This window comes from Camelus bactrianus, chromosome 18 (assembly GCF_048773025.1).
Source record: "Camelus bactrianus isolate YW-2024 breed Bactrian camel chromosome 18, ASM4877302v1, whole genome shotgun sequence".
Taxonomy (NCBI): domain Eukaryota; kingdom Metazoa; phylum Chordata; class Mammalia; order Artiodactyla; family Camelidae; genus Camelus; species Camelus bactrianus.
This window is the reverse complement of record NC_133556.1, coordinates 8694125-8765732: the sequence shown is the minus strand read 5'-3', so window position 1 is coordinate 8765732 and position 71608 is coordinate 8694125. Positions and strand designations below refer to the sequence as shown.

Here is a 71608-nt window from a genome sequence, read left to right as displayed (position 1 = left end):
TAGGATTTTGAGATTAGCAGATACAAACTACTATATATAAAACAGATAAACAAGGTCCTGCTGTATATAGCACAGGGAACTACACTCAATATCCTGTAATAAACCATAATGAAAAAATATGAAAAAGAACATACATGTGTATAACTGAATCACTCTGCTGTACAACAGAAACTAACACAGTATCGTAAATCAATTATGTCAATTAGGAACTAGTGGTCTCTAACATGCCATCCAGAGACATTAGCAGGTATCATGCAGCATGAGGCATTATGCGAAATCCTACATAAACTCACAGTAAGACTGCCTTTATGAAAGTAACATGCAAATATGCAACAAAGACAAAATCTGCCAAGTGTGCTTTCCAAAACAAACAAAAACAATGGTCAAAATGTGTAACCTATTTGCTTTCTAGAGAATAAAAAAAAAAAAGGTTAAGCTCTCAAAAGCCAAGCCTTTATTTCATAAACACCATTTTATACTTCCTATTATTAACATCTTACATTAGTAAAACACACTGGTTACAATCACTGAACCAGTATCAATACATTATTAACTAAATTTCAGTGTATTCAGGTTTTCTTAGTTTTCACCTAATGCGCTTTTTCTGTTCCAGGATCCCGCTCAAGATGCCACATTGCATTTTAGTTGTAGCTTAGGCTTCAAAAAACTAGTCCAATGCAACTTGGATTAAAGACACCACTTCCAAGTAGACTTTCCCTCTGCTAAATGTATGTATCCTCCAAGGCCTTCAATTAGCATTCAAAATTAAATCCCTTTTTCTTCACAATTGTCATTACTACAGGATGCACATGAGAGCCTCTGAAAGTTTCTGGTAAACACCAGGGGCGGGGGGGGGGGGGGAGCATCAATGCTGAATTTTTCAATGAGCCCTATCTCAAGGAACTCTCTTCTGCTGTGAATGGGATCTTAATAATTCAATTACATCTGTAAGATATAAAAAGCAATGCAGGGAAATGCAAAGTTGCTCTGAGGCAGGAACTTGTCCTGTTCACTGCTTTATCTCCAAAACTATTACAGCATCTGATACTTACCAAGCTGGAAGGAACGAAGCCACAGGCCTACTAACTACTTAAGGATTACAAATATATCCACTAATATGGACACTCTTATTTTGAAAAAAAATTTAAATATAGGAGGTTTACATGTATTCAGATTACATCCCCAATTAGGCACTTAAGTGTTTTTCAAAAAAATTTTATGGCTATGTACAACAGCAAGAAATACATTTTACAACATGACTTAATACAGGCATATATTCCTGCTTATTAACTACACACGGATTTTTTTTAAAAGTTCGCCCAACAGTACTAACCCATAGTATAATGTAATATTCTCTATTCTATTTCATCTTAAAAAAATGCTTGTCAGGATCCACTAAACTGATTTCATCATCTACCAACAGGGCACAGCAGGCAGTTTGAAAGCCTTGTTTTAGATGAGTAGTGAATATAAAAAGGACTTCTGGTTTACAGTCTTTAAGGTAACTTTTCTTACTAGGAAAAAGGTATTTATCATAATGTACTAAAATTTTGGACTCCCACACATTAATGAAAGCAAAAAAATGGGTTATTAATTTAATAACTTCATATGGATGAAAAAGGTTACTCAATCCAAAAAGTTCCAGATTTTTCAGAGGAAATGAAATCTTAATTCAAGCTATTTATTGGTCCTCAGAGAATACTGCCACACAAAAATCTGTCTTAAAGCTATGGTGTAGACTATACCTATGGACTAGTTTTGAACTTTATAGGCCAATAATTCTTTTTTTCCCCAAAATAGAAGGCTTATTATTTGAGATTTGACATTTCACATACCACCAGCTCCATTTCATTCTAAATGAAACTTCACATTTTCAGGTCATGTTGGATTTGATATGATCCACAAGTAACTCACAACTACACAATTTATTTAAAAATTTCAACTATTTTTAGATAACTACAAATTGCCATAGATGGACCACCATTTAAAACCTAGAATTCCAAGGCATTCAGTCAAAGCTAACAGCCCTTCTCTTCCTCATTTAATATTTGAAAAATCGTAAAAAATCTAAGTAACCTATACTAAAACATATGTATTAAAATATAACATCTAATACTTATCAATCGTTTGCCAATATAAAGTTTTAACTTACTGCTACCTCACATGATAGTTACAAGAATTACGTGTATTAAAAGTATCTGCAAAATAGCCACACATCCTCTTTTTAAAAACAAATAGCCAAGAGGATGAACCTAGCAATTAAGAGTTAGTAGACACAATGACCAAACACAATACGCAAACCTTGTATGGCTCGATTCAAATGAATCAGCTGTACATCAAAATTTATGAGCTAATTAGAGAAATCAAAATATCTACTGGGCTATTGTTATAATAAATTTTCAGATGTGATGATATCGTGGTCATATTTTTAAAAGTTTTTACCTTAGAAACTCATACTGAAGTATTTTTAGATGAAATAAGATAGTGACATCTTTTGCTTTAAAATGATTCAGAGGCTGGGGGATATAGCTCAGTGATAGCGTGCACTCAGCACGCACAAGGTGGTCCTGGGTTCAATTCTCAGTACCTCCGTTAAAACAAACAAACCTAACTACCACCCCTCAACAAAACAAAAAGAATTAAAAGAAAAAAAGAAAGTTTAAAAAATCCAGAAACATGTGTGGGAGGAAGGTAAAGCAAGGAGATATAGATGAAGTAACAGTGGTCACCTTTTAAAAAAGTGGGTAGTCAGGGCGGGAAATAAATTAGAGGTGTTTGGGATTAACAGATACACACTACTATATATAAAATAAACAACAAAGACCTACAGTATAGCACAGGGAACTACATTTGATTTCTTATAATAAGCTATAATGGAAAAGAATCTAAAAATATATGTGTATATGTATGTATATATATATACTAAATCGCTGTGCTGTACACCTGAAACTAACATGGTAAATAAACTTCAATAAAAAATTAAATTAAATTAAATTAAAAAGTGAGTAATGGGCACATGGGGCAGGTAATTAACTAGATTGTTTTAAAAAATATTCATTTCCCTCCCCACAATGAGAAAGATAAATGAAGCAGGGATAGCAAAATATTTTATAAAGTTGTAAAACTGGGGAATAAATGGAGCATTGCTTAATGGGTAGAGTTTAGGATGGTGAAAAAGTACTGGAAATAGTGATTACTGAACTGTAATCATTGTGAATGTCAGTGCCACTTAACTGCATACTTAGAAATGGTTAAAATGGCAAATTTCACGTTATGTACATTTTATCACAATAAGAAAAAATACTGAGTAATGGCTACATGGGGGTCTGATATAGTTCCCCTATTAACAGAAAATCAGTTAAAGTGATGAATGAACATGATTTTTGATACTGTACAGTGAAATGTGACAACATTTCGAAGAGTTGCGTAACTCACTGAACTGGTATTTTCCAAATGACCAATGTATCATGTTAACAAATGATGCACTGGCAAAAGATCCACTCAAAATCTAAGATCAATCTATGGATTTTAATGTTTAAGTATGAAAAGTATATTGTTGCAACTAACCTTTATGGAAACTACCATCTGTCAGAGTTCTGGTATAGCAGCAATTGAGAATTATCTACAAATATCTGAAAAGACCCTTAAAACAGTCCTTCCATTCCCATCTACTTATCTGTGTAGGGCTGGATTTTCTTCATATATATCAATCAAATAACCTATTTCAGGAGTGAATATAGAAGCAGGTATGAGAAACCAGCTGTCTATTAAGTCAGCTTTCAAAAAGCTCCAAAAATGCAACTGATTATTTTAATTATAGAATAGTGCACAGAGTAAGGGAGATCACCATCTCTGTCTACCCTTTACTGGAGTACAATGGAAGTGCCATGTTTCCATAAATATCAACACACTGGAGCACATCCAGAGGATCCTTATCAAGAACAACATTTTAAAAATCATGACATGGTTGGCAAATTTCAAAAAACAAAAACAAAAACAAAAACAAAAACAAAACCCCAAGGACATTCAATTTGAAAAGACAACTTAGACATTAGCATTACAGCTGTTAAATGCAATCAAAATCAAAGGGTCACTTATTTCATGCCCTAAGTGTGCAGGTCTAACCAGCTATACAAATGATGAAAAGGCAGAGGCACAGCATGCTCTTCTGCCCAACACTCCTGTTTCTAGGGGAAGCTGGAAACTGGAAGATGGATCTGATCTAGGACTGACAGCCCTCCCTCATCCCACCCCCACCAAATATTCTGGTTTGTATGTTCCAAGTTTCTGGGAGGACTCCTTGAATTTGTGTGACGTCTTCCCAGAACACTAAGGTTAATTTCAAATAGAAATGTAAAATTTAAAAGTATACTAAGAAACTTTTTTAGAAATCTCAGAAGCATATTAAATATTCCATGCATAAATTCCATTACAAATAAATAATTTACAAGAACAAGTTACTTAGTACTCATTTATAATACTTACGGTACTGTAGTCACAAAATACTTTATGCCTATAAAATGAACAGACTTCTCTTTAATTGGCTTTAGAAATATAGCCAGGAAAGTAAAAACTCACTCTAGCTAACTCTCAATAGAAATTTTCCCACTCTTATTAACTCCAAAGGAAATATTTTAAGGATTAAAATACTATAAATCAACAGCTACCAATTATTAGGTATTTTTATGTACCAGATACTGTGCCATGCACTTTAGACGTCTCATTTAACATTCCCAACAGCTCCACAGCAGAGTTTCTATCTTACATGTGGGGAAAATGAGGCTCAGAGGTAAAGGAATTTGTTCCAGATCACACAACTAATACAAAACCGAGAGGATACTTAAGCTCTAGCCTGCCTGATTCTAAAGCTAGGGTTTCTGCCTGAACTATCTCTCAGAGACCTCTTGGTAAAACCAAGTATTTGCATTAACACTTTGCACAGAAGACAATGATTTGGAATCATGTATTGAGAAACTGAGGAGTGGAGAGAAGGCTGACAATAAATCCACACAACTTGCCATGTGATAGGTAAACAGGACTTAATAAGCCTTTCAACACCTTTACGGATCCTGTTATCAGCAGAACTAACTAGTTTTTATACACTGCTTTCTTTCCCATTTTAAGTCTTAAAATATACTCAGACATTTATAGAGATGCCAGGCTTAAGTCTTACAAGCCTCAAAAGTTAGAATTCTAAACCCCCACTGGAACCTGATAAAGAATATTTAATTTTGTAGTTTAATCAATTTTTAGCAGGTACTATTCTGGCATTATCAATTCTCTCCAAGTTCCAATTTAATTCTCAGGATTGATGCTAGTTTTAGGTTAAGCACTCAAAAGGCCTTTTGCAGTTAGAAATGTAAAATCAGTATTACTCTCCACTTCACTGCCAATGGCAAATGAAAAACTGGAACCCCAGAAAGATAATTTTGCAAATTGCAAAAACAAAATACATTCAAGATCTGGTACAATCAACTCCTGGCAATTTGGAATTTTGTTTTGACTTGCTTTCTGAGCAACAATGCAGTCCCTGGTTCACTCCTCTGCTACTGGGGACATGCCTCTATAGGCTGGGAAAATAAAGCAGTTGTTCCATATTGCCAGCTGCACTGGTTACCACACACAGCTACAAAATAAATTTATAGGGAATGTATAATTATTAAAACCAAGTTTTTAGATTCTGACTGTACATTTCAAACCTGCTACTCTTTTGACCTGTGACCCAAGCTGCTTAGAGTTGAGACATCTTATCTAGCTAAGGTATTTTAAATGAAAGAAAGGTGCCTTACAAAAGTACCAAACAAAGCAATACATGACCAGCTTTCTCTAGGTGATAATCTTTAATGCTTCAGCATTGTACCTGAACATAAACAGTACTGAAACATATACTGATGTGAACATAACTCAAGTATCAAAATCATCATTTAAGATGGTTATCCTATTATCTTGCTAAATTTCAAAGATTCCCAATAACTGATAACTTTTGATCTAATGAAATTAAAATAACATTAGCCATCTGGAATAGGATAGCTTTGCACAGACCACACCACTAAATGTCTTGGTCCCATGTGCAGTTTCCGGCCCCACTACAGACACTGACTAAAAGAATACACAAATTCATCGACAGTTTTTAAAAAACTACTTTTAGTAATCTTAACAGTATTTCCTATGTACTTTTACATGAACGTGAAGTCAAATGGTTTATTCCAAGAAGGTCAGATGTAGAAGGTGCTTAACAGTAAAGGGACTATTTATCAGGAAGCTTAGAAGTACCCTGTTAGGTGCTACTCTCTCCTCTCATACCAGTTTTTGGAGTACATCTGGGCAGGTGGCTAACATTTTCATTTGTCTCTTGACAAATGAATAGACCTTACGAGAATTTTACTTTTGATCACTTTTATTGTTCAAAGCACTCCAAGTGTTAAAATTTGACATCAAGTCTAACGTGAACACCTCAAGTCACCAAAACAGCTGGTAAATTTGTCAAAAGGCAGAATTTAAAATAAAACAAAACCCAGACTTAGTATAATAAAACTAACTTACTGCAATCCCAAACCAACTAAAACTCCTTGGATCTGCCTTAATATGAACTACTCTAAGAGTTTTCCTGGGTGATGAATGAAGCACAAACCTGATGTCTAGAAACCTACCCCAAAGGCAGTAAGTTTGAGTGTCATCCAACTTCTATTTCCTTTTTATTAGCAAATAAAGTATTCATTGAAATAACAGGTGGCTCTATCTCCCCCAACTTCCATGTTCTAGTGTCATGAATGATACCGGGTAACTCCAGCACCCAAACAACTTTTTATTTGAGCCATTCCTAAACCAAAGTATTAAAAGGTCATTCTTCACCAAACAAAGATACTTTTGGGGCTGAAACCCAGGAGACTGGACAACTCAGTAGGTACCGCTGTTGTGTTATCCTGGGAAAGTAATCCTTTCTTTAAATCACACAAAGGCCAAGTATGCCCTTGACAAATAGCAAGATGTTTACAGCCTATCTTCTAAACTCTGTATGAGGTAAATTAAGTTTAAAAAAAAATTACCCAGGACATGTTACTGGAATTAAACACCACTATCCTTTTAGTCAGGGATTTTTCTCTTAAACAAGGTGCCTCAATTATATACAGCCTGTGTAGGACCAGAATCAGAACGAAGCTAAATGCGATTCCTTCTCTAAGTCAGAAAGAGAAACTCGGGAGAATAACACTTTCTGCCAGTAAGCACGTAGCACTGGTCAACTCTGATCCAAGAATACAATGTTTTGATGGGTCTCCCCACGTCCCGGGATGAATCAGACTACTCCTGGGCTCCAGCCGCCAAATCCCAGCCTCACACGTAAGTGGAAGGGAATCACCCCTGTCTGGGCCTTCCGACCTTACCCAGCCCGCTGGCCTCATGGCGAAGAGGGCCTGAACGCCTACAGCGCAGGCAGACAACAGGAAGCCGTCGCCGGGACTGGGACTGGAGCAGGGCAGGCCGCGGCCCCCACCCCCGCGCTGCAGCACAGCCCCGCGCTGGCCCAGCCGTACTGGGGGATGGGGCTGGAAGCGGTAACTCGCCCTCCCGGGCACTCAGCGCCGGGGCGGCCTGGCCCTGCGGCCGCGGCAGAGGAAAGACGACACGTCGGCGGGGGCATAGAGAGGGATCCGCCCCACGAGCAAGACCCCGGGAGTCTAACCGCCGCCGCCCCCTCCCCAAGCGCGCCATTTCCAGGCCCCGGCCCTCCAGGCGCCTCTCCCAGGCCTCCTCCAACCCAGCCGGGCCCCTACCGCCCGCTGCTCCGGGTGAGCGCGGGAAGGCCGCCGCCTCGGGGCCCCCGACTCCGCCCGTCTCCCGCGCCCGGCGGGGGCCCGCGCACGCCCGCCTCACCCTCTGCCGCCGCCGAAGCTGCTGTAGGCCCGATCGTCGTAGGTATCGAAGTCCGCCATTTGCCGTCTCCGCTCCGAGAGGAACCAGGGTGAGCGAGGAAGGACCCCGCAATATAACTCCCCCCGCCCCGCCGCCGGGGCTGTCCGCCGCGCCGCCTGATCGCAAATTGCACGCACGCACGCGCACGCGCGCGGGCGCGCACGTACGCCGAGCCGCGCCCGGCCTGGGCCGACGGGCCTCTCCTGGCCTGGCGCGCTCTGCGGCCCACGTGGTGCGGCGGCGGGTGGGCCCGGCGCCTGGCCTTGCGTCCCCGCCCATTGTGTGCTAGCCCTGCGGCTTCATCCGCAGGCACCTCCTGTCCACGCCCCGCCCCACCGTGGATATGAGCCTTGCCCTGCCTCCGGAATGTTAAGTGGCTCCCTTCGCGCGCTTTGACCGGCCCCTCTCCGGGTTGCCCTCGGAGTCTGCGCCCGGCTCACTGCGCTTTCTGTTGGCTTAGCTTTTCGAACTCCCAACCTAGCAGGGATCCCAGAGGCCTCCTTCGCTTGGCCCCTACTCCGACACCTTCTGGTCCAAGGGGTCGCTAGCTAACACCAAATTAAGGGCCACCTCCCCCAGGGCGGAGACCCTACAGAGCTAAGCATGCACAGGGAGCGAAGGGCCTGGAAGGGTGAGATTGGGGTCAGGATCCGAGTATGCGCGGCGATAGGGATGCTTTTATGAATCCCGCCTTCAGGGGTCAGGTCCCGGCCTAGGTATTGGTGGTGGTGAAGAGGTGTTGAGATTAGTGTAGGTTGTCATTGAATCAGCAAGGGAGTCGGTGCTTCTTGCTTTTGGAAAGGAATTCAGTTCTGACGTGAACTCCATCTCGCAATAGTAAAGAATGGACATCCAATGAGAATACATTACACCGTTAGAATTTTTGCAGTGTATGCCCAGTACTGTTATATTTAAGCATTTTCTGCTAGTTTATTCGAGTGCTGGGATTGACAGGGCTGCTACTAACTTTTGCTTTTCTGTCTCTTTCCAAGTAATAAAACCACTTTCCTATCCGATAGACCCTGAATAACCTGGGTTCTCTGTCTCTTACTAGCTGTGTGACCTCAAGTCAATTACTTAACCTCTTTCACGGCTCAATTTTATCATCTCTATAAGGGGAGGATATCATGCACCTCCTCAGGTTATAATGATTAAATGAGAAAATGTTGGTAAAATTCCTGGTCCACAGTAATCTCTATTGAACACCTACTTACTTTGTGTCTGGCAGCATTATGGGTGTCTTATGTATAGAGTTTACAAATCTTTTTTGGCTGTAGAACCACTTAGAGGAAGAGGCACACAGCTTTGATCTGACAGCATGTGGCTCAGAGAACCAAAGATTTCTTCTCTCCTTAAATAGTTTAAATTTGGACCCCCACATATCTGCCCCATAACTCCATTACTTTAAAAATGTACTTAAATGCCTTTGACTAAATAAAAACCCTAAACTTTTTATATATTTACCCTAATCTTTTTATTTAGTTACTTCCAGTTTTATTGAGTCCTTAATATTTATTCTTGAGTAGCCTGACTTTTTTTTATTCCAAAGTCCCCCAGTCCAAAGTCATCTCAAGGAACCCGTGTTGAGAGAGTTCTCCCGTGAGGGAGAAGAGGGTAATTTATCATGTATGAAGTAAAAGGAGGGAAGACTTCTAGGAAGGCTTATGGCTGGGGCTCTCCCAGCATCAGGACCATCCCCTCCCTTCAGGCTAAATTGCCCTTTCTCTACTTAGCCAACATCCAAAGCCAGTCTCCTAGACCATTCTATCCATAGGCTCTTTCCCCATCTGCTGGTCTCCAGCACACAGCCTGCCTCCCACGCAGGATCCCTAAGATTGAGGCCAACCCTAGAAAATTCCATGAATGTGGTAACTGCCTCCACGGCAAACTTAGATGTCTGACTGCTCCTGAGGTTGTTCTCATGAGCTCTGATCGTAATTTGTTCCCTTCCTTCCCCAGAGTGGATATCCCAGCCTTTACCAGTTCCCTCGAGTCCTAGGGTTGGGGGACACAATCTCCTAGAAGGCCTGACTCAGATGCCACTTTCTCTGAGATGCCTTTAGTGTAGTGGTGAAGCTTATGGGTTGCATTTCAAACTGCAAACTGTGTTTAAGTCCTGGCCAAACCACTTACAACTAGCTGTGTGACTTCAAGCAACTTGTTTAATTGGTCAGCTCTTTGCCTATGAAAGAATAATAGTCATTGTGGTAACAGTTTTCAGTACTCATCTGTTTTTTTTTTTTGTAATTTAGTATTCAGCTGTTTTAAAGTTCTGAAATTTTGGGGTTTTGTTGGTGAAATACTGTTAAGTTATTTAAAATAATCCAAAATAGGAATCATTTTTATGTTGAGACTAAGATCAATGACTTAAATAGTCAATTTATGTGAAAAGACATCCTGATACACTATAAATCTACGTAGATCTCCCCCGAGTGAATCTCAGTCAGCATCCACATTGAGCTCCCGCAAAGCTTCTGTTACAAGCATGATTGTTACTCCATGTCAAAGACTTTCCAAACAAGTGAATATGAGTATGAGAAAAATTGAAATGGAATCTTCATCTATACATGATGAAAATAAAGAAGAAAAAATACTGAATATGCTTTCTTTGTAACCAAAACTATAGCCTTCTGGCACTAAAAATGTATAGACTTTGCAAAATAACTCAAAAAATAGTTCAAAAAGATCTTAAATATATCAAATAAAAGGTGGAACTGTTTGGAGAAGATGGATGCTTCAACTCTGCCCTCTCAGTCTGTTTTCCATAAAGCTGTCATAGCGTTTCTTCTAAAACCTAAGTCAGGACGTGTCATTTTCTCTGTTCTTCCTGAGTTGGAGCCTAAAGGCCCTGTTCCAGTCTGCTCACAATCCTAGCCCCTCCACCCTGTCTCTCCCGTCACTCAACCACCCAGCCACCCTGGCTTATTTCCTGTTCCCTCTAACACCCTGATCACCTTCCCACTTCAGGCCTTTGCTTTTCCTGTCTGCCTGATAACCACGTGGCACCCACCTTCGCTTCCTTCAGGCCTCTGCTCAAAGGAGCCTTCCTCACTGCTCTATTTGAAATAGCAACAGCCCCTGATTTTCTCTTTCTTGCCCTGCTGATTCTTTTTCCCAGCACTCATCTCACCTGACTTATCTATTTATTGTTTGCTTAACCTAAAGTCCAACTTCTCTGAGAGCAGGGAGTTTGTTTTGGTAGCTGACGAAGTCCTGGCACCTAAAGCAGGGTCTGCCTCATAGAGAAAGCTCAGTGAATACTGGTTGCTTCATGAAAACTGGAATCAGATGAAGGCTTGAAGTTTGATCAAAATCCTTTCTTTGTCATCCCATTGCCTCCCATCCCTCAACCAGGGTAGCATCACAGACAGCTTCCGCAGCCACTGGTGCCCTGTGGACAAAAAGGCCTTGTGATTCAATAATGGCACCATTCATTGTGCTTTATTAGTATTATTTTCAACAGTTTTATTGAGATATAATTCACATATCATACAATTCACCCATTTAAAGTATGTATTTCAATGGTTTGTAGTATAATCACAGAGTTGTGCAACCAGCAACACGATCAATTTTAGTATATTTTCAATACCCCAAAGAAACTGCTCCTCTTAACCTTAACTCCCCAATCCCCATATAATCCCCCAGAGCCAGGAACCAACTAATTTACCTTCTGTCTTTATAGATTTGCCCATTCTGGACACTCTATAAATGGAATCATGCAATGTGTGTGGCCCTTTGTGACTGGCTTCTTTGATTTAGCATAATATTTTCAAGGTCTATCCATGCTGTACTGTGTATCAGTACTTCATTCCTTTTTATTGTGCAATAAGATTCCATTGTATGGGTAAGCCACATCTTATTTATTTATTCATCAGTTGGTGGACATTTGGGTTGTTTCCATTTTTGGCCATTATGAGTAATGCTGCTATGAACATTTGTGTACAAGTTTTTGTGTACACATGTGTTATCCCTTCTCTCGGGTATATATACCTGGAAGTGGAAATGGTAGATCATGTGGTAACTCTGTGTTTAACTAAGAAACTTCTGCACTGTTTTCAAAGTGGCTGCACCATTTCACATTCCCACCAGCAGTGTATAAGGGTCCCAGTGTCTCCCCATCCTTGCCAATACTTGTTATCTGTCTTTTTGATTATAGCCATCTCATGGGTAGGAAGTGGTATCTCACTGTGGTTTTGTTCTGCATTTTCCTGATGGCTATGGACACGTTTTCATGTGTTTATTGGCCATTTATATATCTTACTTGGAGAAATGTGTGTTCAGATCCTTTTCTTTAAATTGGATCCTTTGTTTTAAATTGGATTATTGCTTTATTACTATTGAGTTGTATGAGTTATCTATTCTAGATACAAGACTCTTATCAGCAAAAATACTCTCCCAATCTGTGGGTTTTTTCCCCCACTTTGTTTATGGTGTTGTTTGAAGCATAAAATTTAAAAATTTTAATGATGTCCATTATTATCTTTTTCTTTAGTTGCTTATGCATTAAATGTCATATCTAAGAAACCATTGTCTAATCCAAGGCCACAAAGATTTACACCTATGTTTTCTTCTAAGAGTTTTACATTTTCACTTCTTCTATTTAGGTCTTTGATCCATTTTGAGTTAATTTTTGTATCTGGTGTGACACAGGGCTCCAACTTCATTCATTCGCATGTGGATATCCAGTTGTTCCAGCACCATTTGTTGAAGACTGTTCTTTCCTCATAGAATTGTGTTGGCACAATTGAAAATCAGTTGACTGTAAATGTGAGAGTTTATCTCTGGACTAATTCTATTTCATTGGTCTGTTAAGTCTAGCCTATGCCAGTACCACACTGTCTTAATTACTGTTGTTTTGCAGTCAGTTTTACAATCAGGAAGTGTGAGTCCTCTAATTTTGTTATTTTTTTCCTAAGATTGTTTTGGCCATTTGGGGACTCTTGAATTTCCATATGAATTTTAGGATCAGCTTGTCATTCTCTTGAGAGAAGTCAGCTGGGATTTTCACAGGCATTGCACTGAATCTGTAGATCAATTTGTGAAATATTGCCAGCTTCACAATTTTAAACCTTCCTGTCCATGAAAATAAGATATCTTTCCACTTTAGGCCATCTTTAATTTCTTCCACCAAAGTTTTGTAGTTTTCAGAGTATAAGTTTTGCACTTGCTTTGTTAAATTTATTGGGGGGACGCTATTGTAAAATGGAATTTTTTTCCTTAATTTCTTTTTCATGTTGCTCAGAAGGGTGGAGTTTTCATCAGGCAGAATCTAGGCTGCTTCCAGGGTGGCTGATCCAGCCTGTTCTCCCCAGAGCTCCTGCTCAAACCCAAATTCTTGTGGTCTGGGCCAAAAGTCAAACTGAGGGGCCTTAGACCAAATTTGATCCTCCTATGGAAGACCACCCCCAGCCCGCCAACTTCAGTCTCTCAAAGAATTGGAACATAATTCACATATATGCCTTGATTTCTTGTTTGCTTTTGAAAACTGGGATGATCTGGTGCCCCTGGGCCTTCATTTCTTCATGGCACCAGAACTGGAGCTGAGTATGGACCCCCAAACTCAAATACAAAAAAATGAGTTTTACCATTTTGTGAAATGGTATTACACAGTACAATTCCTTTTTTTTTTTTTACATGATTCCATTCCAAATTATGTTTCTCAGTTTTATTCTTGTTGATACTTGTGAAACTAGTTTATTCTTTTCAGCTCTGTCTAGTATTCCATTATGTGAATAAAACACAATTTATTTATTCATTCTCCCACTAGGACCAATTGGTGGTTGGATATTAAACTACCCATTTAAAAAATGGTTATATGTTTATTTGGGGTTTCTATTTCCTCTTGAATACATTTTGGTAAGTTATTTTTAAGATAAATTATCTGTTCCATCTGAGATTTCATATTCAATATCATAGAGTGGTTCATAGTACAGTTGCTGCTGTATCTATAAAATGGCCCTTTTTCTTTCCAATAGTTTTTCTCATCTCTCTCTCTCTCTCTCTTTCTTTTGCCAGAGGATTTACTAGGCTTTTAAAAGAACCACTTTTGGGTTCATGAACCCTCTCTCTTGTTCCTTTGCTCTCAATTTCATTGTGTCCTTTATTCTTTGGGCTTCATTTGTTTTTTTGTCTTTTTTTTTTTCCCCACCTCTAACTTTGAGTTGGATGTGCAGCTCACTGACTTTTGGTCTTTATTTGACATATGCATTTAAAGTTAAAAATATACCCCTAAATATTCCTATAGTCACATCCTACCAGTTTTGTTATATGATATTTTCATTTCTTCTTTGACCAGTACAGTACTCAGAAGTGTATTTTAAAATTTCAGATGTGTGGGGGCTTTCTTGTATTTTCTCTCATTGAGTTCTCATTTTATTGTATTGTAGTCAGAGAACATGGTACGTATAGTATTAAATTTCTGGCATTTATTAAGGCTAATTTCTGATTTATCATGTGGTCAGTGTTTGAAAATGTTCCATGTGTAGTCTCTAATTGTTGAATATGGACTTTTGTGAAGATAAGTTAAATCTCCTATGTCCTCAGTAATTTTTGTTTTTTTATTTTAGTTTTTTTGGCGAGGCAGGGGGAGGTAATTATGCTTGTTTGAACATACATTGATTGATTGATTGATTGATTGAGGTACTGGGGATTGAACCCAGGACCTCGTGCATGCTAAGCATAGCACCCTACCACTATACCCCCCCTATTTTTGTCTTTTTCATCGAGCTCTCAACTAGTGGTAGAGGTATAATCAAATTTCCATACTTATAATTCTGTAATTTTGGCATTATATATTTGGAGAGTCTTTGTTCTTATATGCATACAGTTTAAATTATTTTATCTTCTTGGCCAACTGATCCTTTTAAGATTATGTAGTGAGCCTCTTCTTTTTCCTACTTCTTTTTTTTTTTGGTCTCAAAGTCTATTTAAATATGTCCATACTTATGTATAGGGACACACCCAGGCACACCAGCTTTCTTTTGCCTAGCATATTTTTCTGTCATCCCTTTATATTTAGCCTTTCTGAATCGTTATATTTTTAAGTGAGCCTCTAGTAAATAGCATATGGCTAAATATTATGAATAGTATGTAATCAGATAATGTCAGCCCTTTAATTGGCAAGTTAGTACATTTTCACTTATTGTGAGTCTTGCTATGTTTGGATTATTTATGTCATCCTATTTTGGCTTTCTATACACTGTGCTTTTGCTTTGATTGCTTTTCTTTGATTTTATCTTCTATTAAATTGATTGAAACTTTTTTATTCTTTCCCCCCAACTTTTCTTATAATAATTCTATTTCAAATATTTTGGAAGTCATTCAATCTCCAGGATGCATATTTGACTTAACAAAGTCTAAAACCAATCCCAAACAAAACACGAACTCTAAAAAAACAAAAACAAAACAAAACAAAAAACACAAACCCTAGAACACTTGAATAAATACCTCTCTTAGAGGGGAGGATATGGCTCAAGTGGTAGAGTGCATGCTTTAGCTTGAGGTCCCAGGTTCAATTCCCAGTACCTCCTCTAAAAATAAATAAATAAACCTAATTACCCCCCCCAAAAAAAAGCAATAAGCAAACAAATAAATAAATACTTTTCTTGCTATTTGTAGTAGACTGAATAACAGTTCCCCCAAAAGATTGTCAGAGTCTTAACCCGATGAGCTATGTGAATGTGACCTTGTTTTAAGTACAACATCTCATGAGTTACTGATCTCCAGTATTTTATTTTCATCACCAAAACCAGCAAAACTGGTCTTTTTAAAACCCCATGCTTGTTTAGATTCACCCACATACTTAATAATATCTCTGCTCTCATCCCTTCCTGCAACGGACCACTTCTTTCTGAATTCCAGTTTTTTCTTCCTGGAGTATACCCCTTACAATTCTCTTAGAAAGGATTTATGAGAGATAAATTCTCTGAGTCATTTCTGGAAAAATGTATTTTATTTTCACTATTGAAGGATGTCTAAGCTGGGTATCGGTTCTATGGTTGAGAATTATCTTCCCATGAATTTGATGATGCTGTTCCATTGTCTTTTTGGTCTTCTCTTGTTGCTATTGTCCCACTGTAGTTTCACTGTCAGCACTTCTCCTCTCTGCTGGCTTTAACAGTTTTTCTTTTCGCCTTGGTTCTACACTTTCCCTATGAGAGTTCTAAATGTAGACATTGTTTCTAAGCAGGGGTAGGATTTCTGCTTCTTGATTCTTGAAAATCATGTCTTTTGTCAATTCTGGAAGATTAGTAACCATTCCCTCTTTAAATATTATCTTTCCCCACATTCTTTCTTTCTCTTCATGGAACCTATTAGACCTATGTCGAATTTGTTATTCTCTCTTCTGTGCCTCCTGACTTCTCTTCTGTGTTTTCCATCCTTTGAGCTTTCTGTGCACTCTAGGCACACTTAATCCGTTGGTCATATATGTCTCCCAGCTGAGTAATTTTCATTTCAGTTACATTTAACTTACGTCACTCATTTCCCTTTTTAAAAAATTGTTTCATTCAGTGTATTTTTCATTTTTAAAAGTTCTATTTCATTCTTCTTAAAACCTCCCTCCTCTGTTTCCACCCCCATAATGTCTTATTCTTTAGAGTTCTGATTCCCAATAGTTTTCCTTTAATCATTTGTTAAATCATTTCATTGAATTACAACATATATCTGGAAAAGTATACAAATCATAGCACTTCACTAAATTTTAAAAAACTAAACAAACCTATGTAACCAGCACCTGGGGCACGGCATAGAACATTCCAGTATCCCAGAAGCCTCCCTCACACCCACTCCCAGTCACTCCCTTCCCTTAAAGGCAATTCTCTTTATAATCATCTTTGACAGACTTATTTTGTGTTCTCTTTTAGATTGTTGTGCATTCTGGAGACCTTGGGCCCTCATCTTCTGTCTGTTGTGTCGTCTGAGTTTCAGTCCTAGTGGACTGTCCTCCCAGGGGTTTTGACATTTCTTACCATGAGCTCATCCTTAGGGCATCTGGTTCTTAATTATTTTTTAACTCTGATGTACTCTCTTGCAGCCTGGATCTTAGGAGCGTGGCTTCAAAGCTTTTCCCTTCTTGCTAACGCCCCGGGAGTATCACCTGACTGGGTTCAGTATTTACGTCATTGCTTAGAGTTGGAAGTTTCTGGACAATTCCTGTCCGTAAATTGACACCTCAAACCATGCAATGCTGGGTTGGGAGTTTTGAATTCTCAGGCTGAAACAGACAAGCTGGCTTTTCACTTCCTTGTAGATGGGCATGTTTTTTTTTTTCTCAAGTTCGCCCTTTTGCTGAGAGTGCGGCTTTTCAAGGATCTAGCTTTATACAGAGATCTTAGGACCTACCTGTCTCCTGTCCCTACATGCGCTTAAGCACAATCCTCCCCCCAAAAGCACGGTGAGCTCATTAGTTATCATCTGCAGGGGTCAGTCCCCTCTTATTTCTGGCATCTAGAGATTTTCTCTTTCCTGCGACCTCAGATGAGCATTTGAAATAATTTCTGTTTTATACACCTTGAGGGGGTATTAAGCATTTGAAAGGTAGCAGCAATGTGGCTGTGGAACTGATTTTAAAATTTTATTTGATTTTAATCAATTGACATTGAAATTTAATAGCCACATGTGGCTGGTGGCTCCCATACTGGACACTGCAGCCTTAGAGAGGAAGGAGGAGGTTAACACTGCCCGGGCTCAGGTCTGACTAATCCCAGGGTGTGGACAACCTGCGTTCCAGTCTGGGTCCAGGTTGCTTGATGGAGGTCACATGGGAAGTGGGTTGGCCTGGATTCCATTCTGTGGATTTGGAGCCAAGTGTGCCTGATGCATGGGCCAGGCAGCCTGGAAGACAGGCCCTAGGGGATGCCTCAGGGGTCTGTATTATGCCCCACCTGTTTATCTGTTTGGGTGTCACAGAGTTGAGAAGGATCAGGGATACCTTATACAATAGACCCTGGATGGCCTCTTTTTCCCTTTGAACCTTGGCTCTCTTCTCTTTCTCCATCTCTGCATCTGTCAGGCCCTTTCTGATCCCAGACTTTTCCTGGAGAGCTCTTCCTCCAAAGGCTGCCCACCCTGGGGGCTCCGGTGCACCTCAGTTACAGCCTCACATATCTTCTTGGGATCCCCAAACACATCCTGCTTGCCCAAGCCTGCAGGCCCTTGCCTGTGCGGCCTCCTTCCTAGCAGGCCCTCTCCATCAGCTGTTACCACGTTCCTGATGGGTACATGCTCTTTCAAAACCAATCTTAAATGTCACCTCCCCTAGAAAGCTCACTTCTATACTCCCCCAAACACTCTCTTATGCATATTCCGTTCTAATACATGTATATGTATATGTGTGTACACATACACAGGTCTAACATTTGTTTTTCAGAGTGAGCTTTCTATGCACGACAAGCAAGATTCAAAATTCATGCATGGGTATGAGGTGAGAAGTTTGTCTCCCCCACACTCTGGGTTCCAGGCCACCCAAATTCGCTTCCCAAAGGTAACTGCTGTGCCTCAAGGCTGTGAACATCCTTCCTTGAGGGCCATGTGGATTTCACAGGGAGCGCCTGGAGGTCAGCTGGATTTATGGGTGCCAGACCCATAAATGTAAACAGTCATTGCTCCTGACTCTTCCTGGCTTAACTTGTCTGCAAATGCCTGGATATAAAACTGGCCCATCTTTAAAGTAACTGTCAAATCCCTGGTGCCTGCTGTTTCAGGCTGGGATGTTCCCACCTCTGGAAATGCAGCTCCATTGCATAAGGCATCCTTGGGAAGGTGAGGGCTGGGGGGAGGCTAGTGGGAGAGTGGGAGAGGGCTGGAGGCAGCTCTGCAGGAACACAACAGGAAGTGTCTGCTCTGAAACTAAGTGCTGACCTCTCCTTTCAAAGAATACTGTGATTATCGAGTAAGATTTAGAGTCAAGTTCAGCAAACTTTTGAGCACCCATTGTGTGCCAGCCCCAGGATGGGGAAATTACACTCATTACACTCTCCCGTATCCTTACCAGGCACATGATGATCATGATGGAGGCTAATGCAGAACCAAATGGAGAAAGCCCTGCAGGCAACCACCGCCAATAGGGATTTGATAGTTACTTTAAAGATGGGATGGTTTTTATATCCAGGCATTTGCAGATGAGTTTTGTGTTTGTTCCTCTCTGGTCTGGCTCAGAGCTTTCCAAAATGCACTGTGCGGAACTGCAGCTGAACAAGGTAGCACACACAAAACTGGACAAGCCAGTGCAAAAGCTGCCTCCATGGGAGCATCTCTGAGCTTGTTTTCTTTCTCTAAACACAGTTTTCCAGCAAAGAGCTGGGACCACCGGGAAGGGAGGGCTTAAAGGGTGTGGAGGGGTGGGGTTTTGAAGCGCCCATGCCGGAGGAGACCCTCCAGGGCACAGCTGCTGGGACTGGAGGAGCCTGTCACCTGATAGCCACTTTCAGTTTTTCTTTTCTGCACTGGAATTCTGCTCTGATCGTCAAGCCTTGGGTAGAAAGGGAAGGTCCACAGTTTGGGAGGTGAAGAGGATCAAAGAGCTGGGAAAAAGCAGGGAGAGTGACAAGATGACTGGAAGCAGCAAGTCAGGAAAGCAGTGACAGGGGACAGTGTTGAGAAGGAGCCCCACCCTGGGAGACCTCAGCAGCATATGGTGGGGGAGACACTGAGCTTCCTGGACTGGAAGGAGTAGGCACTGGAATGATGGCTATTTGTATTGTAAAAGCCAGGGAACTGGCCACTCTGGGGTTCTAGGTTGTTACCCAACTTAGTCAGAAGTCGCCATCTGGTCCTGCCTACCTGATGGTCCAGCCCCACCCACAGCCTCTCCCCTGACTCTGTCTTCCTACAAGGCTGGACTCGTGGTCACTCTCAAACACTCCAAGTCCTTGCTCACCTCGGTGCCTTTGCACATGCTGTTCCATTTCCCGGAATGCCCCCCTCCTCTCCCTCCTCACTGTTCCCACACGTGCATGCAGTACTACCTCCTGCAGGGAGCCTCTCACGGCATGGATTCCACAACCCTGTCTGTCGGCATGTCTGCCACCCCCACTGTGCTGGGGATCCTTCGGTCCAAGGGTACATGGTGTTCATTTCTTTCCTGCTTACCTACTGAAGTGCTGGCAGATGGGTATACAATTTGTGTTTGCTGAACAAATGAAATTTTTAAAAAAAAAAAAACCTATTAGCATTACTTCAGGATAAGTGAGATTTGCTTTAAACTGTGCTGATGTGGAATTTGTAGTCATCCGTAAAGTCACTCTAAGAGGCGGTGAGCTAGGGTGCCCCAAAAGCAAATGCCATCCATCTTTTAGGTGACATAATAGACATCCACTGATTGTCATTTTGCCAGTATCTCTGTTTCTCATGCGTTCACCTATTTACCACCTGTAAGCCAGGACATGGGATCCAGGCTCCAATAGTCATGGAACCCATCTTCCTGGGGACAGGGATTGGTCCAAGCAATGTGCACGTGACCTAGCAGGTCAGGCAGGAGACCTCCCTGGGACTGATGCACATTTGCAGGGAGGCACACCCTCCCTTGCCGGGGTTGCTAAGCTGGGACTGCTATGGGGAGCCACTGATTTGTTTTTTTTCTTTGTTTTTCTTAAGCCAATTTGAGTTGGTTTTCATCAACTCAAATTGTCTAACTTTGAGTGGACCCCAGGAGTTAGGCTAATAAAGGCTAAATCTAGCAAAGTGAATGCTCCTGCCTGGTCAGGGAGGCAGTCAGCTCTGAGCTGTACAGTTTTAGAGCTAGAGGAATAAAATGATGCTTATTCCCAGCGTATTGAAAGCCACGGAGACCATGTCCTATGTGCAAAATCAGGAAGACCTGGGGGTTTTTACCCAGGAGAAGAGAAAGCTCCTGAGGCTGAAGAGAGGTGAGATTTACCACCCACTTGTTGAGAGAACTGGACTTGCATAATAGCTGGAAAGATACAGGAGGAGGGAGGATGGGCCCTGATCAAAGTTGTCTGAAAATGGAGGGCTGCCTTGTGAGGTACTGAGATCCCTGTCACTGGAAGTATTCCAACAGAGGTATAATATGAATCAGGAATAGTGATGAGGCAATTCTTGCGTTGGTTATAACAATTTTCCCCAATAGAGTAGGTACTGCTTTTCCCAGCAGAGGAAATGTGTGGGCACTTTTTTTTTTAATTTGCAAAATGTCTAGGGAATGCAACTGACATTTAATGAATCTGATTCTTTGGACCAGCTCAGACAGTAGAGATTGCCTTAAATGCTAAGAATGCTGCTTTTGTGTGGAGAAAAGGGAACCCTCCTACACTATGGTGGGAATGTAATTTGGTGCAGCCACTATGGAAAACGGCATGGAGATTTCTTAAAAAACTAAAAATAGAGTTACCATATGACCCAGCAATCCCACTCCTGGGCATATATCCGGAAGGAACTCTAATTTGAAAAGATACGCGCACCCCAGTGTTTATAGCAGCAATATTTACAATAGCCAAGATATGGAAGCAACCTAAGTGTCCATCAACAGAGGACTGGATAAAGAAGACGTGGAATACTACTCAGCCATAAAGAAGAATGAAATAATGCCAGTTGCAGCAACATGGATGGACCTAGAGATTATCATACTAAGTGAAGTAAATCAGACAAAAACAAATATCACATGATATCACCTATATGTGGAATCTTAAGAAAAAGATACAAATGATCTTATTTACAAAACAGAAATAGACTCACAGACATAGAAAACAAACTTATCATTACCAAAGAGGAAAGGGGTGAGGGCAGGAATAAACTAGGAGTTTGGGATTAACAGATACACACTATTATACATGTATGTGTATAACTGAATCACACTACTATTTATAAAATAAACAACAAGGTCTTAATGTATAGCACAGGGAACTACATTCAATATCTAGTAATAACCTATAATGAAAAAGAATATTAAAAAAATATATATTTGTATAACTGAGTCACAATGCTATACACCAGAAACTAACACAACACTGTAAATCAACTAGACTAAAATGTAAAAAAAAAAAAAAAAAAAAAAGAGTGCCTTTATTGAGAAACAGTCAGGGAAAGGGTTAGATTAAAACAGTAGGTTAAAATTGTATTTTAGTTGGAGGGAGAGGGTATAGCTCAGTGGTAGAGTGCATGCTTAGCATGCACAAAGTCCTGGGTTCAATTCCCAGTACCTCCATTATAAATAAATAAACAAACAAATAAACCTAATTACCTCCCTCCACCCCACCAACAAAAACAAAACAAAACAAAAAAATGGTATTTTAGTAATGAAACAAATCATACAGAACGCTAAAACAGAACAATCCCACTTTCAATATTTAATAAACAGATATACTCATACTTGCGGGGAATTTCAGCCCAGAACTGGAAGCAATTTAAATATCTATAAATTATGATTCATTCACACAGGGGTATGCCGTGCAGCCCTAAAAACGAACAAGGTATCCAGTCATAGGTACATATTTACCAGGAATACCTAAGAGAATATTGTTCATCAAAAGGCATGTACTAGAATATTCACTGCAGCACTAGTAGGTATAACAGAACCTTGGAAGACGCCCAGAAGCCCATCAACAGTAGAAGGGATAAATAAACTGTCATGTGTTCACTCCGTGGAGTAGCTCACGGACGTGAGAATGAATCAGCTACAACTACACACAACGTGGATTTCACAGACACAATGTTGAATGAGAGAAGCCAGACATGAAAGAGAACAGACTGAGTCTATTTATATAATAAAGTACAAGGGCAGGCAAGGCTAAACTCCTGGGTTAGAAGTCGGGACAGCGGTCACTTTCAGGGCAGCACGTGCTGGCCTTGGGAAGTGGTCTTCATCTGGGTGCTGGGCAGATGGGTGTGTGAAAATTCATTGAACTTTTTTCCCTTATGTGTACTTTTATATATGTATATTATACATAAAAAAAGAAGTTGCAAAAAAAAAAAAAAGGAATGAGAAACTTTTCCATGTCCTGGAATGAAGATATTTCTGACATTCTGAGCTGGAAAGAAAAAAAACAGAGGAGTTTGTGCCCAGTAAAAATAAGTGTGTCCAGGAAGAGAATTAGCCTCCATCTGCTGGGGGAGCTACAGCATAACTGCTTGTGCCTTTTGAATTTTCTACCATGTGAACGTATTTCTTATTTAAGAAAATAAATGAATTTCAGATTGGGCTTTAATGAATGTTACAGAGCCCCTGCCCTAAGCCAGGCACTGGCTGGGCCAGGCTTCCTGCAGTCTTTGTAAGGGCAGGTGGCACTGCTGTCCCCTCACCTGAGGGGGCGGAGAGGGCCCGCACTTGCCTGCAGGTACCCACAGCATGAGTGATGGTGGCTGTGGGGCCTGGAATGGACCATCCTGCTCCATTCCCGTGATAGGGAATTTCAGAAGTGTCTGGATCTCAGATTTTCACATATGTGCTTTGGTGCCTCAGGATTCTGGAGAGGGGCTACGGCGGCCACCCCAGCTTTAAGCACTGTGATTCTAGTCTGTATATGTGGTTCTGTGAAGCTATTGTTTGAAAAACAGTTCCGTTGCTAAAAGAAGTTCAAAAGCCCTTTTTCTAACCAAGCCCTTGCCCAGTTCTCAACAGCATCTTGGGTACACAGCTCTTTTTACGGGACTGTTGCAAGGACATCGGTGCCCACAGTCTATCAGCAATGTTTGCAGTCACTGTGACAACCAAAAGCACTCAAAGTATCCAGCAGGCGTTGGGGGCGGGGTGGTGCTCTAACCTGAGCAAGAGATTCCTGTCAGTGTACTTGATGGTCCTCGAGCCACCGCTGGAATACCGCCAGTGACCCTCACCACCACACAAGGCAGTCCGTGCCAGCAATCAGCAGCTCTGATCTCTATACACTGCTTCCTTTTCCCTGTTACATCCACCAGTTAGTTCCAGGTATCAGTCTAAACACGGAGACTAAACTCCTTTCCCCTGTGCACGCTGTGCTGCTCAAGAGATGCTTCTGTCAAAATGCTTACCTTGAGCCCAGTCAAGCCTTTATATTTAACTTCCTGTTCCCTTTACAGGAAGTAAAGGGGATGGAGGAACGAGCTAAATGACACCTGAAGGAAACATGACAAATTCAGAAGGTGGGACTTTATACAAGACAAGTGGCCTGGGACAAAAAGCGCCAGGGACAAGAGGACTGGTGGGGGCACAAGAACAAAGACATACAACAAGCAAAGTTGCCCCAGAGCCTTGAATGGATCCTGATGTGACCAACGAAGCAACAACATCAAAACAGCTATAAAATGCTTAGCTGAGAAAACTGGGGAAACTGACTATGGACTAGCTATTAGATAATACAGGGAATTATTGTCAATTGTTAGTTTTCTTGAGTCTGATCATGGTTTTGTCATTTTGAAGAGAATGCATTTTTAGGAGATGCATGTAACATATCAGATGTATTCGGGAAGTGAAATGTTATAATGTCTGCAAATTAATTTCAAATGTAGCTTTGCAGTATCCTCTGAAGTCTGGGAGGGTTATACTCCAGCTTAGTTCTTTTTCTTCAGTATTGCTTTGATAACTGGGAATTTGGGATTTGCAGATACACACTACTATATATAAAATAAACAACAAGGTCCTACTGTATAGCACAGGGAACTACATTCAATATCTTGTAATAACCTATAATGAAAAAGAATATGAACAAGAATATATATATTTGCATAACTGAATCACTAAGCTGTACAACCAGAAACTAATACAACATTGTAAAGCATCTGTACTTCAATTTAAAAAAAATTTCAAATGGTTCAGCAAAACCAATCAACCAACCCTATAGATACATAGGTGACTGTTAACAATTGTTGAATATAGGTGGTGGGCTAATTACCTTCCCACACCCCCAAAAATATAGATGTGGGCATAAGGAACTCATTAACCTATTATTTGAACTTTTCTTAATATTTGAAATTTATTATAATGAAAAGTTAGCAAGAAAAAAATCCTTCCTCAAAAGGACAGTGTTTTATACTCACGTTTGTGTGTATGGTCCTGTACGGTCATTCTTATGTAAACTAATAGGACCAAAAGCCTAATTATATGCAGAAAGGTTTGGGAAAGCAGGATCTGTTTGGGAATTGTGAGACCAGAAAGCTGTGCTTCTCAGGGGAAGAAGGACTGAGGTGCAGCTGGAGAGCTGGCCTGTGTGGAAAGTGGAAGAGCCTTGAATGCCAGGTTAAAGAGGCTGATTTCCTCCGCAAGGACCTGGACAAGCTGCTACATGGCAGGGTCAGCTTTAGGTTTCATTTGGGAGCAATGAGGATGATGATGGACTGGAGAAGGGCCTTGATTTCAGTGCCTTGAGCGGCAAGGCAGACTGGCTGGGGTCTGTGATCATCAGGGGAGAAGTGAGTCCCCTCTGAAGGGAACAGCTGCCACTTGGGGACAGCTGCCGTTCCCTCCAAGGGGATGAAATGCATCTGGGCCCAGCAAATTTCTCAAGAGCAGCCAGAATTCTTTCTTTGCATGTGGAATCTTCTAGTTTATGGTGTTGGCCCATTTGAAACCAAAGGAAAGCAAACCACTGTTGCAGGCAAAGAAAGTCTGAGGCCCTGATCAGGCTCAGGGGCCACCAACCCTGGGCAAGAGGCTGGAGGTGAGTCAGGAGGTATGATAATCCAGAGGGCTGTGCCAGTGACTGACATCAGGTGATGGTGCAGAGGGAGGGTGGAGGGCAGAGGCCTGATTGCAGACATACCCAGAGGTGGATTCCATTCAGGAGGCTTGGTGACTGAACAGATCCAAAAGGGGGAGGGTGGAGTCCAGGGTGACTCCCAGGTGTCCAGCATGGGTTGGATGGGTAAGGATGACACTCTGGAGTTGGAATCACAGAAAGAAGGCAGGATACTGGGGGAAAGGAGAGTCTTTGTGTTTGTGCACATGACCTTGAAAGAGCCTCTGCAACAGGCTGGAGACTTGGGGAGAAGATGAGTTGGAGGCCCTGGGGTGGGCAGCCATGCTGGAGGTGGACTTCTCTGGAGAGAGTCAGGAAAGGGCTGAGAACAGAATGGAGTGGGGAGGGGATGGAGAAGGAAAGCTGAGGCTTTAAGGGGCAAAAGAGGCCATCCAGGGTCCTGTCACTCAAAGCGACCCTGTGTCATACCCCAAATAGATAACTAGGTGGGGCCTACTACAGACCTCCTGAGGCACCCCCTAGGGCCTCTCCTCTAGGCTGACTGGCCCATTCAGCAAGCATAGGAGGGTCCAAGTCCGCAGAATGGAATCTAGGCCAACCCACATGCTTCCCACTTGACCTCCATCAAGGTCATCAGAGACCTGAACCAAGGCTGGAATGCAAGTTGTCCACTCTGAGATTAGTGAGGTTAGTCTGACCTGAGCCTGCCAAGCCCATGGGCTGATTGTGAGCTCCTCCACCCTGTTTTAGGGGAAGGGAAAATAATCTTTATTGAGCAGTCACTGTCTAGTTTAATCACCTATCAGACCTGCACAATGGGCATTATGCTGAGCGCAAGGGTCAGTCAGCGGATCATTCATGTATTCATGCATTCAGCACACATTTACCCAGTATCTTTCTCGGGCCATGAAACTGCATTAGGCACAAAAGTCTAACACACCAGGAATTGAATCAGAGCACTAGGGAAGTGAGTTCTGTTGTTTTTCAAATTACACAGGAAGGATCCACACTGCCACCCCATTTCTGGCCCCACCTCCACCTAGATTTTGGCACACTCCCTAGGGAGCGTTATCAAAATTTTGGGAGGGGAAGAGGGACTATGAAACATGTTCTGAAAAACCTCCCCATATGTTTCTGATTTGGCAGCTAAGATAACCAGAAAACTCTACTAGTAAAATTCTTTGAAATACTTGATTAAATTAAAATTTTATTTTAAATGCACAGCTGAGTTTCCATGGAAGAAAGAGAAAACCCAAGAGTCCAGAAACAAAGAGAGGACTAAACACCATAGATGACAGTCAATGAATTGATAATGTATCTTCCCTTAGGTGTCAGTCAGGGTCAGCAACCAGGAGTGACAGGAGATGAGGCCCTGCACTAGGGTTGCAAGAAAAAAAAAAACAACAGAGTAATACAGGATGCCTACTGATATAATAATATATGTGCATATATACATATATACATTATATACATATAAACAAGTAAATAAATATAAACAAAGCACTTTTTGGTTAAGTATGGCAGCCTGCACCCACCTACAATGGAAACTGTTCCCATGATTACAGTTAAGAAATGTCAAAGCCCTTAAACAAGTTTTCACATGTGAGTCTCCAAGTTACAGTTAGGACAACCAGAGCCCCTACATCTTGAGATTAAACAAAAACAGCATGGAAGAGAACATAAAATTCAATATGTTGAAAATTATTAAAGACATAAAATATGAAATCCAAACTCTAAGAAAAACAAACACCAAACCCCTCAGACTTTGACAAAGAATCAAATAAAGCTTCTAAAAATGAAAAATGTAGTCAATGAAACAAAGAGCACAATAAAACCCTCAGTGGATAGATTTAACGGCAGATTGAACACAGTAGAAGAGAGGATTAGTGAACTGGAAAAGAGATTTGAAGAAGCACAGAGAGCTGAGAGGATGAAAAAAATGAAAAAGAAGTTAGCAGACACAGACAATATAATCAATATTCAACATATATCTAGTAGAGACTCCAGATAGAGTATGGAAAAATGAAATAGAGATAACATTTGAAGATACAATGACTAAAGATTTTCCAGAATTGTTGAGTCATGATTCTCAAGAAAGAAGAAACACTGTGAATCCTAAAGATAATTTAAAATAAGTCCATATAGATTCCGATGGTAGTGAAAAGCAGAAAAAAGTTTAAAAAAAAAAAGATTTTATCTCTTACAGATCCTTTCTGAAAGAATTGCGAATGGATGAACTTCAGGAAGAAGAAACTTTTACCTGGAGCACCATAAGAAACAGTGAGGAATGAGGAGGGGATTGACAGGGGGAAGATCTTGGCAAATCCTCTCCTCCACAAAAGCAATGATAAACCTGGCAATTTATCTAACACAACGTTTTCAGTACTCTGGAAGATAACCAAAGGCATACAACAAATTGAAAGGCATTTATTCGAAAAAAACTCCTGAACCTTGGTAATAACAGTGGGTCTGTGACATTTCATCTCCGGACTGCTTCCATTTCCCTTCTCCCATCCCCAGTGCCATGACACGGTAGCCATGAAGACTGGCAGCCTCACTTTGGCTGCTTGAGGGGCTGACCTGATTTGGAGCTCTGCCAAAAAGCTCATGGGCAGGAGGGATGTGGAAAATAATATCAATTGGTGGCAAACAATTGGGAAAGGCCGATGTCACAGTTGCCCAAGGCTACAGTGCTGTCTGGGGCAAGCAAGGGACCAGCTGAAATTCTGAAAAGGAAAGGGGATGTAGGGCACAAGAGAGGTATAGGGGGCTTTGAGAGGCTCTGACATGTTCCCAGGGATCTAGAGGCATGTACACACATGTGCATGCAGTTGAGGACTCCCAGCCCAGGTCCCTGGCTGACCATGAGGCCTCGTGTAAGGAGATAGTAAAACCAAGGCAGGTGTGTACCCTGCCTGAACTTTGTGTGCCCCAGTCCACACATAGATCCACTTGGCAAATGGTGGAAGGCATTGGCTCAAGGAGTTTAAGGAAACTTCAGACCAACCATTGGCTGGCCACTAAGCTATGCTGAACCAGGGGTGACACCTAGGATGTCAGGCTTAAAAATGAACACAAGAATTAAACACACACACACAACAAAGAATAAAACTGAACAGAGACTTTGGTGGCAGCACACTGCAGGGAAGGGAAGACAAACTATAAAGAATCAATCCAGGCAAGTCACTAAGTCAACCGGTCAGCCAACCAGCAAACAACAACAATGACAAGATCTACGACAGCAGCCCCTGGGAGATCAGAATCCAGAGTTACACAATGTATTACCTAAAATGGTCAGTTTCCAGTTAAAAAAATTTTGAGGCAGATCTCATTTAATTCTCCCAACAGAGGTATCTCTAACTCACATTTGGGGAAAATGAGGCGCAGAATGATAAAGTAGCTTGCTCCAGACCACACAGCTAGGACATGGCTGAGCTGGCACACAAACTTTGCTCTGCCTGACATGTAAAGAAACAGGAAAGTATGGCCCCAAAGTAGCGGGGAAAGCAGCAACAAGAAACTGTCTGAAGGGGCTCAGATGCTGGATTTAGCAGACAAAGGCTTTAAATCATCCCATTATAAATATGTTTAAAGAACTAAAGCAATATGTTTAAAGAATTAAAGGAAAGTCTGACAATTATTCATCAAATAGCAAATATCAATAAAGAAGTGGAAATAGTTTTAAAAGAACCAAATAGAAATTCTAGAGTTGAAAAGTACAATAACTGAAATTAAAAATTCACTAGGGGGACTCAACCACACGTTTGAGTTGATAGAAGGCAGTATCAGCAAACTTGAAGATAGGTCAATACAGATGATCCAGTCTGAACACTAGACAGAACAAAAGAATGAAGAAAACTTGGCAGAGCTTCAGAGCCCTGTGGAATACCATCAACTGTATCGACATACATGTAATAGGAGGCCTGGAAGCAGGGCCAGCTAAGTAATTTGTGGGTCCCAGTGCAAAATGAAAATGTGAGGACACTTCCTTTTTTCCACGGTCTTTCTGTTGACTTTTCATGGTGTTTTAAAATGTGCTATTTACTGCTGTGCACTCATAGTCATAGAGATACTTGTGGAACCTGTAAATGTTATATTGAAGCAGGATCTCTGCAGATGTGGTTAAAGTGACATGGGGAGATCATCCCAGATTACCCAGGTGGACCCTAAATACAATCACATGGATCCTTATAAGGGGAGGAGGGTGCAGAGAGAGACAATGTGACCAGGAGGAGAGTAATCAGAGCGCTGCAGCCACAAGCCGAAGCATACTGGCAACCAGCAGAAGCAGGAAAAGGCAAGGACCAATTTCTCCCTTAGAAGGACTAGAAGGAGCATGGCCCTGCTGACACCGTGGTTTTGGCCCAGTGACACTGATTTTCGGACTTCCAGAACTGTGAGAGAAAAAAGTTCTGCTGTTTTAAGTCACCAAGTTTGTGACTTACCAGCAACAGGAAACTAATACAAACACTAAATATAAACACTGTAAGGTGTGGCTATAGGAGTTCAATGTACAATTGTAAGTACATGTATGTGAAAATAAAAAATATATATAAAATAAGAAACAGCAAATAATCTCAAAAACTTAGAAAAAGAAAAACGGAGTGAATGCAAGGAAAATAGAAGGAAGGAAGTAACCAAAAACAAGAGCCAAAATGAATAGTAAAGAAGCTCTATAAAAAGAAACCTGTGGCAGAATTGTCAAGAAAAAAGAGTCACAAATGAACATTTTCAGAAATGATAAAGAAGTCAGAGAGATTTAAACTATCCATCATCTTCTAACAATAATTTAAAAATCTTAGGCTAACTGGTAAGTTTCCTTAAAAAATGCAAATTATCAAAACTGACTCAGGATGACATAGAAAATCATCAAAGTATAAAACAAAAAATGTTGCCCACCATCCAGTGCAAGGATCAGGTCATTAGGCACTGCAGTTGCTGACCTACTGTTCACCCTTTAAAGAATTCAGGATGAAGCACTCTGTGCTTCAGGAAAACAGGCAGAACAGGCCCTTAGATAATTAGATATATTAAAAAAAATTCTTTATGAACCTGGATTCTTACATCTTCCCATACTTAGAAAAGCACTAAAATCATTAACTGAGATATCGCTTCCTCGTGACCAGCAGTAACCTTCTACTGAGACATACGCTTAACTGCATGTACCTTTTAGCTAAAATCACATACATACTGGCTTCTCCCCCACCTCTTCAGAGCAATTTTTCAGAGCCACCTGAGAGGCTGTCTCCTGGGCTACAATCCTCGGCAAAACACTAAATAAAACCCAAGTCAGCTCTTAAGTTGTGCGCTTTTCTTTCAGTTGGTGAAAGTCACCGAGTGTACATTAAATCTTTTAAAAATGACAACATTCACAACAGCTTTATAGGTGACTTCTGCCAAACATTCAAGGAATGTCACAAGAGTGTAATATATCTTCTTCTAGAGAACAGAAAGAGAAAAAACCAAAAGGAACAGTAGCCGCATATTCTATGAGGCTGGTATAAGCTCAGTGCCAAAACAAAACAAGGACAATAGGAGAATGGAAAGTAGAGGCCTGTCTTCTGAATTATGGGTGTTAAGTATCTTAAAAAAGTCTTACCCAGTAGAATCCAACAGTATATTCAGAAATGAATACATTATAGCAAAACTGGGATTGTTCCAAGAATGCAAGCTTTTTAACATTTAAAAAATTAATGTAACTTATCACATTGTCAGTTTTAAAAAGAAAAAACTATAAGCATCTCAATAGATGAACAGGAAATATTCCATACTTTTCAAAATCTATTCATGCTATAAATTCTTAGCAAATAATGAATAGAAGGAAACTTCTTTAACCTGATACAGAGTATTTACCAAAACTCTATAATAAATATAAATTTTTTTTATTGCTTGACATTTTATTTAATAAGTATAATTTTCAAAAGAGAGATATTGAAAGTATCCCTTTAAAATTAGGAACAAGAAAAGCTTGTTCACTATCATGACTTCTGGTCAACACTGTATAGGTGGTACTACTTAGTACAGCAAAACCAGAAAAAAAAACTAAAGGTATTTGAACTGGAATAGGTCATGTTGGGTCACACACACACACTCCACACACACAAGAAACTATATGTTCATCTATCATTGAGAATTCTCTTACTTATGGAAGACTTACCAAAATTTGCAAAATTAATTTGTAATTGGCATGTTTGAGCATCTTAATGTAGAATTTTAAAGCTTTTCATGAGTGGTTTTGGGCCAACCTTAGAAGGAAACAGAACCCATTTTATATACATGTATGTGATGGCTTTGCTGTATTAACTAAGCAGCTTACAAGAAGGAATGCACTCTCAAAGAAGGAAATTATATAATTTAGAAAGACATTAATCTGCATAAAACAGCTGACTCTGCTATAAGTTCTGGTGAAAAGACTTAGTAATTTGATTTCATACTTAAATGGTATTTTTGCGATGGGAATTATTGTTAAGGTGATATATGATTCCAACAAATACAACATAGTTTTATTGTATTACAAAGTACTGTATTGATTTGCCAAAATTTTGTAATTGGAAAAGGAATTATCTTCTTTAGGTTTGTATTTCCAAAAGTCTTAACGGCTTAGAAGGCCGTATTATAGGCTGATTATGTTCACTGAGATCTACTACCTACATTTTGCACGACTCTAAACTTAAATAGAGGAACAGCTGTTCACATCTTTTAGCATTTCATATTTGCCTAACTTGTAAAATTGCCATGTGTCAAAAATCACACTTCTGTAATTGCTAAAGCACGAAATATCAGATTATTTTAATATAATCACATTTTGAAGTAATTGAGACCACAAAACATTCTTTTTAAAAGGAAATGGGCATTATTTGACTTATAAATCAACTCCAGCATAAGTTCTAGGTATTTAATGCTGTAAATAATACGGTGTCACAGCCAGAGGAAAAGAATTGACTTGAGTTAATCACTAGATGCACTGCAGTGGCTTTTATTTATGGGAAATCCTTATTTCTGATTACTGAAGGCCAAGCGCCATCTGGAAAACAATACAGTTAGTGAATTTTGTTTACTATTGCAGGGCATGTAATTGACAACCATTAAATAGTATTTCTCATACTGGCAATTGTTGCATACACAGTATTTTGCTAATAGGCAATTAGCTTTTGCCTTTATTTTATTTTTTATTGAAGTATAGTCAGTTTACAATGTTGTGTCAATTTCTGGCATACAGCATAATGTTTCAGTCATACATAGACATACATATATTTGTTTTCATATTGTTTTTCATTATAGGTTACTACAAGATATTGAACATAGTTCCCTGTGCTATACAAAAGAAACTTGTTGTTTATCTATTTTATATATAGTAGTTAGTACATGCAAATCTTGAGCCTCCAATTTATCCTTTCCCACCTTGCCTTTATTCTAGAATGCTTAATGCTAGCGATCAACGTACTGGTTTCCTATCAAAGAGAAAGTTAATTATGCATGCAAACCACAGAAATGGATACTAACCTATATGAAAAGTAATGTTTTTTCTACCCCGTGTGATCATCTCAATAGATACAGAAAAAGCCCTTTACAAAATTCAACATCCTTTCATGATAAAAACATTCAACAAACTAAGATAGAAGGAAACTTCCTCAATCTGATAAAGGGCATCTATGACAAACCCACAGCTTAAGATCATACGTAATGGTGAAAGACTGAACGCTTTCTAAGACCAGGAATGAGACAAGGATGTCTGCTCTCACCACTTCTGCTCCACCTTGTACTGGACGTTCTAGGCAGGGCAATCAGGGAAGAAAAACAGATAAAGAAAGGCATCCAGACTGGAAGGGAAAAATAAAAATTATCTTTACTTGCAGATGACATGATCTTGTATATAGAAAATCCTAAGAAATCCACAAAAAATTGGTAGAGCTAATAAAAGAGTTCAGCAAGGAAACAAGACTAGCAATGAACAACCCAAAAGAAATGAACAATCCAAAAAGAATATATAGGAATAAATTTAGCAAAAGAAGTGCAAGATTTATACACTGAAAACTATAGAACGTCATTGAAAGAAATTTAAGACCTAAGATAAGTGGAAAGACACATTCATAGATTAGAAGAGTTAATACTGTTAAGATACCAGTACTCCAATACTCTTCACTTGATCTACAGATTCAAAGCAATCCCTATCAAACACTCCAGCTGTTGTTTTTTTTTTTCTAGAAATGGACAAGCTGTTCCTAAAATTCATATGGAAATTCAATGGACCCTGAATAGCCAAAACAATCTTGAAAAAGAACAAAATTGGAGGGCTCACATTTCCTGATTCCAAAGGTTAATAAAAAGTAATAGAGATCAAGACTGTTGATACTGGCATAAAGATAAACATGTTAATCAATAGAATAGACTGGAAATTCAGAAATAAACCCATATGTATGTGGTCAATTGATTTTTCAAGGCTGCCAAGGTCATTCAGCAGGGAAAGACTAGTCTCTTCAACAAATAGTACTGGGACAACTCAGTATCCACACACAAAAGAATGAAGCTGGGCCTCTACCTCCACATCACATACGAAAATTAACTCCAAATGAATCGTAAGCCTAAATGTAAGATCTGAAACTATAAAACTCTTGGCACTTTGAAAAACAGTTTGGCAGTTCCTCAAACAGTTACACAGAGAGTTACCATATAACCCAGCAATTCCACTCCTAGGTATGTGCTGAAGAGAATTGAAAACGTATGTTCACACAAAAACTGGTAACAAATGTTCACGACAGTATTACTTATAATGGCCAAAAGGTGGAAATAGTCCAAATGTCCATCAGCTCATGAAGGGATAAACAAAATGCAGTATTACATACACTGGGACGTTACTTAGCCATTAAAAGGAATGGATGAATCATGCTACAACGTGGATGAATTTCGAAAACATTATGCTAAGTGGAAGAAGCCAGACACAAAGGGCCACATACTGTGTGATTCTATTTATATGGAATGTCCAGAACAGATAAATCCACAGGGATAGAAAGTAGATTAGTGGTTTTCAGAGGCTGTGGAATGGAGAGTGTCTACTAGTGTGTATGGGATTTCTTTTAGGAGTGATGAAATGTCCTATAATTGGTTAGTGCTGATGGGTATATAACTTTGAAAATATATTAAAAACCACTGAATTGTCTGTAAAAGGATGAACTTTATGGTATGTGAATTATATCTTAATGAAAAATACATGTATAATATATTGCTTTGCTTAAGACTTATTAGTCCATTTGTAAAAGCAACTTAAGTACGTTAAATGTTTGATTTTTTTTAATTAAAAGTTTTTTTTAGTTCTTTTTTTAGGGGTAGGGGAGGTAATTAGGTTTATTTCTTTCTTTATTTCTAGAGGAGGTACTGGGGATTGAACCCAGGACCTCATGCCTGCTAAGCGTGCACTCTACCACTTGAGCTATACCCTCCCCCCGATTTTTTTTTTTTAATATTTGAAACAGGAGACTGGTTTTACGACACAACATTTCAACCAAACAAAATGTGGGTAGATACTTGTATTTGGAAAAAAGTTCGTTTGTAGAATATACGTAAGGTAAATGTGTTCTTAAAAAAGTATTATGTTCTAATGATTATCTATTTATTTTTTAACACCTTATTGTGGTATGGTTCCTGTACAGTAAACTACACATAGTTCAGATGTACAATTTGATGAATTTTGATAGATGTATATACCCTTGAAACCACTACCACAATCAAGATAGCTAACATTTCTATCACGATGATCTGTTTCTTAAAAACAATTAAATAGGTTGAACAACCTAACAAATTTACAGTCCCCACGTCCTCTGGGAATTTTGCTGCATACATGATGGCGGGATTGAGGTTGCAAAGCAGAGAAAGTTGGCATAGTCTCGTGGTGCTCAGATTCTAGGACAATACTAGAGTTAAATATACAAGTGGAGCAGAACTAACCTGCAACTCCTGAATTCAATTCTTAGCAAGATCAAAGAGATCAGTCCCTCCGAGATGGCACTGAAAGTTAGGGTTTGGCTGAGGGCAGAGAGGTTTCCTTAATCCCATTTGAAAGGAGAGGCGAACTCAATCTAATTAAAGCTGCAGGCCATCCTCAGTCACCTGGGGGAATTGCAATGATCAGCCCCCTATTCCAACATCCTGACAGGAAAGGGATTGTATCTCCTGAGAAATAATGAACAAATTATTATATATCAGCCTCTGCCTTTCTTTTATACATAATGTCCAGAACAAATGAAAAACTATGAGAAATATATGCAAAGAAGCAGAGAAATGTAACTTATACTCAAGAGAAAACAAAAGGTAGTTACTAGAAGTAGATTCACAGATGCATTGGCAGACAGAGAATTAAAAATACAATCATAAATATATTTAAAAATATGACTGTACTTCAATAAATAAATAAATAATGTTGAAATCAGCTAAAAAATAAAATATATAGGAAAAGATGGGTAAAATCCGTAGAAATGGAGAGTTTCATGAGAGAAATGAAATCTCTTTTTAAAAACTGTAAATTCCAGAACTAAAAATTATACTGCTTGAAATAAAAATCTGTTGGACGAGTGTGAAAGCAAATTGAACAGAGCCCTGAAAATTAAGTCCAAAAGGGGGAAAAAATTGTAAAACCTATCCGATAAAGCACCTGAACCCAGAATATTTAAGAGCTCTTACAGCTCAAAAATATGAAGAACAAAACCAGTATGAAATGGTAAAAGCTTTGAACAGATATTTTACCAAATAAAATATATGGATGGCAAACAAGCAAATGAGAAGATGCTCAAAATAACTGGTCACTAGAGAAATGCAGATTAAGTTCACAATGAGATGTCAGTGGCTAAAATTAAAAAGACTGATGGTATCTACTGCTGGTGAGGATGCAGAAAAACAGAACTCTCAGACTTTGTTGGTAGAAATGAACAATGATACAGCCCCTTCGGCAGTTTCTTATAAAGCTAAATATAAGCTTACCATGTAACCCAGCAATTCTGCTCCTGGGAATTTATTCAATAGAAATGAAAATATATATCATCACAATGGTTTGTATAGGAATGTATAATATCCAAAAATCAGAAACAACCAAAATGTCCACTGACAGAAATATATATAAGCAAATTGTAGTATATTCCTGCAATGGAATACAAATGAGCAATAAAAAGAATAAAGTACAACTATATTCAACAGTATGGACAGACTTGGAAGGAATTAGGTTGAATAAAAGCAGTCAGATATGAAAGAGTACATGCTGCGTGATTCCATTTATTGAAGTTTAAGAACTGGAAAATGTGTCCTCGGGTGACAGAAATTGTAACACGGGTTGCCCATGGGGTAGTAGTGGTTGGGAGGATTGATGGGGGAAGCTCCAAGGGAACTTTCTGGCGATATGAAAATGTGCTGTATCTTGATTGGGGCGGTGGCTACATTGGTGTAAAGTTTATTCAAATTCTTCAAATTGCATACTTAAGATTTGTGCATTTCACTTGTGTATAGATTTCATCTAAAAATTATCATGGCAGTTCCTTTTTCATATTTTATGTTTTCTCTTATTTTTTTCAGTGCTAATTAGTGGAATTATGTGGAGTCGGCTTGAAAATGCTGCTAATAAAGAAGATCTTAGAGAAGTATAAAATATGTGCTCTTGTCCTGTATACAGCTGCAGAGATGCAGAAATCATTGAGGATCATAAAACTTTCTGGTAAAGTAGTAAATTGAGAGCATTTGCAAAATATCAGTTCTGCATTCCTACCTGGTGTGAGAGTTTGCACACATATAATCTTTGAGAAATGGTATTTGTTCAAATAAGTCTTTTAAGACACTTAGACTTCACTACATTCTGTGAACTGTAACCAATAATCCCTGAAATTCTGGTTATCTTATTTAATAATTTGTTGCCTTTGTAATAATGTTTAATTTGATGAAAGATATACATAATTAAGCTTCTTTTTAAGTCAGGAAAGAATAATTGCCACTTTTTTTCCTTTCCCTACCTGCAAAACTTTAACAAAATGCCAAATCGTTTGGCTTTCTTATTCAGAGAACTGCAGAGTCTGAGTCTCATTTAAGTTTATCCGGCTAATGGATGGAAGCAGAAAGGGGTTGATGGACTGGTTTGATGGAGCGGTCAAGAGGTTAACAGAGACAAAGAGCAAGTGTTGAATGATTTAATTATTGAATGAGTAATTTAGTTGGTCAACCAGAGAGTAAGATGGCAGCTGGGAGTCCTAGATCTTGTAAGTTCAATTATGCATTATTTTTATTCATTAATTTTATCCAGCAAATATTTCAGTCCCACTCTGGTACCAAATACTGTATCAATCAGGGACCAGTCAGGATAATGGAAACCAAAATTTATAACTTACCAAGACCTAGGAGCTCTAAATTGTATCTCCATATAGCTGGTGTTCAGAACCCCGAGGAAAGGGTGCCCTTGGGTGGTGCCCAGACTACTGGGGAGGCTGCATCATGCTGCTGGTGTTTAGACCTGGGAAGAGAGAGCTCTGGTCAGTCTGGGCTATGCTGGTTGCAAGTAGCTGGGGACAGGAGCCAAGTGTTTGCTGTTGCTTGAGAAATACAGACAATCCCTGGAAAACTCCAGTGAAGTCCTATTTCCTCTTTGTCCATCTTCCAAGGTCCCTTTAGTGCTTCCCATTGTCAGAAGTTAGAAGGAAGCCAGCTGGCAAGAGAAATAATAGACCTACCATGGTGGGATTGTGAAATTGATTTGATTACATCTTTGACCTTGAACTCAGTGCTGAGTACCTTGCCAAATGTGAATGGAATTCTGGTATCCCATCTCAGATAATCTAATTACCACTCATGGTTACTTGAGATGAAGTGCCTATTGAACCCAATGCCACATGAAAAGAGAAGGCTAAGGAAAATTAGAAGAATGGTGAGGTGAGCTGGCTATTTCTGACTGCACTGCAGAGTTACAGGAAGAAAGGGACTAGCTTGGGGCTTTAAATTCTCAGCTTAAGCCATGGTCAAAGAGCCAGAGAAGTCTTACGGTGGCTGTATAAGCTATCTATTGCTGTGTAACAAATTAGCCTAGAACTTATTGTCTTAAAATAATAATAAACACTTATCTCTCACAGTTTCTGAGGGTCTGGAATTCAGAAGTGGCTTATCTGGATAGTTCTGGCTGTCTCTGATAAAGTCTATTTTTTCCTTTCAGTTCCAGGGGTTTTTGCTTTATGTATTTCAAAACAATGTTTTTAGATGCATACACATTTCAGACAGTTATGTCTTCTTGGCTAGTTAATTCTTTTATCATTATATAACTCTCTCTTTATCCCTAATCATTTCCCCAGTTCTGAAGTCTATTTTGATTGATATAAATCTTACCTATCTAATCTAAATATAGCCAGTTCAGCTTTAAAAAAAATTGTGTTTGTGTGGTATATCTTTTCATCCTTTTACTTTTAATTTATCTATATCATTATTTTTCAAGTTGGTTTCTTGCAATCAGCATATAAATAGTTTTTTTAATCCAACCTGACAATCTCTCTCTTTTTTTTTTTTTGGTAGGAACACTTACAGGTTATAGGATTCTTTGACTATTACATTTTTTGCAAATATTTTCTATATGTTGCAAATATTTCTTCTGGCTTGCCACTTGCTTTGGTTAGATTTTTAAAAATTATTATTTATAAAATTTACATAGAATAAAACTGACTTCTTTTTGTACTTATAGGTGTTTTAACACATTTATAGATTCATATAACCACCACCACAATCATTGTATTTTACAAAGGAAAAGTTTTAATTTTGATGAAGTCTAATTTACCAACCTTTTATTTTTTTGACTGTGCTTTGGTGTCACATCTAAGAACTCTTTGCTTAACCCAGGTCATGCAGATTTTCTTCTATGTTTTCTTATAAACATTTTATTCTTTAACATTTTACATTTAGATTTATGACCCATTTTGAGTTAATTTTTCTATGGGTTTTGAGGTTTAGGTTGGGATTTTATTTATTTGTTTATTTATTTAGGATAGATGGATGTCTAATTGTTCCAACACCATTTGTTATAAAGACTATTTTTTCTTTATTAAATTGCCTTTTCATCTTTGTCAGAAATCAACTGGCTAGGAGGATGGCATAGCTCAGTGGCAGAGTGAATGATTAGCATGCACGAGGTCCTGGATTCAATCCCCAGTACCCCCATTAAGAACGTAAATAAATAAACCTAATTACCCATCACCAAAAAAAAAAAAAAGCAATTGGCTAATATGTGGGTCTGTTTCTGTACTCTATTCTGTTCCACTGATGTACATGCCCATCCCATCACCAATACCTCACTGTTCTTACAGGTCTTAAAATTGGGTAATGTGTGTCTTCCAACTTTTTTTTTTTTCAAAATTAACTTCTCTAGTCTTTTTGCCATTTCATATAAATTTTAGACTCAGCTTGTCTATTTCTACAAAAATACTCTTGGAATTTTTATTGGAATTGTGTGAAACCAGTAGATCCATTTGGGGAGAATTAACATCTTAACTGTATTGAGTTATCCAACTCATGAGAGCACTATGTATCTCCATTTATTTAGGTCTTCTTTGACTTCTTCAGCATTTTAGTTTTCAGCATACAGATCTTACACATATTTTGTTAGATTTGTAAGCTTTACATTAGATTTTCTTAGATTTATTTCCTTTTGGGAGGAACTATTATAAATGGCACTTAAAAATATTTTGGTTTCCAATTGTTCACTTGTAGCATGTAGAAATACAACTGATTTTTTTAGGCCTTGTATCTTCTGACTTTGCTAAACTTAGTTCTTAGGAAGTTTTATTTTTGCTTTGTAGATTTGTTAGGGTTGTCTACATGGACAATTATCTCTTCTGAAATAGGAGCAGTTTTATTTCTTCCTTTCCAATCTGGACACATTTTACTTCTTGTCTGTATCCTTGTCTTCCCGCAATGACCAGGACTTGCATTTCAATGGTGAATAGGAGTGGTGAGGCTGGACCTCCTTGTCTTTTCTCCCTGATCTTAGGGAGAAAACATGCATTATTTCACCATTAAGTAGTGTGAGCTGTGTTTTTTTGTTTTGTAGCTGCCTTGAATCATTTTAAGGAAGTTACCTTCTATTTTCAGTTTACTGAGATTTTTTTTTCTTTAAACCAGGAATGGATGTTGAATTTTTGTCAGATGCTTTCAGCATCATTTGATATAATCTGGTACGATGAATTACACTGACTGATTTTTAAAATTGAGATAATTCACATACCTTAAAATTCACCATTTTAAAGTGTACAATTCAGTGGTTTCTGGTATGTTTGCAGAGTTGTGCAACCATTGCCACTAATTTCAGAATATTTACTTCATTCCCCAAATGAATACCATACCAGTTATCAATCACCTTCCATCTGCCCTTCCCCCAACGAATCTATTTTCTGCCTCTATGAATTTACCATTCTGGACATTTCACGTACACAGAATCATCAACATGTGAACTTTCATGTCTGGATTCTTGGCATAATGTTTTCAAGGTTCATCCCTGTTACAGCATGCATCGGTATTTTATTCCTTTTTATGGATGAGTAATATTCTACTACATGTATATACCAGATTTTGTTTATCTGTTCAGCAGTTGATGAACATTTGAATTTTCCCACTTTTTGGCTATTAGGAATAATGTTGCTATGCACATTCATGTACAAGTTTCATTTCTCCTGCTTATATACCTGAGAGTGGAATGGCTTGGTCATAACTCTATGTTTAACATTTTGAAGAACTGTCAAACTGTTTTGCACAGCAGCTGCACCATTTTATATTTCCAAGCAGAGAATGTTTCCAATTTTTCCACATCCTCACCAACACATATTTTCTTTCGTTTAAAAAAAATTATGGCCATCCCTGTGGGTGTGAAGTGGTATTTCACTGTGGTTTTCCATGGATTTATTTTTAAAATACTGAGCCACTACTGCATTCCTGAGATAAACCCTACTTAGTCATAGTATATTATTCTTTTCAGGTATTGCTAGAATGATAATGGTGTGTAATTGTTCTCTTCTTGTACTGTATCTGATATTGGCATTAGGGAGAGAATGACATAACCGTGTACAAAGGATACTTGCGTCTTGTTAGGTGGAAGCATAAAGTTGTTAAGAGTTGTATGGAAGTCAAATATGGTAGCAAGGGGTGATGAGCCAAAGGGATGAACCGTGCTGGTTGCTCACGGTACCGCAGCCCCAAGCCCACTCCACTCCATTTTTGTTCTGTGATACTGTTGCTGGACCACCGAAAACTACATTTCTCAGACTTCCTTGCAACTGGCTTCCTGTTGAGGTAGGCCTGCTAACAGGGGCCAGCTGAAGGAGACTGGAACGTGAAAGAAGAGAAGGGGCTTTCTTCTGCCCTCAAGTCCAGCGGGAGCAGACTTTTAGCTCTAGCACCGGCTATTTTTGCATCTATCTTCTTAGGAGTTTCAGCACCAAATGGAATCCAACCCTTCCCCCCAGCACACATCAAAAATCTGACCACTGGTCCTCTGAGGCACCTCCCTCCAAATCTCCAGCTGGTTTCCAAGCTGACCCCAGTGATCCCTCCTGGTCCGGGTATTTGGGCCATGTGTAGACACCTCCCACGTTGAGTCATCTCCACCGTGTGACCAGTGGAATATGGTGGACATGACCACGTATAACTTCTGAGAGTAGGTCCTAAAAGGCAGTGGAGCTGCTGCTTTGCTCTCTTGGGATGCTCACCCCAGAGGATGCTGTGAGGACACTCCAGGAGCTCTGTAGAGAGGCCTGGAGAGGGACTAAGGCCTCTGCTCAACAGCCAGCATCCACCTGCGGCCACGTGCTTGAGCCACATGCAAAGGAATTGGATCCTTGGAAGTGGACCCTCTGGCCCTAGTCAAGCCCTCAAAGGGCTGCAGCCCCAGGCAACATCTGACCACAAACTCAGGAGAAACCCCAGACCAAAACCACCCACCCAAGCTGCTCCCAAATTCTTGACAGAGAAGCTGTGAGCCATGAGTGATCAGTTACTTCAGGCCACCAAATTTAAGGAGTGAATTGTTACCCACCACCAGACAACTAAACTAACCTCCTCTTTCCTTAAATGCCCCAGCCAAGGGGTGGCAGTTGCTTCCAGCAGTTCATCAAAAGGGTTATCTCAGTATCCACTTTTTGCCCTTCCACTGTGTCTGGACACCTGTGTAAACAATTTCCTGGGTTAAACACCCTGTGTCTAAAATAACTAGCGTGGTTTCTGTTTTCCTGATTACGTTTTAGAAAAAAGAAGGCATGAAAGCCATCCATTCCCTAATACCTCTCGCTTTCCCCCTACTCCTCCCCACTCCCAAGCCTGGCTCTGAAAAAGTCTTCACTGGTCCCAGCTGGGCCACCACCTCCATCCCCACCCACCCCTCCATTCCTGGCCTCTCACCAGGCTTCTTCTAAGTCACAAAGCTCCTCTCTCCTATTTCCTCAGGGCCCCCAGACACACATCACCATGCGGGATCTGGGGGGGGGGGAGTACGGAATTTATTCTGTTATTCTGCGTCTGGGTTTTGTTCCTTAGATATCGGGATTCCTGGAGGGAGGTGACTGTGTCCCACCTCCCTGAGTCATAGTCCCATGGGCCTGTTTAGATGGTTTTCCAGGTTCAAAGTGCACTGAGAAGGCTTCACAGTTTTAATACTTCCTAGATGCTCAACTGAGGCAAAGTGACAAAATGGCCCCCCCACCCCCGCCCGCCAAAAAAATAAAACCCCAAGCCCCCGGCAGCTGCTGCTGCAGCCGTATGAAAAAATAATACAAACTCTTCTTAAAAAATAGATTACACAGAAAGAACCCAGAGGACAGAGGGGCCTGGGGACGGGCAGGGGCTGCTCCAGCCACTGGCAGGGAGCCTCGGGGAGAGGCCCAGGAGGGGGCACTGAGATGAACTTCAGGGGGCTGGGATGCTGGTGGACACTTGCCTCATCCGCTCTGCCCAGCCTCCCTCTGCTGTTCCTCCCAGCAGCCCTGGTCCAGGGACCACGGTTCCCCTCTCCCTCAAGGGACCCTCCCGTCACCCTGAGGTGTGGTACCTGCTTCTCACTAAAGTGGCTTCAATAAAGAAATGAAAAGACCCAAAGCAAGGGAGGGCTGCTGCCTGGCTAGCAGGGGCTTCCACCCCACAGGAGCAGACCTCTCTCTGCTTTAGGAGTTTGGATAATTATCAATACCTGCTGCTACCTAGACACCCCCAGGGGGGTGATGGACCCCAGATTCCCTGTTTGGCTCCTGGGAACACGTGACAGGCCATGGTCTGAGGCTGTCCTTCAGCCCAGCCTCGGAGGAGCTGCAGACGGGTGGAGTGTGCGGGGCAGCCAGGGTGGCGGGGCACGGGATGGGGCACAACTCACACGGGTCCTCCAGCTCATGCAAGAAGCGTGAGGGGGTGGCCCCGCCAAGACAGAGGTAAGGCAGGGTGAGGTGGTGCTGTGTGTGCAGCCAGGCCAGCTCTGGGGCCGAGGGCAGAGACAGGGCAGGGGCCACGGCCCACAGGGTAGGAGAAGGCAAGTCAGGGCCTGGCACTGAGGATGGGTCTGGGTGTCCACCACCCCACTAAGGGAGCCACATCCAGCCACCTGCTGCAAAGAATCTGGTGCAGGGTGGATTCTCTAGAGGCGGGGACAGGGGTGGCTGGGTGGGCTGGGCTCAGTCAGGGACCTCGGGGTGGGCAGGCAGTCCGCTCTCGCCGCGTCGGTAGGTCTCCCAGAAGCCCCTGTCCAGCTGCTCCAGCTGTGGGCCCAGCGGCAGGTGGCCGGCCAAGTGCATGCGGAGGGTCTCCAGCCACTGCTCCAGCTTCACAAAGGAGGGCCTGGGGAGACAAGTAAGGGGACGATGGGTTCTGGCTCTGCCAGGGAATGCCCTACCCTAAGCCTCCACCCCAACTCACTTACCTCTTCTCGGGGTCCAGATCACAGCAGCGCACAGTAATGGGGAAGAAGCTTGGGGGGCAATTTGGGGGGCAGTACCGGTCCAGGAAGCCTCGTACATTGAGGCCAAAATCCATGGTGCGTGGCAGGTAGTCAGGGTCAGCGTTCACCCGCCCGATGATCTGTCCAGCAGGAGGCCCAGCAGTTACCCGAGGGCCCCTGGGGCTGGGTGCCACATGATGGGGCTTAAGGGCAGGTCACACTGGGCCTGGCATCAGCCTGACCACCACACCCCCAGGGATGCAGGTTGCTGTGGGCAGCCCTGTTCCCAGAGCCTCCCTTGCTTGGGGCCCCTGCAAACTTCCAGCCGGCAGCCTGGGAGCATGGTGAACAGGGCGGAGCCAGCTGCCACCCGCCCCCAGACCTACCTCACAAAGGACGATTCCAAAGGAAAACACATCCACTTTCTCATCATAGCTGCGGCCTGGATGAAGAGACCACGGTTAGCAGGTGTGGCAGGGCCAGGGATGCCAACTGGCAAGGGTGCTCGGCTAGGGACCTGCCCATTGTGGGGATGCTCCGGCCAGGAGGCCAGGACCATGAGGCAGATGCTAGCAACCCTAGCAGGCCTTAGGCTCTGACCCGACCCGAGCCCACCTGGTCGGAGCAAACCTGCTGGGGGTGAGCATAAGTGCCCTGGGTAAGGGGTTCCAGGCTCAGCTTGGTCACTGATCAGCTGTGTAACTCTGGGCAAGTCATGGACTTTGTGGTGGTCCCGAAAGATAACCATGTCAGACCTCTGGAACCTGTGAATGTAACTTTATGGGGAAAAGGGTCTTCAAAGATAGGAATAAGTTAAATATCCTGACAAGAGGCAATCCTGAGTTTTTCTGGGCAGGCCCCAAATGCCATCACAACTGTCTTTGTAAGAGAGACTAAAAAGGAAAAGACACTCAGGAGAAGCAGCTGTGTGAAGATGCAGGCAGAAACTGGACCGATGAGGCCATAAGCCCAGGAATGCCAGGATGAGAACCCCAGATGTCAGTGAGAAGAGGCCATGATGCTGGCTGTGCCGGAGGAAGGGGCCAGGAGCCAAGGAATGAGGCAGCCTCTAGAAGGTGGAAAAGGCAAGGAAACAGATTCTCCCTCCTCGAGCTTCCAGAAGGAATGCAACCCTGCTGACATCGGACTTTAGCCTGAGACTGGACTCCTGCCCTCTAGAACCACATAATTTGTGGTTTTTAAGCCCAGAGTGTGATCATCTGTTGCAGCAGCAAAAGGACTCAAGTGCCAGGACTCCAAGGGGAAGCTGAGGGGCAGAGGAGGCCGCTGCCCGGGACCCCGTCTGGGGGATGTGACAGCGGGGCCGCCGACTCACCGTTGATCATCTCGGGCGCCATCCAGTAGGGGTTGCCCACCACCGTGTACCGCTTTTTGCGGTCTGGCTTCTTGAGGCTCCGCAGGTCCTCGGGCTGCGTCTTCTCGTCCACCATGAGCCGCGCCAGCCCGAAGTCGGCCACCACCACGTTCTTGTTCTGGGGCGAAGGTGAAGCGGGGCCGCACTAAGACACGCTCCTGGCACCACCTGCCCGGCCCGCCCCTGGCCCGGACCCCGCACCAAACCACAGACGCCCAGAGAACATGTCTGACACCGGGGCTCCGAGGACCCCCTCTGCTCCATCGGGCACTGGTGCTGCCTCGTTGTGGAAGGAAAGCAGTGGTTCTAACTGGAGACCAGGCCCCATGACTGTTCTCTCTTAATCCTCCAAGGTTCTGGTAAGGTACGCGTTATTCTAGCCCCGCTTTACAGGTGAGGTGGCTCAGGCCCAGACAGGTTAAGATAGCTGCCCAAGGCCACCCAACTGGTCAGCTCTACTGTTTTCAGTTTGTGGGAGCCCCTCCCGGAGCCGGTCCAGAACCCCGCAGCATGGAGATGCTGACAGCCGTGTGTACCCTGAAAGCTGGAAAAATCAGGGAGGGGGCCAAGTCAGGCGGCTGGGGAGGTCCTCCGCAGGGTACAGGGCTGGGCCTCCTAGACGTGGTGTCTGGGGCCCTGGAACTCTGGACACTACCTGCAGCCCCAGGACTGACCACTGTCAAGCGGACACCAAGGGGTGGGCACAGGGAGGACAAGGCTGCAGGGCCCCAGCCAGGTGGGGGTCAGGACCAGGCTCGCTCTGAAAGGAAGGAACCTGTGCCACTTTTGGGAGCAACACAAACATGGATAGCTCCCTAGAGAAAACGCTACAAAGATGGCACCCAGGGGAGCGGCTGAACATGCGTCCCAGGCCCACCTCCATGGGGCCCCAGGTGACACAGTCCCTGCTCAGGGCTCCACTTCCTCAGCTGTAATACCCACTGGTAGTGTTAGTGGTGGTGTCTTGACCTAGGATCCTCAGGCCCCCTCAGGGTGGTTACTGAAAGTCAGGGTCCACCAGGATTGTTTAAATGCTGAGACCCCTACTCCATAATAAGCGACTCAGTGCATACTGAATGGCCTCCTCCAAGACTGGATCTCAGCCTGCATGGAGTGTGATGAATAGTGTCCCCCTGAAAACTCATGTCCACCTGAAAAGTCAATGTGACCGTATTTGGAAACAGAGTCTTTGCAGATATGATTAGTTAAAATGAGGTTATACTGGATTTGATAAACCTGAAATCCAATGACTGGTGTCCTTATCAGAAGAGAACACAGACACACACAGGAAGAATGCCACGAGAAAACAGGCGAGGATCAGAGTGGGGCGGCTACAAGCCAAGGAACACCAAGTAGTGCCAGCAGCTGCCAGAGATCAGGAGACAGGCCGGGGACAAATTCTCCCTCAGAGCCTCTAGAAGGAACCAACCCTGGCAGCAGCTTGATTTTGAACTTTCAGCCTCCTGGAGTCCGAGAATACACTTCTATTGTTTAAGCCATGCCATGTGTGGCAGTCTGTGGCAGCTCCAGGAGGCGAGGACCCACCTCTCCAGTTGGGCACCATCAGTCGCTCCCTTCTCTGCCTTCTGGGGACAGCTTGTGGTCCCTCAGTCCCTGCCCCATAGACCCCGGGCTCCCTGCACTACTGCCCCCGACTTCAGTATATCCCCACAAAGCCTCTTTCAGGAAGTCTGCCCTGACCGCCCCACCCACATGTGCAGGCCGTCCTCCAGGCCCACAGCCGCTGGTACAGCCTGGTGTAGGCTGTGGCCGCCCCGCTGTGGGCCGTTCTCTGTGACTGCCAAATTCACAGCAGACACCCTGCACCTGCAAGTCTAGGAGTGCAGTGGGCGGGGCTCCTGCTGGCCCCTCCCAGCCCAGGATGCTCACCTCACGAACCAGGCAGTTGTGGGAGTTGAGGTCACGGTGGATGATGTTCATGGAGTGGAGGTAGGCCTGGGGGTGGGGGGCACAGAGGTCAGGGCGCAGCCACACTGAGGGACCGCAGCCCCACCCTGGTCCCCCTGAAGTTCCCAGCTTCCCCCCTCCCACGGGATCCCCTTCTGTCCTCTCTCAAAGCTCACTTGTGTATTCCATTTCTAAATTCCTTGTGGAATTTAGGTGAGCGGTAGCAAACATTTTTACAGGTGGGGTCAGATCACCCAGCCCACACCCACCGAAGCCAGAGCCTACTCACCATCCCCGAGGCAATGTCCTTGGCAAAGCTCACCCTCTGACTCCACGGGTACTGGCTGTCCTGGGGGCGGGGAGAAAGGCCAGGATGGGCCGACTGGGCCACAGCAGTGGGACATTAGGTGTGAGACGACAGGAGGGGTCAAGTGTCCTACAGGGTCTGATGACTACCCCCCCAACTTTCTTCTGCACCCACAACTGTTTCTTCCAAGGGGTGTGAGTGAATAACTGGAAACAATTTTCTAACAGAACTGGTTCCAAACAGTAAGGGGGAGGGGATGCTCTTCTATAGTCCTGATCCGCCTCCTGAGAACAAAAGCTCTATGTAGCTTCCACAAAATCCCATTCTTTCAAGTTTTAAAAAATCTGAACCTACTTTCATGGACAGGCAGAGAGGGATGGGCCTGGCGAGGTTGCCTGCAGAGAACCAGCCTTGAGTCACTCCGCAGAGCAGAGCTTTGGGCTCAAGTCATTTGAGGAAACACCTCATTCTCTCCCTGCATCCCCTGGAGACCTCAAGTGGGAACTTGAGTACGTCAGAATGCATTCAAGATTCAGGGTATAGCCAGCAAGCCTGCGCTGGTGTAGCCCAGGGTTTCCAAACTGTTCTGGACTGCAGAATCCCTTGGGAAGTTACACCTGTTAGGGGCCGGCAGGGACCACACTTTGGTGATTACCAGCAGGTAATCCAGCCAGGTGGAGTGAGGACTTGGCGGCGCGGGATGCGAACACGGTCTCCTGGTCTGAGGGTGATGCTGGGGTGGGGAGAGCACTGCATCCCTGAGGCACCATCGGCGGCCCAGGAGGGCTGGAAACTCCCCTCTAAACGCTTTATTTCTAAAGGAGGAATTGTAATTTCATCCAAGCCCTTAAAGCAAATTCTGAATTTGACAGAATATGGCAAACAGCAAAAAATGACTTGGTTTTGCCAGAAGCAAAATAAAGGCCACTCTGCAGAGAGGTAACGGAAAGTGCCTCTCAGGTGTCCAGACCTGTGGCAGCTGCACGGGGACCTGCAGGACGGCTACCCCGGAACAGCCTGTGCATCCCCTCGGCCAAGCTGCCACCCTCTTCTCTGGGCCCCAGCTTCCCCGAGCTCTACATGGAGTCAGCTGATCCTCTATTTTGATTCAGAATCAGGGTTTGGAGGGTCTCTGAGATGCCAGCAGCTGCTCCCCAGTGAAGAACCCGAGAAGACTGGGACCCACTGGGGCGCCGCCAGGAGCGGCGGGGCGGGACACTGCTCGCAGCTCACCATGCTCTTGATGATGCCCCGCAGCGTGCCGCCCTTGATGTACTCGGTGATGAAGTTGAGCCTCTTGTCCTTGTAGAGCACCCCGATGAACTTGAGCACGTTGGGGTGCTCCAGGCATCGCATGACCTTCACCTGGCAGGGAGCAAAAAGGCTGGGCCCGTGTCTCCTTCTCCCTCTGCTGTCCCATCAGAGGCCACTGCAGACAGTCCCAGAGATGGGGGAGCCTCCACGCCCCCGGGGGCTCCTGCCACACCACGGGCTGCTGTGCTCTTTGCTGGGGCTGCTCCCACCCCCAGGGACATCCTTGCTCCTCTCGCCCTCCTGGCAGATACTTTCTCTTCTTCAACGTGTGGCTGGAGTGTCACATCCTCCTGGAGCCCTTTGCCACCCACCCTCTCAGTGGGCGGGGGTGGTGGTGGTGCGGGAGGCATGGTAAGTCCTAAGAATCTGGTGCAGAGGGTGCAGCAGGCCCCTCACCCACCTCTTTGAGGAACGTCCGCTGGGTCTCCTCGTCAAAGCGGATCAGCTCCTTCATCACCATCACCTCGCCTGTCTCCCGGTGCGTCACCTGCATGGGGACACCGAAGCAAGGAGACTCAGCACCGACAGGGGCTCTGCTCTAGGCTGGCCCTGCAAAAGTCTCCCCCAATCCCAGGCAGATGGACAGATGGCTTCAAGCCTCCGTAGACTTTTCATGGGGTGCTCCCAGCCCCCAAGGGGATAGGATTTAAATCCTTTACAGGCTCAGGGAGGTTTCCTTCCAAGGCCCACGGTCACCCAGGTGGCAGGGAAGCGGAGTGGCTGGCGCTAGGGTCCAGGACCACCTTTCCCAGAGGCCAGCTCTCTTTTCTCTGCTGGGCTGTCTCCTGGAGGTCGAATGGCAGCTCTACAAGAGATTCTGACCAGGGACAGAAGCTGGAGGGTGGGGCCTGTCTGGACAAGCGGGCAGTCTGGCTGGTACCTTTTATATAATCCTGAACCTTTCAGCCTGGTCACAGCCAGGTGACAGTAGAGCCAGAAAAGGGCTCATGTCTTGCTCGGGGAGAGTGTGAAGGGGGTGAGCAGCCCAAGTCCCCGAGCGGGTGGACATCAGCCTCGGCAGGAGGCCCCAGGGGAGGGGCCTTCAGGGTCAGTGTGGGCTGCCCTCCCATCCCCTGCCCCAAGGAGCCACTTTCCAACAACCTCCACCACAGGGTCTATCTGCAGTAGGTCCCCTCCCCGACTACTACTAGCTCAAGGAGGCCCAGGTGGAGGAGAGCTCTGGCCAGGGAGTGTGGCAGCCAGATACCCTTCCACTGTGGCTTCCTGGAGGCACTGGTGGTAGGAGGGATGGGTCACACCCAGACTGCCCCCGGCTCCCCCTCAGCCCCGTCCCTGCCTGGGTGTGCCCCGTACCTTGATGGCCTGGCCAAAGCAGCCCTTGCCCAGCACTTCCCCGTGGATGAGGTCTGAAGGCCGGAAGATGCGGTGCGGCCGGCAGACCACACGGAGGGATTCGGAGCGACCCAGGTCCTTATGCTGGGAGGCCGAGGAGCCCAGCGAGCCGGCGCCTGGAGACCTGTCGATGCTGTAGCTCCTCCTGGGGAGACACACCCAGCACCCAATGCCACCGCGGGCAGTCGGGCACCTGGTCAGGGCCTCCTCAGGGGAAGCTAGGCCTTGACCCTGCCCCCTTCCCCCATCCGCCATGACCCATCGGTGACAGTCTACATACACCCATCCATACAATCAGAAAGGGTGGCACGGAGCAGCTGTCCTGGGCAGTCATAAGCCTCTCACCCCCTCCTGACACCAGCACCCACTGGCCTGTCCCACTTGGGCTTCCTGTTTGAGGCCTGGCATCCTGCAGGTGCCCTAGGTAGGAATGTTTGTCCTTGGCCTTCTCTGCCTGGTGACCCTGGATCAGATGCTTTGTCTCCCAGTATTTGAGTCCCAAGCCTTGGGGTGCGGTGGCAGACCACCTGCCTGCCCAGGACGCTCACAACTGCCACACAGGTGGCCGTGCAAGGGGGCCTGAACTCCAGACAAACGCAGGGGAGGAGGAAGCACGTGCCTCTGTCCCCCACTTGACCAGGAGTCCTGAATAGGCCTCAGAGTAAGGGGAGTGAGGACCAGGCTGCTTCTGGACTTCCTCCTCGTGCCCCCCGCCTCCCCTCAAGAGGGCACAGGGCCCTTGGCACCACCCGCCTGGACCACCACAGCAGCCCTCTAGCTGTCTCTGGTCCTGGGCACCCTGCAGCACAGGGGACCAGAGTGGTCTCTGTGAAAAACATCACTGTGCTGCAACACCCTTCAGTAGGGCCCCAGGATGGGCAAAGCCCAAACACCCCCACCTCAGAGCCTGCCCCCCTCAACACACCTGATGCCCCACCCTCCTGAGCTACTCAGCTGCTCCTTGAAGCCAGGGTGCTGGTCCACCCTGGAGGCACCACCATCCCCAGCTCAGGGCGCGGCTTCCCATTTACTCTTTCTCATTCTCCCTCCTCTTTCACAGCCCCCTGCACCCCTTGCTGGTCTGTTTTTCCTTTTGCAGGGTTGACTCCATCAGACTGTGAGCTACCAGAGGGTGGGGACCAGGTCCCACCCCCGCCGAGGCCCCGCGGCTGTGAAAGTACATCAAGGTGCAGGGCTGACTTACAGAACAGGCTTCTGCCGGCCGGAGCTACCTGCCTCCCCACTGGGAGTGTGAGCCGGCGAGCCCAGGGGGCTGAGCTCAGGCCCCAGCCCATGGCCCAGCGTGTCGTGGGGGTCATGCTCAAGAGTCAGCTGGAGCAGGCGGCTGGTTTCCTGGATCAGCAGATCAATCTGGGGAGAGCAGGTGTGTAGACAAGTGAGTCCCAGGTGGTAGGGGCAGGCACGAAGGCACTACCTCCAATCCTGCTCACCAGACCCAGGACCCGTACCTCGTCCAAGGGCACGTTCCGGATGGGCGTGCCATTGATTTCCAAGATCCGATCTCCGACGTGGATGGAATTCTTCACGTCTGGGCTCATGCAGCCCGGGTCCACTCTGTGGACATAAAGCAGTGGTCAGTCTCCTGCCTGCCTGTCCCCTGCTAGGAAACCAAGGCCAAGGGGATCAAGTCAGGGGTGTGAGTGCAAATCATTCTATCTATAGCAACTGGTAAGTGGCAACTGTCCAGAACACTGAATTCTGGTCTGGTGGGAAGAGTTCTGTATTAATTACTATGCCTGCCATGGGCGTGAAAATGGAGAAAAGTGGTACGCCCTCAAGTATTTGCCGCCCTATGCTGGGTGCTTAGGGGCTCCTGTTCAACAGAACGTCGTCTCTGCCATGGAGGACAGACTTCTCTTCCAACTGCCTGGTACACTTGGGGCAGATGAGTGTCACGAGTCCTCAGAGGGTCTGACCCACTGGTTTCCTACCTGACTCCCACACTTGCCCTGCAGGACGAGGCTAGAGCTCCACTCCTCCGGGGTTGGCAGGAAGGGGCGAGCAGCCTGCCCAGAGCCACAGCTGCAGGGTGGAGACAGGGGCGATGCCCTCGATAAGTCAGCCATATAAGCTAGCTCACAGAATGGCCAATGTGCCAAACTTATCTGCTTCTTAAAAGACTCTTAGGTATTAATTACCTGATTTTCATTTTGTCTTCGTAGAAGTTTTTAAAGGAATATTTACTTTGTCTCTGCCCTGAGACAGGGACTGGCTGGGAGAGGGAGGAGTGTTGGACAGATTGGAGACTGAGAGCTTTAAAAAAACTGATTCCTAGCAATTTTTTGTTACCATCAGTATACTGTCACATGGGGAGAAGCGATTCCTTACATAGGAAAGTCAGGTAACGAATGCAGCAGAAAACACAGAGTTAGAAAATCACCATTTTGTAGTCATCATAGTAGTGACTTCTACAGGTAAGAATTATCCGTGGACGCTAGAACCATTTAGTGAAAGGCTGTTGGGACAGGATATTTACAGACTCAAACCTCACATATGACTTACTGATACATTGCAAAGGGAAAAAAATTCCTTATAGCAGAGAGAGCGGACTGCACTTTAACCGAACAACCAAAGGTGACATCCCCAGTAAAGGGCGCACTTTACGGACTCCCTGAGTCTACAGCAAGATGCGTGGAGGATACAGCATCAGTTATCTGGTCAAAATGCATGACCTAAATCTAAGGAAGAGGAACCCTCCGTCAAACCCAAGTGGAGGCGCATCCTACTTAACAACTGACCTGTACCCTTCACAGGTGTCAAGGATTAAAAGAGCCTAAAGAGATAAGACAGTGTGATCCTGGACTGGATCCTGAATCAAGGGAGAAATGGCCATAAAGGACAGTATTGAGACAACTGGCAAAATCTCAATATGGAGTGGATACCTGATAAAAGTATCCATGTTCAATTTCCTACATGTCGTAATTCCACGATAAGATACAATGGACAATTATGTAAGACAATGTCCTTGTTTTTAGGAGAATGTCTAGAGAATGTGGAGGGGAGGAAGGGCCAATGGTGCCTACAACTTACTCTCAAATGATTTAGTAAATAAGGGCAGTCGTACATAGAGGTGTATGTATATGCACGTAAATAAGTGTACACATGCCCCCCCCACACACACACAGAGGGAGAGACACACACATAACTCAAATGCGGCAAAAAGTTAAAATTAGTGAACCTGGGTAAAGGGTGTACAGGTATTCAATATACTTATTATTTTAGCAACTTTTCTGTAAATTTGAAAATTTCAATCTGAAAAGTTAAAAAACTGTGAATATATCTTTGTAGACAGAAATTTCTTGTGAATATAGCCTTGGCGATATATTCCTTAGGTTCCAGGGGGGCTAGGGCGCAGATAAATTAAACTTTCCTTAAAACGCTGCTATAAACAGAATGAAAAGTGGTTAGCTAAGACTCTTCAAAGAAAGAAAGAAATCTGGCCAGCAGCCTTTAGGCAAGCTGGGCTGCTTTCAAGAAGCGTGTGGCCCTTTGCAGAAATTGTTGGGAAAGCAGATGTTGGCTGGAAAGAATGCTCGCCTAGTGAGGGAGGCAGGGAGGAGGTGCCATTAGCCCTCTGTTCCTAAAATTCTGCTTGGTTGTCAGGGGCCAGCTGGTCTGGGAGTTTCCCCATCTCTCTCACCAGCCCGTCTGCTCACTTGTATACATAAGGCAGCTGCTGGCCTGGCTGATGCTCAAGACGGGGGCGGAGATGCAGAGTCAAGCCCAGCCTCCTCCTCTTGCTCCTCCTCCTCCCCCAGTACCATCTTCACTTGTCCGCAGGGTCTAGGCATTGTGCCTGATACCCGGCAGGTACGTGAGAAACATTCACTGAATCCAAAGGAAACGGACACTTGGCTCCCATACCCAGACGTGGGGGACATTTAAACTATTTCTCAAGAGTCCATAAAGGCCCTGGAGAAATCTTAGAAGGCTCCAAGGTGTCCAACTTCCTTGTTGTTCAAAGACCCCAAAGTCCAGAGAGGACAAGGGAGCCACTCAATGTCACACAGTATGTTAGCAATTGGGCCGGCCCCTTAACTTTTATTTTTTTCTGCATCTCAGACCCTTTCTACATCCTTTAAAATGTCCTTTAGAAATGATCTGCTAGTATCAGATCTCATCTGTCTCAACATGTCTTTATTTCACCTTCATTCTTGAAGAATTTTTTTTTAAATCAAGTATAAAATTCTAGGTTCATGGTTACTTTTTTCTCAGTGCATTGAATATACCATTTCACTAATTTCTGGCTTCCACTGTTTCTGTTGAGAAATCAGCTGTCAACCAGTTCTTTTTTGAAGGTAATTTTTTTCCCCCTATGGCAACTTTTAAGGTCTTTTCTTTTGCCTTTAGTATAGCAGTTTCACTAGGTGGGGTGATCCAAGGGTGGGTCTCATTTTTTCTTTTTGGGATTTACTGGGCTTGAGTCTGTGGACAGGCATCTTTTATCAACTGCGGCAAGTTCTCGGCTATTGTATCTTCAAATACTGCGTCTCTCCCATTCTCTCTCTTTTTCTGGGATTCCAGGCAAATGATCAGATCTGCTCACTGTCCCCTACACGTCTTAACCTCTCCTCCCCTATTCTCATCTTTCCATGTTTCTGCTTCTCTCTCCAGCTGTTTACATCCTACTCAATTACTGACCCCTTGCATTAAGGTTTTCATTTTAATAAGAATTTCATTTTTAGGGGTTCTATTTGGTTCTTTCCCAAATTCATTTGCTCTTTACTCATTTTTTTAAAAGCATCTCTTATTTATTAAAATATATGGAGCAGTTACTTTACAGTGTTTCTGATAACTCCAGTATCTGCAGGTTTTGTAGGTCTGCTTCTGCTTCCTGCTGTTGCTGCTGCCTGTGGCTCACAGCACCTTGCTCCCTTACATGCGCTATGAGTTTTGACGGAATGGCTCATCTTCCTTGGGACACTTATCTTGGGAAATTCTATGAAGCCTGGAGGTGGGTTCCTCTAGAAAGGATATGCATCTGACTCTGCCAGGGGGATATCACCAGTAGCGAAGTGCCTTAAACTTTAACAATTTTGCCTGGAGGTTTTCTGAACCACCCTTCACGTGAATTTGGTTGGCAAACTTGAGTTTATGAATTCTCTCCCTCTTCCCTTTCATTCAAGTTCAAGTCAGTTTATTTTTCAGTTCTGGGAGTTGGGTTGGTGGGGGCGGCGCTGATGGAAGGTGTGGTTTATTTCTTGTTCTTCCTCATCCTGAGAGCCCTGTGGGGTCCCAGCTTTATTGGGGGGGGGGATCTCTTATTAGACTCACTTCCTTAAGCAAGGTAGGGCTTTGAAAATCTCAGCCAGAAGATCTGAGAACAGAAGTTTAATTCCCCTAATTTAGATTTGCCCTCAAGGCATGACTGCTTTCTGTGCTCTGCTGACATCCCTGGGCTCCCTCCTTTATTTATTCCTGACCTGGTTACTTCTCTTTCTTATTAGGTTATGTAGGGATTAAAGAAAACATTTAAAATATTTGATCCAGCATTTGTAATGGTTTTGGAGGAATGACTGGGCCAGGCCTCTGGTATACCAGGTTGTTGGCGCTGCGGTCCATCTGGGCCTATGTGCTCACCCATTCTCAGGGACCCCCACCCCGGAGTTGGCCAGCCACCGCGAGCATGTGCCCACAGCCATACCCGCTGCAGCCTTGGCAGGCCAGCCACTCACCCTTGGACGCGGACGGTGTGGGAGTGCTCAGCACTGCAGCCTGGTGGGCCATGAGGGGGGTCGATGGAGACTGAGAGGCCACGCTTGCCATGAGCTGAGGCTGGGATGGATACTAGGGTGACCGTGTGGGGCAGGTGGGAGCCGGGGGAGTCGGGCAGGATCTGCTCGATGACGGGGGTCACCACGGTCTGGTAGTAGCAGTGCCCGCTGTAAGAGCCCCAGGGGGTGGGAACCCAAAGAGTGGGAAGAAAAGCGTGTCAGGACAGTCACCAGCATCACCATGACCCCAATCCCTTGGCCCCAGGCTCTTATCTCCTCCCACTGTTCCCTTACTGCTCCCCGTGCGGGGAGGAGGGTCTCAGCTGTCTGACAGGACTGGGAGCAGGAACTGGGCATGCCCAGCCCAGCCCCAGCCCCAGCCCCCGCCCCTCTTTGGGGCTCAGTCATGCTGGGTTGTCTACTCTGTCTGGTGGCCAGGACAAGGCCTGGGGTTACATCCAGTTCCGGTGGAAGTCATTAAAAGTCCATCTGGGATCCTCAAAAGCCATGCAGCCCTCAAATCCAGCTGTATCGGTGTTGCTATAATAAAGAATTTGTCTGGTCTTTGTTCCTGGCTTCTGGGTAAGAGGCTCTAAATCCTTGGAACAGGTGTGTCTTCATTTGTCATGAGCCCTTCAGCACATACCTGAGTCAGTGTTAATGAGCTGACTGAGGCAGGGAGGGGGCTGGTCACCAGAAAGACTGACCGTGTGACGAGAGGGCTGTGGCTGTGACCCAGCCTGACCTCGAGCAGACTGAGTTCAAACCCGAGCCCAGTGATTCAATCAAGTACACTTACATAATGAAACCCCAATAAAAACTGGTGATGCCAGGGAGGATGGGTCACACATCCTGATTCCAAGGGGGGAATGCATGGAAGCTCTGGATTCAAGACCCTCCTAGACCCTGTCCTTTGTCTCTTCATCTGGCTGGTCCTGATTTGTAGCCTTCAGGAAAAAACTGTAATTGTGAGTGCAGGGCTTTCCTGAGTTCTGAGTCACTTAGCAAAGTGTCAAACCTGAGGGGGTTGTGGGAATCCCTGAGTCTGCAGCCAGTTGGTCAGAAGTGTGAGCAGCCCGGGGACGCTGAACTTGTGGCTGGTGTCTGAAGACAGGGTGGTCTTGTTGGGGACAGGTCCTGAGCTCGCAGGGTTAGAACTAACTCTGATGGTTGGTACCAGAAGTGCATGGCTGTGACATGTCGGGAAGAAAGCTGGTATCTGAAGCTTTCTCCGTCTGACGCCTGTGTCTATTTCCCAAAAGTTTCTATGCTGTCACGTCTATGAATGACCGTCCTCACATGAAAAGGGAAAGGGACCTGGCGCAGGAAACCTGTAACACAGGAGGGCACACCAGGCTCAGGGAGGGGCCAGGCACTCACCAGTACAGCTTGGAGTGCTCCACCAGAGTGTAGGTGTCCCCGTCACCGATGAAAGTCCCGCACGTGAGGCAGATGAAGCATTCAGGATGGTATTTCAGCTCCCCCGCCACCTGGAAAGAGTGTGTGTGTGTGTGTGTGTGTGTGCGTGCGTGCGTGCGTGCGTGCGTGCGTGCGTGTGGTGGTGGGGACAGCCCAGCTCAGTGGCCCCTTCAGCCCCCACAGCTCCTCCCCCTGGCCTCCTCTCAGAAGGCAGCCCCAGACAAACTTCGGGGGCCTGGCCTGCTGCTGGGCTCCCAGACAGAGGTGGCTCCACCGGGTAGGGGGCTGAGGGTTACAGACAGACAAAGGGGCCCAGGAGCCACTGGGGAATCAGAGAATCAGTGAGAAGAACAAGAGATGAGGGGGGAGATGTGCAGCAGGGAAACCTGTGAGGACACACACACACACACACACACACACCCCCTCCAAGTGAGGTGTGAGTCGGGGAGGGGCACTTACCATGACAAGCCCCTTGGTGATGTGCTCCGAGCACCCATGGCAAGACTCGCCATAGCGGGCCCAGTAGTCCTTCTTGCAGAAGAGCTGTCCATCCTTCTCGTAGTACTGGTGCGAAAGCGAGGCACTGCATTCGCAACACCTGGGGGAAGGGGACGCTGGAACTCAGTATGGCCTGCCCCTCCCCAACACCTGGGCCTGGCTGGTCTACAGGTACCTTTGTAAGCATTAGAAAAAGGTGTGCCCTCTGGACAGAAGCAGCCTGTGTTGGGGCACAGGGCTTGGCAAGAGGAAGGGGGGATGGATTCAGCGTCCCCCCTTTCCCTGCCCCGCCCTCGACCATGGTCCCTGGGCCAGAAGCCACAGTGCTGTGTGCTCCGCCTGTACAAGCCAGCGTGGGCAAATGCAAAAACATGGGACCCCACACTGACCATTCCCAGGAGTAAGCCCCTCTGGGTTCTGCAGATCCTGACTCAGGGTCCCAGTGTGCGTAGATATGTCTGGGCCGGAGTACCCATGGTGCAGAGAACGGCTAGGGAATCCGTCCAGCTCTGCTGCTGTTTGGGGCACTCTGGGTGATGTGCCAAGGTCACATGGGGACAGGAGAGGATGGCAGGAAAGACTGGGACTGGGTCAGAGAGCCCCACGCCCCAGGCAGCCGGGGTACCCTCGGCTCTACTGCAGCTTGCACGTGGTGGCACTCATTGACTGAACTCATTGACTGCTCCTGAGCTAGGGAACTGGGGAGGTGGAGGAGGGAGAGCACAGCAGCGAGAGTGCTGGTGGGACACTGTCCCTTTAAGAGGATCCAGCCAGTTCCCCATTGTCTGGGATCCTGCGGGGAGGGGCTGTGGACCACAGCTGGGGGTGGGGGCCGGTGCGGGGAACACAAAACGCCTGGGTTTTGAGGCCAGGAAGGGGGGTCTGGTGAACTCTCTTGGAGAGGGTGGGGGCAGTGCGGGGAGAGCCTCTGGAGACCACGCTGGGATGAGAGGAGGCGGCGGAAGCAGCAGCTGGACGGGAGCCATGACGTCATCTGCTGCCCCCGCAGCCCTTCCTGCCCCCACACTCGCGGCGACTGAGTGAGTGGGCATCTTATTGCGGGGTGGGCGACTAGGCAATGAAGGCACTGAGCCAGCAAGGAGGACGCCCAGAGATGGGGAGGTCCCAGCGCAGCCCTCAGGGGGCTCTAACCCCGAGGCAAGGTGCACAGCAGGAGAGCAGGCTCCGCAAAGAGATGGGAAGCAGGCAGCGCACGATGACCTTGGGGCGCTACCCCAGGCCCAGTGCGGATCAGTGACTCACTTCGCCCTTGCACCGACCAGACGCAGATGGAGTCACAGGAGCGTCACCACGGGAGTCTCCCCCTCACTCCCAGGCTGCAGGAAGCAGCCCCCCTCCTGGGTGGGCGGGTTGATTGAGGCTCAGGAGCAGCTGCCTCCCTCCAGGGGAGAGAATGCTCTTCTCCTGCCTGCCAACTCCTACTCCTTCACTCACACACAAACATTCATCACTGCAGCAGCTCTGGAGGACCCCACACTGATTGACTCAAGCTCTGAGTGCAGTCAGCTCTCTGAAAACCACTTCCTTGAAGCCTGCTCAGACAGGTCCCCCCCCCCCCCCCCCCCCCCCGTGCAGCCTGCACTGCCAGCCCTTGCCATTAACCTGTGGGCTCCTTGAAGTTCCAGGCCAGGCATCCACAAACGCTGGTCCCCAAAGAGCACATATGTGATTCCTGCCAGACTGGCTTGCTCTGTGCACTCAACCTGGAACAGTTCCTCAGAACCGCCTCAGGGTGCCCTCAGAACAGACAGGGGACTTCCACCTCAGACAGATCTAGCCCAGGCTCATACAGTGGCTTGGTGGCTGGCACTCTGGGCCTCAGTGGACCTTTGCTGATAGAAGATACACAGGATCCCCTGACCCTGTGCATCTCCTCAGCCCTCAGGCCCACATCCTTCTGGGAATCAGAAAAGGCAAGTGGGGCAGGACAGGCCTGCTCTTAGGGGTGCCCCGGGGTGCCCCACAATGCCCCAGCCCCCGCAATGGATGTCAAAAGAGGAATATCAGGTACAGTGTACCCCTCCCTGAGAACAGGTAAAGACAGAGCCAGGCTAGGCAGGAGAGGAGGGCACTGGGGAGGGCATGAACAGGCCAGCCTAGGAAAGAGTGGCGATCTCTGCAATGACAAGTCCATCTCTCCCAGGGGTGTGCTCTGTCCAGAGCCACATCCCTGGACACCAAGAGTGAAAAAGAGTGGCGGGGGACCAGCCCCAGGGGAGACTGCACCAGAAGGGCCTCAGTGGCCTGCTTCCCCTCAACAGGCAGCAACAGTGACCAAGGAGTTTCGGTTCTCCTGCCCCACAGCCTGGCCCCAGGTGGGTCTGTCCCACCGGGGTCCCCAGCCCCAGCCCTTACACCAGGGGCCCTGCTTGAGGCCTGGGATAGGCGGGAAGGGGGCTTTCCACTTACTTGGCCCCTCTGAGGAAGCGGTATCTTCTCAGGGTCGAGGCCAGCATCCTTTGCAGCCACCTACAGCAGGGGGCTCCGGAGGCCTACAGGGAGTGCAGGGGTGGGCCCGACAGGCTGCTTCCCCATCCTACTCCAGACACTCAGGATTGGAGGCTGCAGAGGGAGGGGCTAGCGTGGCCACACAGCAGGGGAGGAGGATGCAGCCATGTGGGTGCAAGGACTTGGTCTTAGCTCACAACAGGAAGCAGCTGAAGGGCCTACTGCCTGGGCTCAGGTGCAGGCAGGGAGGCTTGGCGGGCACTTGGCCCTCACCTGCATACCCAAGAAAGGCACCCTCCATGCCTTTCGGCCTCTGCTTTGACAAAGGCACTGGGGACTCTGGGGACAGGGAGCAGCTGCTTCTTTGAGTGCTGCCCCCAAGGGAACAGAGGTTGACTTCCATGGATGGTTCATCCACCTCACCTGAAAGTCCCCCAAAGACGGGGCATCCCAGCCCAGCCTCTGACCCCCACTTCCAGCCGTGCATTCACCCCTTCTTGCCCAGGGCCAGACTAACCAGCCTCCATGGAGATGTTACTGGAGCTATGGCAGCCCCAGGGTGGCCCCAGGGCTCCTGTGCTGCAGGCTTCTGGGAAGGGTCTTCCCAGGAGGCAGCAGCTGGGCCAAAGGGAAGCCTGACCACTCAAGGCCTGACCACAATCTTCTGGGAGGCTGGAACAGAGAAAGGGTGACAATGGCACCTAGTGCTAATGGCAGAAGCATTCTGTGGGCCCACAGCAATTCTCTTACTGCCAGGCCTCAGAGCCCAGGGGCTAGTGGTGCCAACCCCACTTCACGGCACTGAGATGCTTCTGGGGAGAACCAAGTCCAGAGCCCGGATGCCTGTTACCCTGGGGCCCCAGACAAGCAGTGATTCCTCTCTGAGCTGCTTTCCTATCGGGGGTGAGGATGCTGTTGGCCTCACCTAGATTCAGGGGCTGTTGGGAGAACTACACACCACTGGGCCAGAAAAGCTGGGTAAGCCATGGAACAATGTGGAATTCGTGGCTCTTACTGCCTGTGGGCCATCCCTCACTGTGGGAGCCTTACCTGTACCCCCTCACATGGAGTCAAAGCAAACATGCCTTCTCTCTACTGCCCAACCTGGGGCCTCACCCCTCTGCTGGTTAACAGGCAGGAATCCCTCCAAAGCTGGGTTCCATGCATCCTGCCCCACTGCTTACCTTCTGTGGTCACATTTCTGCCCCCACCTTCCATCTCCCAAGGCTCCATTTCCCACCCCATTCTATGCACAGGGGCCTCCAGAGTTCTTCCCTTGATCTCGGCCTCATCTCAAATCCCATTTGCCATCTTAGTGCCAGCCCTGAGTGGACTATTCTCTCCGGCCTTCCCACTTCTGACTGGTCTCAGATCACCTTGGCCAGCTCCAGGCAGGGCACTGCCACCCTGGTTAGCCCACCACACCTCCAATGCAACAAGGACCGGGTACAACTCATCACCAACCCGGCCCCTAGCTCCACCAGGGCCAAAAGACCACTGCCCTCCTCCACACCCAGGATGAAAAACCAGCTGGCTTTAGATTCTGCCCCTGCCACTCACCAGCCCTCAGCTCCACCCCACAGCCCCTCACGTCTTCAACTCTGCAGTGACCTGGAGGGAGGCTAACACAGGTTCGAGTCCCAGCTCTAGTTGTTGCAACTCTCAGCAAGTTACTTGACTTTTCTGAGCCTACATTTCTCACATGGAAATCAAATAATGGTAACTCCTACAGTTATGGTGAAGGTTTACCAAAATGACATTACAAGAGTCATCAATAATGGTGGCTAACATGACTAATCCTTGCCAAATATCATCCCTTCTAGACCTGAAGTTCTCCACTCTTAGTCACTGTCCTAGGTCAGGTCTTATGAGCACAGATCCCTGAACTATTGTGACAGTCCCTTCCCGGCCACATGACCACCATCTGCCCACCGGGATGGCATTTTTCAATAGCACTTCTGCCCACACCCTCCCCTGCTTTCTGAAACCATCTGCTTGCTCCCTACTGCCCTCAGAAGGGTCCTTATCTTCGTATTCAGGGCCCTTCACCAATTGATCCTAACTCTGCCTCCTCATTGCGTCCCTCGACTCATTCTGTTCCAACGAAATGAGCTGTTCCCAGCCCCACCATGGTCTGTATTGCCCCACTTCCTGTCTGTGCATGTGCTTTTCTCTGCCCGTTCAGAGCCTTCTTCCTCCCCAAAGGCCTCCTTCCTCCCCAAAGGCCTCCTTCTGAACATCTGATCAGGAACCCCAGGACGTTGAGCCCACCTCTCCGCCGGGCGGGTGCTGCATGCTCCTCTCACTAACGGGCTGTGTGTCTTTGGTCCAGAGAATTAACCTTTCTGTGTCCCAATTAATGAAGACAACCCATATCTGACTATACAGAAGTCCTTAAAACAATGCCTGGCTCTTCCTAAATTGCAGAAAATATGAGGCATTATTTTTAAGAAAGAACAAAAATCCTTGTCAGAGGCTCTCACTGCCTAAAGTAAACTCCTTCAAGGGCTGGTGGTCAAAGCCGTGACCCCAGCTGGACCTCCCAGCTTTACCTTCCCTCCTTTTTGGTGCTTTCCTGCTGAACTGCTGTTTACCGACTGCACCAGGCCCTGTCACCATTCTACTTTTTGTACCTGCCAGGCCCTCTGTCTGGAATCGCTTCCTACCATACTTTTCCACGTGGGAAATCTCACATCCTTTGGACCCTGGCCCTGGCCCTGCAGAGCTATCTAGGGCTACCCCCTGCCCCTGCTTCTCAGGATGGTCCTACTGGGTTGCTGGGCCACCTCTGGGTCCCCAAGTGCTCGGCCACGGCTCTGATCCTACTCTCCTACACTTGTGTCTGGAGGGAAGGGACTGGTCTTACTGGTTATGCATCTTCACAACCAGCCTGGGGCCGGAGGAGGAGGCCCAGCTTCCCCTGAGGCCTGGCTGGTCTCTCTCCTCTCCCTGCAGCCCAAGCACCCAGAAGGCAGGCGCGCACTGCCCTCCACCTCCTCCCCGGCCGAGGTGCCAGCAGGCCTTGGTAATATAAGCATAATTGCAGGTCTCCCCTCTTCTCTCCTTAGAGGTCCAGAATGACAAAACAGAAAGGCCTCTAGGGATCTTCTAGTTCAAACACTACATTTTACAGATGAGGAAACTGAGGCCAAGGTCTCGCTGGAAGTCATGACCAGAGATGCCACCAGGAGGGATTGCCATGTCTCCAGCAGGCCTTACTCAGGGCACCCCACCCCTGGCCAGCCTGCCCTACCTGAAGCAGTCTGCGTGCCAGTCAGCATTCAGGGCCTGGAGGTACTGGCCATCATAGATCCTCTGGCCGCAGCTCGCACACACGGGCAACTCGCTTCCTGCAGGGGTGGAAAGGGCGTTAGGAACAGTTCTCAGGAGGTACAGTTTGGTGCAGGCCTCGCCTGCCCTGCCCAGCGCCACGGGCACCTCCACAAATCCTCGTGTATGCATGCAGCATCCAGACTGAGCAGTCACTCTGCAGAGCAGAAGGAGAATGTAGCTCTGAGAGTCTTGCTGAGACCAGGGCTAAGTTACAAAACCCCTCTGGGCCTCAATTTCTCTAGCTATAAACTGAGTCGGGGAGCAGATGTCTGCCTTCCAGCAATGGCATTCTTCAACTCAGGGTCTGGCAAAGCAAATAGGGAGAAAGAAAGCAAGCAGCATGATTTAGAAATAAGGCAGCGGGTGACACTCCTGTCACAGCCCCCTTTCCTCCCCTGCCTGCCCAGGAAGAGGGCCCTTCAAAGGGCAGGGACTGGACAGGGCTGGGTTGGTACATCCTGCGCTGAAGCCCCCAGGGAAGGCTTGGCTATGCTCTGACCTAACAAGGGGCGAGGGCTGCAGGGCTGGGCACTCCCAGACACCTGCTCCAGGGAGCCCTGGCACCTCTTCAAGCCAGCCACTAGGCATGCTTAGTCATCCTTGGGGCCTGGCACCCTTGGAGCTGGGTGGGCCCTGGAAGATTCCTCCAGCCTGCCCTTTCCCATTGTACAGATGGGGAGACTGAGACTTGGAGATGGTAAGGCTTGCTGGGTCACACAGCCAGGCTCCAAGGCCACAGTCTGCCCCTCTGTGAAGAGACCTAGGGGCTACCGTAAGATGGGGCTCTCCTCCAAGTGGGCCTTCAAGGACCTGGGGGGAGGGCTGGCAGTAGCCCCAGGGGAGGGAAGGGCTGGAGGGGCTGGCACAGTAGGATCTTTTTTGGACTAGGTAGGGCTACAAGATGGCTCTGCTGCAGAAACCTAGGAAAAGAGACTGCAGGGAGTGAATTCTGGGGGCCTTCGTACCTAACTATCCTGCAAACCCAAGCCTGGGGACCCAGTATTGAGAAGGGGTGGAAGAGGAGGCTAGGGTGAGAGTCATCCTCCCAGCCAAGACGCATGGCAGGCACTGGGTTTGGTGCAGGGAGAGGGGGTGGGGGGCCCCAGCATACTGCCAAAGGTTCCCTGGAGGCGTATCTCTGCTCTGCCCATCCGGTCCCCAGACCCCCAACCACCAGTACCAGGGGCCAATTATGTGGCCCCTAACTGTACAAAAGGGGAAACTGAGGCCAGGCAGGTAGCACCTGGCTCAAGGTCACAGAGCCGGCCAGACGCGGGGCTGCGACTCGGACCCAGGGCTGCGGCTTTCCCAGCGTCTTTTTCCTGCCAGGCCGGTTAGAGACTGGATAAGTGGCCCAAGGGCGAGACACAGGGTGGACACAGCATGCAGATGGAGGCCAGGGCTGGATGGGCAGTGCCTGGGATTCCTCCCGGGTTGTCGTCGGTCGGGGGATGGGAGAAAGCGGAGGTGAAAAGGAGGGGGGCCCTCCGTCCGCAGGAGGGCAGCCCACCGAGGACAAGGAGGGGAAAACGGGATGGGAGTGTGTCAGGGAGGGGCCTGAGGGCTTAGGAAGGACTAACTCATCCCCGAGGAGACAGGGGCGCGGCCTCGCGGCAGACCCGGCCTCCGCGGCGGCCCGGCCCGGCCCCCTCCCGTGCCCCCCACTTCACCATCTCCCCCGATGCGGTGCCCCCGCCCGCCCGGCCCCCACGTCGGCGACCCGCCGGCCCGCTCCCCGCGCACCTTCCTCTCCCATACGTTCTTCCCTCCAGGTGCAACAAAGTAGCGTCAACCTCATGCACTCGGCGGGGGGCGGGGCCCGGCGGGGCTGGGGCTGGGGGCGGCCCGGGCCCCTCGCGCTTGCCCGCAGCCGCCGCCGCCGCGGGCGGCCCGGGAGGCGGGGACGGAGAGCGCGGGCCGGGCCGGGTTGTGTTCGGGGCTCGCGACGCCGCCGCCGTCTCTCGGACACCGGGTCCGGCACCGGCTCCGCGCCGCGGCGGCCTGGGGAGCAAGCGAAGGGGCGGGCCGGGGCGGGGCCTCCGAGCTGCGGCACGGGGGCGGGGCGGGGCGCGGGCGAGCGGCGGAACTGCCCTGCGCGGCCCCGCCCCGTGCCCTCGGCGGCGCCCCGCCCCGCCCCGCCCCGCTCCTCCTTTCATTCATCTTTCCCAGAGCGACAGCTGTCCACTCTGCGCAGCAAGGCGAAGATGCGTATGCCGAAAACTGCGGCATAGGTGGGATTCATGCTCTGATGGGGCAACCTAGGGGACCTCAGTTTCCCCGCGGAGAGCTCCTCTGCCCCAGGCTTGCTGGCTGGAGGCCAAGAACTGCGACTGGACCCGGAGAAGACTTTGTGGACCCTGAGGATCATAGTTATTGCCTCATGGAGAGGCGCTGGCCAAGTCCTCTCCCTCTCTGAGGCCTGCAGTGAGGGCAGGCCCCGGCAGGGAGTGAGCAGGCCCCCACCGGCTAGGCAGGGCGCTAAAGGAGCAGGACCTGGGGGAGACTGTGACAACTGGGGTCAAGGATTTGCTCCTCCCAGTGCTGGAGACCTGGAGCTGGCTCCGCCCTGCTCAGGGTTCTGGACAAGGCACAGCTGAACCGGGTTTTGGCTGAGTAAAGTGGCCAGAGCAACTGGGCGGTCCCCAAAGCACAAATGCTCAGTCCAGCACCGGAAGCGTGGAGCACTGTGCCTACAGGAATCTCAGAATGCTGGACGTGGGGAGGGGGTGACCCTATATCTCCGAGGCCCACCCTCCCCCTTCATCCCACTGCCTGGGAGCCTGCTTAGGGAGAGGTTGAGCCACATACCCAGGCTCCCTCGGTGAACCAGGGGCAGAGCTGCCCATGCTCCAGCTCAAGCCATCAAGGTTGTATAGACACTCTCTAGTCAGGGCTTGGTCCTGTGGCTTGCAAAGTGTGGGTACTCACCCCCGGATGCAAAACAATTACCTGGAGGAGGGAACAAAATATTATAATCTTTCTTTCATTCTATTATTGATCCACTGCTTTGTTCCACAAAGGATGTCTGCAAGGTTTGATTTGCATTTCCCTGATGATTAATGATGTTGAGCATCTTTGTCCATCTGTATGTCTTCTTTGGAAAGTATCTATTCAGATCCTCTGCCCATTTGACTTACTTTTAAATTAGTTATTTATTTTTATTTTTTAAATGGAGGTACTGGGCCTTGAACCCTGGACCTCATGCATGCTGAGCATGCACTCTACCACTGAGCTATATCCACCCCCACTCCCACCCATTTTAAAAATCAGGGTTTTGTTGTTGTTGTTGTTGTTAAGATGTATGAATTCTTTGCATATATTTGATATCAACCCCTTATCAGATATATGATTTGCAAATATCTTCTCCCATTCAGTAGGTTGCCTTTTCATTTTGTCCACAGTTTCCTTCACTGTGCAGAAACTTTTTAGCTTGATGTAGTCTGATTTCTTCATTTTTGTTTTTGTTTCCCTTGCCTTTGGATTCAGACCCACAAAAACATGGCTAAGACTGATGTCAATGAGGTTACCACCTATGTTTTCTTCTAGGAATTTTATGGTTTCAGTTCTTACATGCATGTCCTTACCATTTTGAGTTAAATTTTGTGTATTTGTGAGATAGTGGTCTAGTTTCATTCTTTTGCTGTGGCTGTCCAGTTTTCCCAACACCATTTATCCTTGCTAGAATTTTTATTTCTAATTAGAAAGAAGGTAGGCTTATAAAATACTTAATATTCAGATAGATGCTGGTGCCCTCACTCTGTCTGTGGGTCAGATAGCTCTAAAGCACTTATAGTAAAGTGTCCCAAGGAGACGTTGAGGTCCTCGGAGGCTGTAGAGCAACATTTTTGCTTGTTTGTTGCTTTCATATAGTGTACATGTCAGGCAGGGTCCTGGCAGGAAACACTCAGTGGGGATTACTGAGTAGAGTTTAATTCAGGGGATTTTATAGTGGACTAGGCAGAGGTACAGGGAACCCACAAGGACAGGCACAGCCTCAGGGGTGGCAGCAGTTACAACCTCTGGGTGAAGGGGCTTGGGAGAGGGCCCCAGTGCAGGGCACAGGGGATACTGAGTGGACCTAGAGGGACCAAAACTCAAAATGAATTAAAGACCGAAATACAAGACCAGATACTCTAAAACCCCCAGAGGAAAACATAGGCAGAACACTCTTTGACATAAATCACAGCAATAATTTTTTTTGAACCGTCTCCTAGAGTAATGGAAATAAAAGCAAAAATAAGCAAATGGGACCTAATTAAACTTAAAAGCTTTTGCACAGCAAAGGAAACCATAAACAAGACAAAAAAACAACCTATGGAATGGGAGAAAATATTTGCAAATGATGAGACTGACAAGGGATTAATTCCCAAAATATATGAACAGCTCACACACCTTAATATCATAAAAACAAACAACCTAATCAAAAAATGGACAGAAGACCTAAATAGACATTTCTCCAAAGAAGACATCCAGATGGCCAACAGACACAAGAAAAGATGCTCAACATTGCTAATTATTAGAGAAATGCAAATCAAAACTACAATAAGGTATCACCTCACACCAGTCAGAATGACCATCATTAAAATGTCTACAAATAATACATGCTGGAGATGGTGTGGAGAAAAAGGAACCCTCCTACACTGTGGGTGGGAATGTAAATCAGTGCAGCCACTATGGAGGACAGTATGGAAGTTCCTTAAAAACTAAAAATAGACTTACCATATGATCCAGCAATCCTACTCCTGGGCGGGTATCCCGAGAAAACTCTAATTTGAAAATACAACTGCACCCCAGTGTTCACAGCAGCACTATTTACAATAGCCAAGACATGGAAGCAAACTAAATGTCTATCGACAGATGAATGGGTAAAGGAGATGTGGTATTATATACAGTGGAATACTACTCAGCCATAAAAAAGAATGGACCAATGACATTTGCAGCAACATGGATGGACCTAGAGATGATCATATTAAGTGAAGTAAGTAAGACAGAGGAAGACAAATATCATATGATATCACTTATATGTGGACTCTTAAAAAAAAGACACAAATGAATTTATTTACAAACCAGAAATAGAGTCATAGACATAGAAAACAAACTATGGTTACCAAAGGGGAAAGAGATGAGGGAGGAGTAAATTAGCAGTTTGTGATTAACATATAAACACTACTATATACGACAGAGATAAACAACAAGGACCTACAGTATAGCATAGGGAACTGTACTCAATATCTTGTAATAACCTATAATGAAAAAGAATATATATATATGTATAACTGAATCACTTTACTGTACACCTGAAACTAACACAACATCGTAAATCACCTATACTTCAATTAAAAAAAAGAAGAGCTCTGGTTTGGTATGTGTTAAATTTTAGGTACCCATTTACCATCCAAGTGGCAAATATATACATGATGTTTGCTCAAAAATATTTTGCTGATAGGGTTCATGATAAAAGTTTTCTACATGAGGGGTCAAGAACCCTTTGGGAAAGACTCACTTACTCCAGGTCAATGATTAGGATTTGTCAAAACTTACCAAATTAGTGCCTGGTGAACACAAGATGCTGACAAGCAAGAGGCTCCATGGGGACACTGTCACAGGATGAGTCCGAGACTGTGACCCAAGGCGGGGGCCAGACCCCAAATTGTCCTGCCCTAGGGACAAAAAGAGAGCTGGCATCACGGGATCCCAGCTGTCAGACCCAGTTTGCCCCCTCCTCGCTCACGGTGGGTGACCTCACCCAGACATGTGGCTCAGGGACTCCCCTGCCCTCTCCTTGAACTGCAGATACAAGGACCCAAATGTCTACTTGGCATCTTCACCTGAATGGCAAATGGGCCCCTCAGTGCAACACCAGGCTCTTCATTTGTGCCCAGAGCTGCTCCTCCTCAGGTGTTTCTCATCTCAGGACATGACATCTCCGTCCTTTAGTCGTTCAGTCAAAACTCGAAGAGGTCCTTGACTTCTTGTCTCTCCCTATTCCTTTTCCTTGCACCTCCTACTGGCTCTCTGTACAAAAGATCCAGAATTTCACCACTTTTCCCTCCTCCTTGGTCTAGCTGTACAGTCCATGTCACCAGTGACCCAGAGCCTCTGAACACGTGGGTCAAAGTGTGACATTTCTTTGTTTTCACACCCAAAGCCCTTACTTCAGCTCTTATGGGACCTAGCCCCTGGCTACCGCTTTGCCTTTATCTCTTCTTGCCTTTGCTCTGTCTTGTTAACCATGGTGCACTTCTCTACAATTCTAACTTCCCGAGCATCTGTTCATCACAGGGCCTTTGACCTGAGATCAGGTGCCCCCAGCCATCCCAAGTAACTGAACATTCTTTCTCACCCTGTCTCCTTCCCTGGCTTTTAATCCTCATAACGCTGATTCACCTGACATTAGAGCTGATTGTTTATTCACTGTATTAGTTTCCTATGGATGCTGTCATGAATTGCTTGGTGGCTTAAAAACAACAGAAATTAATTTTCTTACAGTTTTGGAGGCCAGGAGTCCCAAATCAGTTTCATTAGGCCAAAATCAAGGGACACATTCCTTCCAGAGGCTCTAAAAGGTAATCTGTTCTTTTTCCGTTCCAGCTTCTTCTCTTTTTAAAATTGTGGTTAAAAGAAAAAAACAAAAAACACATATTATAAATTTATCATCTTAACCAATTTTGTTTTTGTTTTTTGTTTTCCCTTAACGGGGGCACTGGGGATTGAACCCAGGACCTCATGCACACCAAGCATGTGCCCTGCCACTGAGCTACACCCACTACTCCCTCATCTTAGCCATTTTTGAATGTACATTTCAATAGTGTTAAGTACTATTGTGTAAGTTGGATATTAACCTATATCAAATGTAGGGTCTGAAAATATTTTCTCCCATTTCATAGGCAGCCTCTTCACTCTGCTGATGGCTTCCTTTGCTGTGCGGAATGTTTTGAGTTTGATGCCATCCCGTTTGTCCATTTTCACTTTGCTGTCTGGGCTTCTGGGGTCATATACAAAAAATCATTGCCCAGACCAATGTCAAGAAGCTTTTCCCCTATGTTTTCTTCTAGTGGTTTTACAGTTTCAGGTCTTATGTTGGTCTTAATCCAATTTTGAGTTGATTTTTGTGTATAGTGTGAGATAAGGGTCCAATTTCCTTCTTCTGCTGCTGGATATTCAGTTTTTCCAGCACTGTTTATGGAAGAGACTATCCTTACCCCAGTGATTGATGCATTGTGTGTTTTCAGTACCCTTGTTGAAGATCAGTTGATCATAAATGCATGGATTTATTTCCAGGCTCTCTATTCTGTTCCATTGGTCTGTATGTCTCTCTCTCTCTCTCTTTTAGAATTACTGTAGCTTTGTAATATATTTTGAAATCAGGAAATGTGATGCCTCCATTTTTCCTACTCAAGATAGCTTTGACTGTTTGGGGTCTTTTGTTGCTCCATATGA

At 45.5% G+C, this 71608-nt stretch overlaps 2 protein-coding genes and 1 non-coding gene across 6 annotated transcripts in view; all 3 read right to left on the bottom strand.

The window, feature by feature from the left end:
- Window positions 1–8030, bottom strand: part of EIF4H (eukaryotic translation initiation factor 4H) — a 22600-nt gene extending 14570 nt beyond the window's left edge. For both annotated transcript variants that reach the window (XM_074345941.1, XM_074345942.1), the window contains exon 1: window positions 7873–8030. In XM_074345941.1, coding sequence (XP_074202042.1) covers window positions 7873–7931 — 59 coding nt within the window. In that variant the 5' untranslated portion in view covers window positions 7932–8030. The remainder of the gene's footprint in view (window positions 1–7872) is intronic.
- A 35281-nt stretch (window positions 8031–43311) lies between these two features.
- Window positions 43312–66165, bottom strand: LIMK1 (LIM domain kinase 1). 3 transcript variants are annotated; one of them, XM_074345938.1, is made up of 16 exons: window positions 65912–66162; window positions 64089–64185; window positions 58328–58466; window positions 57830–57939; window positions 56411–56617; window positions 52184–52289; window positions 51919–52085; window positions 50676–50859; window positions 49762–49848; window positions 49281–49412; window positions 48030–48089; window positions 47723–47788; window positions 45794–45950; window positions 44844–44899; window positions 44440–44597; window positions 43312–44357 (listed from the first exon to the last, which is right to left on the bottom strand). In XM_074345938.1, exons 1-16 carry the CDS (start codon window positions 65964–65966, stop codon window positions 44195–44197), a joined length of 1944 nt encoding a protein of 647 aa, XP_074202039.1. In that variant the 5' UTR covers window positions 65967–66162; the 3' UTR covers window positions 43312–44194. The 3 variants fall into 3 exon arrangements, with proteins under 3 accessions (XP_074202039.1, XP_074202041.1, XP_074202040.1); XM_074345940.1 differs by lacking the exon at window positions 44440–44597 and having other exon boundaries at window positions 65912–66165; XM_074345939.1 differs by lacking the exons at window positions 64089–64185; window positions 65912–66162 and adding an exon at window positions 60797–60943.
- A 4698-nt stretch (window positions 66166–70863) lies between these two features.
- TRNAT-GGU (transfer RNA threonine (anticodon GGU)) lies at window positions 70864–70935 on the bottom strand. Its single transcript has one exon. It is a non-coding gene; the product is annotated as a tRNA-Thr (tRNA).
- Between the last annotated feature and the right edge of the window lie 673 nt (window positions 70936–71608).

Coding starts and splice junctions, on each gene's coding strand:
- LIMK1 (XM_074345938.1), bottom strand. CDS start 65,966: ATGAGGTTGACGCTACTTTGTTGCACCTGGAGGGAAGAACGTATGGGA. Junction 52,290..56,410: donor CACACCGTCCGCGTCCAAGG/GTGAGTGGCTGG, acceptor TTATGTCCACAG/AGTGGACCCGGGCTGCATGA. Junction 48,090..49,280: donor GGGGCATCATCAAGAGCATG/GTGAGCTGCGAG, acceptor CCCCGCCCCCAG/GACAGCCAGTACCCGTGGAG.